Consider the following 72,089-nt stretch of genomic DNA (forward strand, 5'->3'; position numbering starts at 1 on the left):
TTCACATGATTGAGAATGTCGAGAAGCCGGAGGCACTGAATTGTAAAATCAGTGAGAGCATTGTCATTGACCGAATGCTTCATTCTCTTCACGATGGTTTTGCCCTTTTCAGGGCGAACTACTACATGAATGACTTGAAAAAGAGTCCTCATGAGCTACACTCCCTTCTCGTACAGACCGAGAAGGATATGAAATTGAGTGGGAGCATGAAGCAGGATGTTCTCACGATTCACAACAAGAGTAAAGGTAAGGGCAAGGCTCATGGCGACCTAGCTGTAGGTAAGCCAAAGTTCAAGAAACCAGGAAACGGTAAGAGTGCGCCTGGTGAGACTAGTGGCTCACAGGGTAAGACAAAGAGCAAGGGCGGTTACATAGAGTGCCACCATTGTCACAAGACTGGACATTGGAGGAGGAACTGTCCCGTCTACCGTGAGGACATCAAGGCAGGCCGCGTCGTTCCTGTTGGTATGTCATCTTATATTCATATGATTGAGATTAACCATGCAAGTTTCGGAACTTCGATACTAGATACTGGTTGTGGTTCTCATCTGTGTAATCATTTCCAGGGCCTAAAGAACATCATACCTCTCGAAAAAGGTGATGTGGACCTGCGAGTCGGGAATGGAGCACGAGTAGGCTGGCCTCGAAGGGAACATATGTAATCCAACTCCCTAGTGGTTTTGAGTTATCTTTAAATAACTGTTACTATGTACCCAGTTTATCTAAGAACATTATTTCTGTTTCCGTACTTGCTAAAGACGGTTTTACATTTTCAATAAAGGATAATAGTTGTATTTTCTCTTTTAATGAAATGATTTATGGCAAAGCAGTTTCCATGAATGGAAGTATTACACATGAATAATAAGAAATTAAAGGTTGATGACAAAGATCAAACCTATCTATGCATTGTCGAATGGGACACATAAATGAGAAACGCGTAAAGAAACTCGTCGATAATGGGACTATTCCCTCATTCGGATTTTCTGCATATGGCACGTGTGAATCATGTCTCATTGTAAAGATGACTCGAATTTCCTTCAAAGGTGTTGGAATGCGCGCTAGTGACCTATTAGGACTCATACATACGGACGTATGTGGACCTATGTCAATTACCGCTAGAGATGGCTATAGATATTTTATCACTTTCACGGACGACTTGAGTAGATATGGATGTCTACTTAATGAAGCATAAAAGTGAGTCCTTTGAGAAATTCAAGGAATACCAGAATAGGGTACAGAACCAACTGGGTAGAAAGATTAAAGCACTCCGTTCAGATCGGGGTGGCGAATATCTTTCAAATGAGTTTGATCAACACCAAAGATCGTGGAATCGCTCTACGTTAACTCCACCTGAACACCTCAATTAAATGGTGTGTCCGAACGGAGAAATTGAACCTTACTTGATATGGTTCGATCCATGATGAGTCACACAGTAGTGCCTGAATCATTATGGGGTTATGCTCTTTTGTCAGCAACTCTTATACTTAACCGAAGTCCGTCTAAAGCTGTCGACAAGACTCCATATGAAATGTGGAAGGGAATGGTACCTAACTTGTCCTTTATTCGGGTTTGGGGTTGCGAGGCTTATGTCAAGTGGAGACACGAGGATAAGCTCGGCCCGTGATCGGTCAAGACATACTTTATAGGTTATCCAAAAGGAACATTTGGTCATTACTTCTATTCGCCTACCGAACATCGAGTTTTTGTTGCGGCTAGTGCGACGTTCTTAGAGAAAGAATTTCTCGAGAACAAGACGAGTAATAGAACCTTCGAGCTGTCGGAGATTCCAGAACCAACGACCGAGGAACGGATGAAGGAAGTGGTTCCTCCAACTGATGATACGGTTAATATTCCCGAGGAACCTAGGAGGTCGGGTAGAGACTCTCATCCTCCGGACAGATACATTGGTATGGTCGAGGAGAATGACGTTTTACTTCTAGAAAGTAATGAACCCGCAACCTATAAAGGTGCTATGGCCTGTTCCGACTCAAAGCTATGGCTTGAAGCCATGTAATCCGAGATGGACTCCATGTATGAGAATAACGTATGGGATCTAGTTGATTTACCTAATAAGGTAAAACCTCTACAGTGCAAATGGCTTTACAAAATAAAGCGTTCTGTAGACGCGTAACCAGATATCTATAAGGCACGACTTGTGGCAAAAGGTTTCACTCAAGTGCAAGGATTGCATTATGATGAGATTTTTGCACCTGTAGTCATGCTACGTTCCATTCGGATAACCTTAGCGATTGTCGCATTTCATGATTATGAGATTTGGCAAATGGATGTAAAAACCGCCTTCTTAAACGGTTATTTGGAGGAAGAGTTGTACATGGTGCAACCCGAAGGTTTCATAGATCCTAAACATCCTAAGAAAGTATGCAAGCTTAAGCGTTCCATTTATGGACTTAAGCAAGCTTCTCGGAGTTGGAATCATCGTTTCGACCAAGTGATAAAAGAGTATGGTTTCACTCGATCGGTCGAAGAACCATGCTTATATATCAAGTCGAGTGGGAGCAAGATTGTATTCTTGATATTGTATGTCGATGACATACTCTTGATTGGGAATGACATTCCTCTCCTATCTTCGGTTAAAGAATGGTTGAAGAACCATTTCCAGATGAAAGATCTGGGTGAGGCACAGCGTATATTGGGAATCCGTATCTATCGAAATAGATCACGACGGGCGTTATCACTTAGTCAAGAGTCTTATTTGGATAAGGTTCTTGAGAGGTTCAGCATGACCAACTCCAAGAAGGGGAACCTTCCTATGACGACTGGGATGCAGTTGAGCAAGTCTCAGTCACCCACGACGCCTGAAGGGATTGAGCGCATGAGTCGTGTTCCTTATGCATCTGCAATAGGATCGATCATGTATGCCATGCTATGCACACGTCCAAACCTGGCATATGCATTGAGTATGACGAGTCGGTACCAAAAGACTCCAGGTGAAACACACTGGATAGTAGTCAAAAATATCCTCAAGTACCTACGGAGGACTAAGGATTGGGTATTGACTTATGGAGGCGATACTAAGCTATGCGCAACCTGATTCTGTGCAGATGCTAGCTTCCAAACGGATCGAGATGATTCAAAATCTCAGTCCGGGTTCGTCTTCACTCTTAATGGTGCTGCGGTCAGCTAGAAGAGTTCCAAACAGAGTGTTGTAGCAGATTCTACCACTGAATCCGAGTACTATGCCGCTTCGGAGGCAGCAAAGGAAGCGATATGGATGCGTCAATTCTTACAAGGGCTTTCGGTAGTTCCTAGTTCGAATGACCCGATCACCATCTATTGTGACAATAGAGGTGCCATCTTCCAGGCTAAGGAGCCAAAGTCTAGCAACAAATCTAGACATGTACTTCAGAAGGCTCACCTGATCCGTGATTACGTGGAGCAAGAAGAGATACTGATTGACAAGATTGCGACGGATGATAACATCGCAGATCCTCTCACCAAACCGTTGAATTATGATAAGCATGTAGGGCATGTTAATTCCATGGGAATTAAACATGTTCCTAAGTTGTAGTACTTGATTATGGATTTGATACATTATCTTTTTCATATATTATTTATAACTTCATCGTTTTATATATATAATATTTTGTTTTTCATGTGGATTGTACTGACAACATTGAACGCCACAAAGTGAACTGAATTACATTATATTTGTTTTGGTCCGTAATCGCCAATGTGAGCTGATAACTCCGGCTATTATATTGTGCGGTCGATTGATGGTGGGTTCAACGAGCCATAAGTCAAACGGTTGGATGATCGATCACGACTACGAGATTATGACGATACCTCGTAGGACAACTTTTTGTGACAACGTAATGGAGTCCTAAATGTTTAATAACATTCGGTGCCAGGTCGTGGATAGGACATCCATTGTATTCCTAGAGTCGATTCTTTTGACTATCAACCTGTCTCTTGAGATTAAGGCGCTTTTTGGTGACTTTGGTTTCTTTCTCACGGTCTCGCCGTGAATCGGGGCTAAGTAGATTTTTTCCGGGTCATTTCATACTGTGCTTACATCTGCAGGATTCGAGTTGAAGAAAATATCCAACCCTTATCAGGTATAGTTATTTCTCAGGGCCACTCGAGGAGTTGTAACTGAAATGCATGGCCATGCTCGAATGTTGATTCGTTTATCAGTTAAGTTACTCTCTAGTCGGGAAAACCACTCTTGATACTGATCGCTTGTAAAATACGACCTTTGTGAATTCGGATTTGCAAATTGTTTTACATTGAGTGGGAGAAATTTTAAAGGATATGAGAATCGGTTATCGCACATACACTTGTGAGGACAAGTGGGAGTTTGTTGGAGCTTGTGTCCTCCACAAATTAGTGTGATAACATTTATAAATCTCTTACAGGTTCACAAGGGTATACTTCGTATATTTAATCAGTTGATTAACGTTTACCTAATAACGGTTGGCTTGCTAGAAAGTTTGACGTTATTATCATACAGATGGCGGTGATCAACTGGTCCCTAAAGGTCACACCTATAGGATGTGTTTGAGAAATGTGGTTATAGAAATATAATCACATTGATGCCCAAAATGACTAAAAAGTTAGTCAATGTGTTGATGAGATAATTATTTAATAAAATTAAATAATATTAAGTTGAGACGAATTATCTGTCAATTCGTAAGTTAAATATAATAAGTTATATTTAATTAAATATATATAATGTTAGCTTGGACGAATTAATCTGTTAATTCGTAATTAAATATAATCAGTTGTATTTAATATCAACAAGCTGAATGTGTCATAGTGGTAATAGTGAGGGTACACATACCAAGAGGTCATGGGTTCAATCCTCACTAGATGACAATTCAACACATATTATATATTTTTTTGGAAAGACCAAAAATAAGGATAAAATACTCCTTGTCACGGTTCACTTGGCCGAAAATTAGGAGAGTTCTTTCTTTCCTAATTGACTTCAAGTTTCGGTCTGTATAAAAAGAAAGGTAGAGAATTATTTCTGCCCTAATGCTTTTTCTTGACCTTGCCTTCTCTCTCTCATCACAAGAACACAAAAACAACTAAATTTTACAGAAAATTTTAGATCGATTCTAGCATAATCGAAGGGCATATCTCAGATCGTCTTGGGTGCAACTAATAGGCGAATATCAATTTTGATATTATTCTTAGGCCATATTTGCTAGGACCAAAGGTTATTTCTGAATCTTCTACTTTTGTTTATGTATTTTATTTTATGACCTTTGATCATCTTTGTTATATCGTTATAATCCTTCTAAATTAAGGGAAGTATACAGATTATTTCCCACACTCCCACCATCAATGATAAGGTTGCAAACTCTTCTCCCAATTGTGCATCTAGACCTACAGAGTTGTTGACTTTGGTCCCTTTCCATGGTTTGGGTACTCAATGCTCTCCAAGTGACTAAACTCATTCTCGAATCCGGTTCCACAACCAAGGCAGCCTCATCTTGCTCCGTTTCTTCCTTACCATCATCACAAACAAGGATCTCATACTCACCCCAATGAACTACCTCAAATGTGTTAAGGGCTCTTGTGGTTGGACACTCTTTAGCATAGTGACCGAAACCTTGACATTGGTAACATTTTTTCAGAGATGTGGTGTTTTTGGGTGGAACCATGGGTGCCTTGTCTTTGTCAAGAGTAGGTGTTTTGTTTTGAGGGGCTGGTTCATCAACCTTGGTCTCAGTTTAGTCTTGGTGAGGAGCTGTTTTGGACGGTTGTTTTGTGGTAGTAGTCTTCCCCTTCCCCAATTTATCAACCCTCAATGATAAATTCACGGCCTCCTGAAAAGACAACACTTGATGCATTCTTACTCGATTAGCAATCTTAAAATCCAAACCCTCAATAAACCTAGCAATATTTTGTTCGGGTTTCTCATTTAATTCACATTGCAAGGTTAATTTCTCAAAGTCTCTAAGGTAAGACTCAATGGGTTGTTGGTCTTGTTTAAGTTGAGTAAGCCTAATAAACATGTCTTGAGTGTAGTCTCTAGGCACAAACTTATCCTTAAACTTCTTTTTCAACTTAGACCATGACTTAATAGCCTCTTTACCATCTCTTCTTCTCTGATTTTTCAAGTTTTCATACCAAAGAGAAGCATAGCCTTTGAGTTTCAAGCTAAGATTGCAACTTTGAAAGATTTGCTATCTGAATAATCTTTAAACTCAAAAACTCTTTCAACGGTTCTAAGCCAACCTAACAAATCTTCGGGGTTTAGACTACCATAAAAATCAGGAGTTTCTACTTTTACATCCTTGTTGTGCTCTTGTTGAAAATCCTCGGCCATGGAGTCCTCCGAATATGAAAATGGCTCCTCTTCTTGGATACCGCGGCCTCCTCTTCCACCCATTTAAGCACGGCCTCTACCTCTGCCCTGTGGTGGTTGTCCTCTTCCTCTTGGTGGTGTTGGAATGTTAGCCATGATAACATTGAAGAAATCCAACATCAAGTCACATTTTTCAGAAAGTTGAGTGACTTGTGTTTCAAATCCGGTAAGCCTCTCTTCACTCATGGTTATTTTTTTGTGTTTTTGAAGGTGGTTAAGGTATGTAATGAACTCAAAACCCAAGACTAACACAAGATGGAGTTATGTTATAACCTTGCTCTGATCAGCACTTTGGAATAAAACTCTTAGGACTCGAATTTTGGACGATTAAGACTCGAATTTTAACAGTGTAACAGACTGTTTGATTGTGATTAAAATGACTAAAACAAACACAAATAACAATGATTTTTGGCAAAACTCTAAGGACTCGATTTGGATACTTAAATGGACTGTTTTAAGGACCAACAAACAACACAAAGACAGATTTAAAAGCTAACAAATGACTCAACCAAAACAAGGCACGAGACAGCCTTTTTGGAGGAAAATAATACCTTAATTAACTCGGTTAATTTGAATGAAAACAATGGAAATAAGATTGTAATTTAAATACTTATGAACTAAACATTCAAATAAAAATTTCCACAAGGACTTAAAGAAACGAAAACAGAAACTTTGGGACTATTTTGACAAGAAACAAGAACAAGTAACCGGGATATGAGTTAAACTAGATCACGAAACAGGTTTAAGCCTTGGAATTAAACTCAAGATCACGAAGCAAGAGTTAATTCCGCCTCAAACACTAAGTAATGAGGGGTTTTCCACACTAAGCAAGAAGAAAGTTGATTGAAAACTTCAGTTTCAAACTCATATTTTTAATTCACTCAAATCTGAAATTCTCATTAGGGTTGCTTGGTTTATATAGACCAAGCCTTACAATCTTGACCCTTTATTATAAACTACATCTAAGGGCCACAAAAGGAGCTGCTATATTAGAAGGGAACGACAGCCTAGGACCTTACAAGGCCTTACACAAACTGAAAATGAAAAGGACATAAAGCAAAGAAATGATAAAGTAAACTAATAGTCCAACCCTTCTTTGTTTGCTTGCTCAACTCCTTATTTATGCAATATGGACTGACTTGGCTGCCTGAGGAACCGTGTGGGACTCATATGCAACTTCCAAAAGTCCTTTGAGCTTTGTTGAATTAAAAGAGAAAAGGTTGAACGCGACATTTAGCTCATTGTTCCAAACCGGGTCCCCTTGGTACCTTTGCATTGATTCTTCAAATAATTTCCGAATGGTAGCCTTTGGAGATAAAAGATCCTACACAAAAACAAAACTCACCTAAGATAAGAATTAAGACGGTTGGAGCCATGACTTCTTAGACGGTTTTTGAGTTAGACCTCAAATTAGGACGAGGTCCAAAACCGTGAAAAACGGAGTTTGGTGTTGTTTCCACTTTCACTTCACATTCTGAAACTACTTATGACTCGTATGCTCCACAAAACTTCAAATACGACTTATTAACAATCCCCGATGCTAAATAACGCATTGCTTCACTTCTCGTCTCATTACGTCGTTAATCACCCAATAACACGTTATAAGGTCGATCAATGAACCACAATCGTGTTTTAACGTCTTTAGTACATTGTAAAACTATCGCACCATCTTTTAAAACCTTAATCAAGTTGTCACGTCATCAAATGTACGTCACCGCCTTTATCTGCATGTTACCGCCTCAATCTGTGCACCGGGAATAATGTATATAATTTACTACCACTGTCATGATCTTAATTTTCTATTTTGAGATTACATTTTGTCTTGCAAAAGAAAATTATTGATATTCTTATCAAATTTATTAACAAAAACAGTTGAAAGCAAAGTTTAGATTATTTTAAAAGAAATTATCTGGCTATGGGTCGGGTCGAGTTAAAACGGGTTTAGGGTTGAGTTACTACTCGGTTTAGTTCGGTTCGGGTTTAAAAGGGTTTGCGGTGAATCAGATTTCAGGTCGGTTCGGGTCGAGTCACAAGTCGGTTTGGGTCCTATCGTTTTAGGTTCTATCGGTTTATCAGTTAACCATCAGGCCAGTTCTGGTCGGTTTCGGTTTAGCAAATGTTTGCGTTCTATCGGGCCGATTCTCGGATAATTCGGATCGATTTTTCTGATCGGGTCCAGTTCTAGTCCTCGTCCAAAGACCCGTCCAAAGACCATAGTCCATGTTGTTCAACACCTCAAGTATCCCTAGTCATCGTTGTACAAAAAAAAAAAGTATCCCTAGTCCTTACATCCGCTTCTCATCAAGTTTTTTTATGCGTACAAATTGGCCTCTCTAATAGGCCACTAGTCTATGAGTGACGATATCAACTTATTTTCTTTCTAATTTTTGTGATTTTCTCCGCTCACAAACCGTTGAATATATATCACCTTTTTTTATAGGTGTCAATTGAAGGAGACAATTACAATGTTATTTTATCGGGTAGTGACTGAGAACATTTATTTAGAGGCAAAAAAGAAAAGGTAGATAACATTGTAGATTTTTTGATGATAGTCAATGCCAACAAGTCCACTGCCTTGACTTTGTTTCCTCGTGAGACAATAACCCATTTCAAAATATTTGTTCAGATCTATATGACAAAACACAAATTAGCCTAGAAAAATAAACAAAAAAAAGTCCATCACAAATCATATCTTGACTAAAAACCAACTCCTACTTGCGATTAAATTTATGCTATGGTTAATCAAAGACTTGAGAGATACGAATTTTCATCTTTTACAAATTTGCGATGAAATTCCCCTAGACAATTATTAGGTCCGGACCGGAACCGGTTTGGACCGGAACCGGAATTGGTAAAATTCACGGACCGGGACCGGACCGGATTATAAAAATTCAGGTCCGGGACCGGACCGGAAAAATTCGGTCCAAGACCGGACCGGACCGGTTGGACCGTAATTACCCACTTTTTCAAATTCCGGTCCAAAAATTCCGGTCCATTGGACCGGTTTGGACCGGTTGGACCGGATTGGACCGGAATAAAAATACAATTTTAAGAAAAAAATGAAAATAACCATAATTCCGGTCCAAACCGGTCCGGACCGGAAAATACCGGTCCCGGACCGGACCGGACCGGAAACCGGAAACTTGGAAAATGGTGGACCGGAGACCGGACCGGAATTTTTAATTCCGGTTCCGGTCCACTCGATTCCGGTCCGGACCGGTCCATTTTTCCGGTCCGGACCGGATTATGCCCACCCCTAATGACATATAGGTTTAGATTCAGAATATGAGAGCTTGATGTCTTGTAATATCAACTGATAACATGGATTCCTTGAACTACAATTAAACGTCACAATTTCCGGTGAAGATGATGTTCCATGAATACTCTTGTAGATCACATTGCTAATTTGTATGCCCGATCCCTATTTTACAAACAATTAAAAAATCACAAACATGGAACCGATTCGTTTAACTATAAATCTTATAACAGAAGTAAGAAAGAACTAATAAAAGAACAATAAAGAGACAAACGCATAGATTTACGTGGTTCACTAACGGTGTGTTAGCTACGTTCACAAGGCAGAAGGGAAAGAGTTTTATTGATATGTGAGGAGTTTTCAGATTACAGATTTAGACGGTATGACTGCTAGGTAGAGGCTTAGAGAGTTTATATGATATTCTCTAAGACCTAATACAGAATGACCTAATAAAGGCCCAAGACACAAGACAGACCCCGCATAGTCGTTCGAACGATGACTAACAGAATCAAGGAACAAACCCAAAAAATAAATTTATCTGTATATATATCAATCCGCTAATATTCAATGAATAATTAATTCATTTTTACTCTTATATCAATAAGTCTCATACAAACTATCACGAAATCTTTTTATATGAGAATTTATAATGTAATATTTAGTACATTGTTATTTGTAACAAATCATGGCACTCCATATTATATTGAAAAATTGTTTTATATGAGAATTTGTATTGTGATGTTTTAGTGACGGTAATTTCAATTAAAATAGAGAATCTATCCAAAAAGTTAAAATTTGTTGTTAAAATAAAAATATTATTGATTTACTGACATTAGGTCGCATGTTCGAATCTCCTATACCTTGTAGGTTAATAACTACCATAATAGGTTTTATATGTAAAATCGTTTTACAAGAGACTACCGTACCTGAGCGCGAGGGCAGATGCCGTGTGGACAGTAATTTTGATCAATGATAATTGGGTAACGCACGTCGATTATAGTTACTCCAAGGAAGTATATATCCTTCACAATTCCATAAATTGGAGTAGAAAATGTCTTTATTCTTAACCCATTATATGTACCAATAAATGTTACAGATTTTACCGTCACATTTTGTACCACTACTCCTTCGTCTGATAAACGTCCAAGGCTCCCTATGCTGCTCAAAACACAATAAATTCAGAAGTATTATTACAAACTTGGATTTTATCCAAATTTACCACTAATTAACTGATGAAATTCTCATGTTATATATGTAATCGTTTTAATTCACTTTTACGGTTTGTTGGTAGGAAATTTAATCGAGCCGCTCATTTGGATTTAGATAAACTAACCAGACCCGCACCCAACTTGACGCCCGAACTAAGGACCCCAGTTGAACTGTAAAATGAATTGATCCGATTTATATGGTATGATCCGAATGTTTATTGTTGCATAGAATCCATTATCCCTAAGACCCTAAATAACTTAATAATAACAGACCTGAGAAAGACCCGAACCCAAATTGACCCGGCCGAACTTAACTAATCTAACCCAAATTATGTTAAACTGAAAAAGACTCATACCAAACTGAGCCGACTCGAACCCGAACATTTTGGCATGTCTAGGTCTAGCTAGGTACTTTGTTTTCACATACGATTTTAGCACGTCGTATTGCTTAGTATTGCAACAAAAGAATTACTCCTATATGAAAGAAGCCAATTATAATGCGAGGTTTAAAAAAAAAATGAAATATAGGAGAAACATATATGAGAGTAATACCTAATTCCATGACCTGGTCCACAAAATACGTTTTCGACCCATATATTGTGACTATTGGGTCCAATTGAGATACAATCGTCTCCCGTCATAATCTGTGAATGCATAATCTTGATTCCTTTTGATTTTTCCATATGAATACCATCGGTGTTTGGACTATCACCATCGGCCGTGATTGTCACACCTCCCATATGTATGTTTTCGCATGCATTAATCGTAATATGAAACATTTGGCTATTCCTTGATGTTAAACCATCAACTATTACATTCTTCGAGCCTTCAAAGCTCAACGACTACAATTAGAAGAAAAAAAAAATTACTCCGTATTAGAAGAAATTTACAAATAATTTAAAAGTTATATAACATAAAAGAAAAACAACAATAACAACATCAAAATGTCATTAATCTATCGCACACCTCAAAATACAATGAGCTAAAACAGAAGCGTGGTAAAAACCAACTCTGAATTAAAATTACCTTAGCTCCTCTAAGACATCTCATCAGTCGAGCATGACCTTCTTTACAATCCCATATAGTTTTACCTTGAGCGTCAAGGATACCACCCATAATATGAAGTCCATCAACATTATGAAAACCAATCCAAGTTTCATTTCTATAGGTAACATTATGTGCAATAAGTGTACCATCAATTCTAAATAAAACATCTAATTTGCAATTATTTCCCTCAAAAATTATAGGTCTTAGTAAATATGTACCATGTGGTACGTAAATTTGGGAAGGTATCGAGGATGCGCATGCAGCTTTCCATGCTCTACGAAATGCTTGTGTTGCATCTGTCTTACCATCATTTTTCGCTCCAAAAGTTTTCACGACGTTGAAACTTCTTAACGAATAGGCGGGCGAGGGTGAGATAGGAAAGGAGATAGGAGCTATCACCTTAGATGATGTATATGAATGAAGTAATAGTAAGAATTGTACTCCTAATAGATAAAATGAATTACTCATTATTTTGATGGGCTTTATTATATATATAATATATAATTCTTTAGGAGATTAATTGAGGAAAAAAAATAAGAATTGAGATGAATATATATATAAGTTGAAAATGTATTCTTACGTTGACAAGTGATTATTAATTAAGGTTTATTAAACCATAGGTTATTTTAATAACTATGGTAATGGAGTAAAATTAGGCTAAGAAGTTAGGTTAATAGAATTTTATTACATACAATATCTTGATTAACTTCCCAAGTAATTTGTGATCACGCTTAATATGCATATTGAGACTTTAATTGGGAGTATATTGGTTGTTTTAGAAAAATATAATCATGACTTCATGCATCAAAATTTCCTTGTATATTTCAAATGTAAACATTTTGAAAATTAATGCTATAAAACTAGCTCATATCCTTTTTTTTTTTTTTCACGAAAACAATATATAATAAAAAAATGGCATGAAGGCTGTGTTTTATTAAACTGAACAAAACTGAATTGAAACGGAGTTAAGTAGAAATTGGCTAAAGTCGAAATATTTGTTATTTCGGTTGCTCATCACTTATTAATTCATTATCCTTCCTTCAATCCTATTTGATTTATTTATCTAAAACTTTATGGAGGTTAATTTAGTCGATTGATCTTTTTTTAAATATTTCAAGCATTTTTATTTTTTTGAATGTTACGGAGCCAATAAGTCATTTCAAAATATGCAAATTGTAAATTCTATGTTAAAGTTTTCTAAAAAAAATCAATGTAAAAAATTCAAATGCATACATAACTTTCTTTAATTCAAGATATGGATGTTAGAAATACATAGCACTTGATCAATTGACCTCATGAATGAACTCTTAAATGAAAAATTAAATAACTTGAATGGTCAAATGGAACTGTGGTTTAGAATACATTCCTTTACCTCAACTTAATTCTATCTTAAATTAAATTTCAATTTTGATTTTATGTGATCTGTTATGTATAAAACCCTAACTTTTACCTACTTTTTTTGTACAAGAATTATGACGATAAATTAAATATTTGTGTACCTTATTGTAAAAAGAAGTTAATAAGCTAATTAAAAAAAATAATCAGAAGAACATATCGCTAAATATGGTAAAAATGAGTTAACACTTTAATTTTTATTTATAATGATATATTCTTGTAAATTTTTCTATAATGAACTCTTTATGTGTGCTATAAGTACACAGTTAGAAAAACCGATAGTATTGTCATTTGTTATAAGTGGGTAGTGTAAGCAAGTGAGTAATAATTCCTTTATTTTATTGGTTTGTTTCACATGCACTGGTCTTTGTGCAAAAAACAATAGATAACAATTCACTGAGACGGAGGGAGTATGTTGTAATAATGATTTATTTACATGTACTAACTCACAAACACAAGAGCACAATTCATTCATTAAAATTATGAATCAAGCTTATGAAAAACTAACTTGAACAACCTATTTATTTCGAACCTCTCATAAAAAAACAGCACTTGAGCCAAAATTACTCTAACTAAAAATGCCCTAGGTCTTAGCGTAGCTAAACTATTAAGGTATAATCTTTATTACCGTAAAGATAAATACAGTATATAATTTACTTAACCAGTTTTTTTTTTTTTTTTTTTTTTTTTTTTTTTTTATTTTAAAAAAACGCTTGAAATATACTGTACTATTCCTCATTACTAGTTATCTAGTTTAATTTTTTTTAGACAAATAGAAGGTTGCATAGGTCCGATCATCACCTAAACATAACATTTTTTAATACACGTTTAGGGGTATTAGCCTCATCTCCCTCATACGATAGCCTTATGTCTTCTAACGTTAACCCATTGTATGGCTTCATAGGACTGCAATCAAAAGCTTAATTTTATCAGTTGATATACCTTTGTATTGCACATTGTTGATTTCTATGTTTGATCCCTGCTAAAATTTTCAGTAATTAATTAGATCGATAAAAGTAATATGTGGACAACAAAAAATTAACTTTATGGCCGCTTTGGATCAAACGTTTTGTAACACCCCCATCTATCAAGGAGCCTTAATAAGACCTTCCCTAGCAGATAAGAGTGCTACCATCTCGGTTGCACGAGGTCAGTAATAATCAAATGTCCATAAAAGAACAATTATATTATATACAAGTGCATTAAACCAAACAAACGATATAAAAGATACAACTCGTGATAACTATCAACTAGGTGAAACTATCTATGCCACGACTCGTGATAGACTCGTCCCTCTAAGCACCCCGCTATGATCCAAACATCAACCTGTTAAGACTGACTGCTCACCATAGTGGATCACGACAGACACAACACAAAAAGACAATACAACATTACCACATAAGGTCAGTAACTGAGGTAACAAATACAAAAGCAGACACAACGAAATACAGTAATACACACACACACCACCTCCTCCAATCAACCACGCATCTCTGACTGCCCGAAGGTCCAGTCCTGCCAGTGGGGGACCGCATCCGTTCCCACCTAAGCCCCGCTCATCCATTCCGAGTGATAAACCTATGTTCCTTAATGTGCACATTCCCAATGGCGGGTTCCCATAGGGCGAATCAAGGGCGTGCATTCCTATACAATAAAAATAATAAAGATAGCCAAAGCTTGGGGCTTACCATCCTCACGATGTGCTGCCACTCCCTCGACCTGCGTCGGTCACGACCTCGCTGACCTCCCGGATCTCCGCGATCGTCGTCATGCCCGTCGAGTCAGCGTACTCCAGTGTTTATGGAAAATCTGGGAGCTCGGCGCCCGCCACCTCAATCTTCTGCAAGACTCAAATGATTGTTAATTTGGTGATCATTAATCATTTATCAGTTTTATCAAAAATGACAAGTAAATATGCTTACCACGATCGGCCAGTACGCCAACCTATGACGGGCGAACTCAGAGTACTTCTCTTCAGGAAGAAGGAAGGCGTCACCACCCGCGTCAGCCAAGTCAACCTCTCTCTCAACCGCAGAAGGCTCCATAAACATCACCCGTGGAGGATCGATGTGGACCGCAAAGGTGTAACGAGAGCACTGCCGAGTCAAACGCTCGCCCATGTACCACACAGGTCCCATGGGCGTCGTCAGCAACAACCGACTCGAGCTCCTGGGACGAAATACCTTGGCCACAAAAGCCAGAGCCTCAGGGTATCCCTCCCAAGGTCTAGGCACCCACTAAAATAAAAAACAAGGGGTCATTCCTATGATCCGCTCTAAACGGGAGGAGATTATTCCTATGTTCACTTCTAAAAAAAAGACAGAAAGGAGATAATCAAGTAAGGATCGAAGACACTTACGCCGTCCAACGTTGGGTCATTCACGCCCCTCCGACAAACGTCGTAAGAAGAGCGCTGACTCTTCCTACGGCACACCACCCAGTCCCTCACGACCGGGTACACCCTCGGCTCGGGTTCTATTCTCTTGGGCTAAAAGCTAGGATAGTAGGATTACACCCACGCCTGCAGACAAAATAATAATAATTTTTTATAAAGACGATAATGGTAATAAAGAGATGAAGAAATAATGATCTTTCGCAATTCAAAGGAAAGGTTCATACCTCCAACAAGAGTCCAGGACTAACAGTGGCAGGAGAAGTCCCCTTCTCCATCAGCTCCGGACGTACCATGGCCCTCATGTAGCGGGCGAGGAATGCAAAGCCAGGAGTAACACAGTCCCAATGAACTAGGCTACTCAAGTCAGCAAGAAAGGGAAGAAGATTCGTCGACAACCTCTCCCCTTGTCTCCAAGGTAAATCGAAGACAAGAACCACCACAACCACAGACGATCCCTCTGCTCAGTAGTAAAAGGAGGAGGAGGCACCTTCCTCCCCTCCATCGTCACTGTTGCTGGGACCCTACCTGCAAAGTAGTCCCTAGCGTAGGAACTCAGTACCAATCCGGGAACGCTGGAAGCACTCGCCGCCAGGTTCCAGCAAATAAGCCTCCTCGCCTCGGGCGGGTCTACTCTCGATCATGGCCGTTAACGACCACACCAAGGGCTCCTCTCCACACAGCAGGCCCAAGAACATGCCGTAGTCCTCCAAAGTGACCTCGACCTCTCCAAAAGGCATATTGAAAGTCGAGGTCGTGTGCCAGTACCGATCAAGGAAATATCAAATCAGGCTAAGGTTAGCCTGAATCTTCTTTTACCTGATCGCCCTCCAGACTCCTACCAAAGGCCCGAAGGCTCTCAGCTCGATGATGGCGTTCTCCTCCTACGACAGCTTCCCGAAGGCATCCATCATCGTCGTGTAACTAGAAAAGGACCTCAAATTCTCGGCCTCCTGTATCAATTCAAAGCAAAAGCTATCTTTAGCATAAGACAAATGAGAAATGAAACGGCAAATAAATAGGAGAGGTAATAGAAATAACAACCTCAAAACTTACCAAACTCCTCGTCGTCCTATAAGACAGGTGGCTCTCTGCCGTCCAAATAAGATGTCTACCATCCCATTTCTCGGCCCACTCAGGTGCACCCACGATCTGGCGACCACCTCGCCCCACGTCGGCCATCCACGGTACCTCCTCAACCCCCTCCTCTTATCTCTCTCCCGCCACGAGATCACAAGAAGGGTCGAAGTCCACGTCCAGGGGTCTCTCTCCGACGTAGAAGGCACGTTATCTGCAAAGTCAAGACAAACAAGGCCATGTCAAGCCTCTTTGAAGCCATTTCAAGCATTTTCCAACATTAAAAGTGGGTTTTCTCGTCATCTTTGGCCATTTCTTTCGAAACCCGACCACACATGTGGTAGGTTGAGGCAATTCAAGTCTAAGTTCAAGCCTAGTTGCGGGTTTGAGTCGAAATTTTGGTAGCATTTCGCTACAATAGCGATTATGCCCTAAAAAGTGTCCCGAAAGAGTTGTCACAAATTGAAAATTCGACATGATGATATAAAGTTTAACCATTAACAAGGGTTCTAAAACACCGAGTTTCTTCAAAAACAGACAATCCTAAGGTCATTTTCGAAGCAATTTTTGAAACAGCGAGAAACCGTCTCATTTTTCGCCCAAATGCTCAATACTTGACGAAAATTCAAAAAGAATACATGGTTATGTTCCTAACATTGCAAATTACCCATCTATAATGTCAATTTTTCAAGACAAATCAATTTGAGGCAAAAGTCCCAAATTTTCGAAATAGGGGAAGATAAAACCCTAATTTTTTTCGATCAAAGTCAAGCAAAAACACGAATTAAAACAAGAATAAGATAGATACCTCGATTAGTCATGGTTTATAGCACAAGTCGATCAAGTTTTGACAACATTTGTGGGAATTTGAGAGAATTTAAGAGAGGATCGTGTTTCGTGTTTATGAAAGTAAACACGGTTTTAATCGGGTTTTTACCCAGACAGGGACAAGCCCAAGAAAAGATGCCGCACTCGCTGCGCCTCTTCCAAAGTTGCAGCTTATGTTGCGCCTATTCCCCAGTGAGTCTTCAGCTCAAAATTTGAAAGTTCGTTATGAGTTTGTTATTTATTGGCCCAACTTTTGTGCGCCTCTTCTTCGATATCTCATATCATACACTTGGCTCTCTTGGGCATTCTTCTCGTCCGGGCCGGCGTTTTTTTAGTAGACTGCGAAGCCGTCACAATATTTTATTTCCCAGCAAGGATCCTTTGAACACAGTTCACGGGTTCATCTTTTATTATCGGTATTTCGCTTGCAACAACCGAGTGGATTTCCAGCGGTGCTTAGGATGCGCCGTTATCAGTCAAGCCTCTCTATTTTCCTCGATGGTGTTTAAGACGCACTTTTTGTCAATGCATTTATATTCTAAGCGAGAGTTCATTATAGCCAATGTACTTCTCGAGAAGTGGAGTTTGTTTGAGAGAAGACACAAGCAGATTCCCCCCAAGAATGATTCAATCCCGACAGAGTCATCCATATATTCCCCAACAATATTTTGCAGCGTTTCTCATGACGATCAAGATGTTCCTAGTCGTCAATATATGCTTCTCTAGCGTTATTTTGCAGTGTTGCGGTTGGCAATCAAGACATTATATGTTTCCCCAAGCGAGAGTTCGTTGCCGCTCACAGCCCACGTATTTCTCGAAGACAGAGTTTGCTTGAGTACAGACACAAGCAGATTTCCCAGGTATGATTTCTTCTTATGGCTGGCGAGCTTCTTTACGTAGTCTAATGGACTTTAAACGACCCTCCCCGATAGTCGACAGACTCTAAAATGTTTCCGACAACAGGTCCATGGTTCAGACCCCTTGAGCCGCCTTGCGTCGCCATAGTCGTCAGGTTGTAATCTTCAATTGAACTGATGGCTATACTTTGACTTTGGCCTTGTCAAAGCCTCATTCAAAGTGGGGGCGCTGCAGATACCTCATTTCTACACCTTCCGCCAACCACCCAGTGATGATTGGGCCGCATGTTTGGTACACAGAATGATTTATGACAGTCTGTAAGTTTATCGTCAGGTGATAGCTCAAACACTCGGTTATACTCCCTTGGTCGTCATCTAGCACCGATACGGTTGTTTTGACAGTAATTAGATTTCATTTGGAGTCCGGTTCAAAAATTGTTTCATTTTCTAAAAAACCGCTTAAAATGCCGAGTCGGAATGTTCTAGAATATTCTAGATATTTATGCCCAATCAAATTTTATATCTTTTGGTAAATATCTATTTTAAGGAATAAGGAAGTATAGATTTACCGCAATTCCATAACAGAAACGCGAAAATCTTTCTTCTGGAGGAGGAAACCTCTGGGGAAATGACGCAGTAGATGTTGCGCCTCTTGGAAGAACCGCAGCAGCTGCTGCACCTCTTCTCGAGCTCTTTTTAGTTGATTATGGAATATTTCCGTGATTTTTTCCAAGTTTGTGTCATTCCAAAACTCTTTCACAATTTTTTGGTATAAATAGAGACCTCCGGTGTCCATAACTTTCACGCAAGTTCCGCCCTTCTCTTCTCTCTTTGCATTCTAGACCTTACACTAAGTTTTTGACGCCTACGTGCTTGATCAATCGACCACGTAAGCTCAGATCCTTCTGAGTACCAGTCACGTTGCATAGACCGACCAATTTGACCACTACACATCAATCAATTTAAAATCCTCCAACGAGGGCACTGTCTACATACATTCGAGTCGAGCAATTGCTAACATTAACTTAGTCAATCTCGTTCCGCCAAACATGTAAGTCTGAGGGTGTAAATCCCACTTTTACTTTATTTTTAATTTTGTACCAATTAATGTAAGGTTTACGTCAAAAGTACATTCAAAACCGATTCTATAATCCATTCTGTAAAACTGTTTTTACACGGCAGTGGAGATCAGGCGTCAAGAAAAAATGCAGTAGTAGCTGCGCCTCTTCGAACAATCGCAGCATATGCTGCGCCTCTTCCAGAGGATGCTTGCTGCTCCTGCTCTTCTTCTTCTTCTTCCTCGAGTTTTCATTGTTTAGTCATTTTCGTCTTTTTTTCCTTTTTTCTTTTATCTTTTAGTACATAAACTTCTTTTAATAACTCCATTTTAATCGTAACGTTTTATTTGGACTTAAATCCCTTATAATTCGATATTTGCGGGTTTTCGTCATTAAATCAAACCCGGATTTTTTGAACTCGATTTGTCCATGTCAAGTTTCTGGGATTCATATTTTGTAGATGCTTTTCATATTCTGTTCTATTTTGTTTTCCAACTGTCTTAAATCCCAGTTTAGTAAATAAATTAATTTTGACACCGTAAATAAGATCTAACTCGTTTTAGTTCGTTCGAATATGTTTTTATCACTTTTATGGCGGTTCCAGACGTATATAACCTGCTAAATCACTTTTACTCAAGTTCCCAATCAATAATCGATCTTAAATCTACCAATGAACATTAATAGACCGCGGTTCTAACTTCATAGACAGAGACCAACTCAAGAACAGACGCAAGAGCTGCGCCTCTTCTAGAGGACGCAACAGATGTTGCGCCTTCTAAGGTGGTTTCTGTCCCTGAACTCTTTCTCGCTTGGATGTGGCTTCTAATTACATATTTAATTAACTAATAATCGTAGTATCGCCCCTAATCTGACCTATTTCATTGTCTTAGTTTCTAACCTTTTATTTTTCCTCTATTTTCATCTTCGAAATTCCGTTTTAAGTGTATTTTTGACGTAAATTAGATAAGAGTTGCAATTATCTATATAATATAATTAAAAGGCTACCCTAAAATGACAAATAAACGCCACCTAGACAAAGTCATGTAGGATCCAAAAAGCCATCTAGATTAAAATTTAATGTGACATGGCATATTTAAATGTGATGTTGCATATTTTTAATGTGACATGGGATTATCAATTTATTATTACATGACATTAATTTAAATCATTTATCTATAAATTAATTTAATTCACTTATATCTATAATATGAAAGAATATTATCATTGATGGGGCATATTCTGCACCCATTGACCGAGTCAACATATTGAGCAAGGTCAAAGATATCCACGGCAAGTCAACATCTCTGACAGCCTAGCCGACGCGGCCAGTCGGCCTGTCACTTGGGTCTCGGCTAGGCAACCTGCCAGCCGAGAGACATATCCGCGTACTCACATCCAAGACCCCTCGGCATGGAGTCAACTCGGCCAGCCGGCCAGCCATGGATCCCTCGGCCGAGGGTAGAACAGTCTTTTCACCTGCTCTGCCACTTGGCCACTACGTGACAAAAGGTGAAAGTCTATAAATACTCCACTTCTCTCATTGAGAAAGGGGATCCGAAAATAATCGAATAATCCACAATTCATCTCACAATACACTAATCTGGTATAAACTCCCTTATCTCTCTACAATATACTTTGCCAAGTAACACACAACTTAATCCCTTTTAAGTTCACTGACTTGAGCGTCGGAGTGAGTACGTTCGGTACTAAGCCGAGCCCTCAGTTTGTTCATTGTTTCAGGAGAGGCCGAAAGGAAGAGTCAAGCAAATTCATCATTCTACAAGCTTACGTGGTAACAAATCCTGCTCCGGAATTATACCCGGAACAATTGGCGCCGTCTGTGGGAAAAAGATACTAAAAGCTAGTCAAATCCCTTACAAAAAAAAAATAAAAAAAAAACAAAACAAAACCCACCCAGCAAGCTAAGAAGATGTCAAAACAACAAGAGGTAGTTGTGAGTGACGAAACCGCATTCTACCAAGATGACACCGTCCCTAATTCTGAGATTGGGCAGTCCCCAACCGGCCGAGTAATTCAACCGGCATACGGGATGCCTATACTACCAGAAACACCGTTGCCTGCCGGCCATGTCACTGTCATGGGACATGTGGTCGACGCAGCCAAACTGAAGCTGTTCCTGGACCTGATGGGTACTACGCCGATCACCCCCGCCGCAACGACGGTGACGGCAGCACACCCGCAGGTGACCAGGGCCCATAAAGTGACCCCGAACAACTTGTCCGGGGCGATACAAGGAGCCATGCATACTAGGACGCCGGCGGATCCCGTGCCGCCAGTGGCAGACCAAAGTCCTTCCCCCACTCGCGGGAGGACAGAGTCGCCGCGGCAGCAACGAGGCCACCCCCGAAAAAATGGAGAAAGAAGTCCGACTCTCCAAAGTCGGACAACAAGAAGCCCTTCCCGCCACGGGAAAAGAAGCCGGACTAGGGCTACGAGGAGCCGATCGCCACGTGTCATTCGACACGTGGTCAGACAGCCCCTCAGTGCCTATGTCCTCGATGTCTCCGTGCCGACCAAACTGAAGCTGCCGTCCCTATCATACAAAGGGGACAGTGGCTCAACCGACCACGCCGAGACTTTCGAGTCTTACATGTCGGTATGGGAGCAGCCTGATGAGGTATGGTGCCGAGTCTTCCCAACAACCCTGCATGGGATGGCCCAGAGTTGGTACAAGGGGCTGCCTAATGGTTCGATATCTTTGCTACGCCCGACCTAAGGGATAACTTCATAGCCCAGTACGCCTGCAACAAGAGGAGGGCCGTGGAGACATCGGACCTCCTCACTATCCGACAGGGGGATGACGAGTCTCTACGCAGCTATGTGAAGAGGTTCGACGCAAAAGCTCAGCAGATCCGTGAGCTGAACACCGAACTGGCGGCCTTCGCACTGATGAAAGGCCTCCCGAAAGGCGAGCTAAAAAATGAGCTGATCAAATGCGAAGTCCTCAACCTGGACTCCGCCAGAAAGATGGCCGACCGAGCCGTAAAGGTGGAGGACTACCACAAGACCTGGGTAGGCCATAGTGAAGCTGGGCACCCAGAAAGGAAGAGCCGCCGGGAGAATGCTGATGAAGACCGCCGTGACATAAGTCAGTCACGGCCCGAGAGATTTAACAAGAAACAGAACTCGGCGGGCGCCGGGGGGAGTTCGGGACCATACACCCAGAAGCGGTACAGCGGTCACACCCCCCTGGTCAAGTCTCCGGCCGAGGTCTTCGCCCTGAGCAAGAATGAAGGGCAGAAGTGGGCAAGACCTCCCAAGACGAGGGCGGAAGGCGACGCAAGCCAATTTTGCGATTACCACGGCCAGCCCGGCCATAAGATCGACAACTGTCGGCATCTGAAGAACGCCATCGAGGAGCTGATCCGAAAGGGGGCCCTCAGCAAGTATGTAGCTGGGGCCCCGGAAACGAGCTCCGACGGGGCGAACAGGAAATCAGTATTCCAGAGGATGGGAGTGATCCAGGTGGTTATCGGAGGAAACGAGAACGGAGGGTCAGCTAATGGGCAGAAACGACACCTAAATGAGCTTTACCAAGCCATCAACTTTGTGCCCACCACAGCGATCCCCGCTTCCACCGTCCCCGATATAACCATCGGAAAGAAAGACTACGAAGGAGTCGTAGCCCCGCACAGCGACCCGCTGGTAGTCCACCTGGACATATCCAACCACTTGGTTAAGAGGTGCCTAATTGATACAGGCTCCTACACGAACATCATGTTCAGGGAATGCTTCCTCAATCTCGGCCCAAGATTGAGGACCCGAGCCCCCGCACCAACCCACTATACACTTCTCGGGGCCGGCCTGGTACCCCTGGGGTCAATCAGGTTGCCGGTGATGTTCGGCCAGACGGATGCGGCCAAGAATGTTTTATCTGAGTTCGTGGTCATTGATGGTTCGTCCGCCTATAATTTTCTGATAGGCCGGGTCACTTTGAGCGAGGCCGATGTTGTGATGTCCATCCGGGCACTGACATTGATGTATGTCTCGGACCGGGGGGAGGCTCAAAAGCTCGTCTCAAAGGACGAGAGAGATGAAATTGTCAATGTCCAAATATCTGCCAGAGGGTGTAACATGCAATCCCTCAAAGTGGCGAAGAAATCAGAGAAGGGGAAGAGCCCATCCTTACAACAGGAGGGTGATCCGATGAACACCAACAACGTCAGCATGGTCGAGGGAGCCGAGACCGAGCAAGTGGAAATTGACCCAGGACGCACCGTAACTGTCGGTGTCGGCCTGGAGCCAAAATTCAGAGCCGATCTCCTTGACCTGCTGAGGAAGAAGAAATACGTCTTCGCGTACTCAGCCGCCGAGATGCCAGGCGTGAGCCGAGAGGTGATCGTTCACAAGATAAATGTGCTCTCCAACGCTCGCCCTGTCAAGCAGAAGATGAGGATCTCCTCGGCCGAGAAGGATGAGGCCATCAAGGCCGAGGTAGTTAAACTATTAGAGGCAGGCTTTATCATGCCTTGTACTTACCCTGAGTGGCTAGCAAATGTTGTAATGGTGAAGAAGTCATCAGGGGGGTGGAGGATGTGTGTTGATTTTACAAATCTTAATAAAGCATGCCCTAAAGATTGCTATCCCTTGCCTCGAATAGATAGCTTAATTGACGCAACGGCAGGCTACACTATGCTAAGCCTGCTAGACGCCTTCTCGAGGGTACCATCAGTATTCATGGTCAAGAAGACATGCCTAAGTGCGCATTCATCACCATATACGGCACATACATGTATAAAATGATGCCGTTCGGTTTGAAAAACGCTGGCGCAACTTACACTAGGCTGGTGACAAAGTGTTTCAAGATAAAAAAGGGCGAAACATCGAGGCTTACATCGACGATGCTATTGTAAAAAGCAAGTCTGACAGCGAGCACTTGGCCGACTTGAGCGAAACATTTTGTTCACTAAGGAAATACAAGATGAAACTTAACCCAATGAAATGCAACTTCGGTGTCCGGGCAGGGTAAGTTCCTCGGCGTGCTTGTCGGCGCCGGGGAATTGATGCCAATCCGAGAAAGTTCAAGCAATCTGGACCTCCGGGAGCCGAGGAATCGAAAAGAGGTTATGATGTTGACCGGGAGGATGGCGGCTCTCGCCCGTTTCATCTCTCGGTCAGCCGACAAGAGCACCCCATTCTTCAAAGGGTTGAAGGGGAATAAAGACTTCAGCTGGGGGGAGGAATAGAGCACAACTTTCAGGCAACTGAAAGCTCATCTTCTAACTCTCCCGACCCTGTCCAGGCCGATGCTGGGGGAGACGCTATATCTATACATAGTCGTTACCTCGGCCATGGTCGCGTGTCGTCGAGAAGAAGACAAGCAAAGCAACACCCAATCTATTTTATCAGCCATACACTCGCTGGCCGAAAGAAATTACCCACCGATCGGCGCCTTTCTTTTGTCAGTCGTTGCCGCAAGGAAACTGAAACCTTACTTCGACGCACATCCCGTGACGGTCTTAACCGACCAGCCATTGGAGAAAGCATTGGAAAAATTTGAACAATCCGGCAGGCTCATCAAATGGGCAGTAGAGCTATCCGGCTTCGGCATTCAATACAAGCCGAGGCCCTCGATAAAGGGGCAGGCACTTGCGGACTTCCTGGCCGAGTGCATGTACCAAGAAGAATCGCAGCCCGGCGTATGGGAAGTATATACCGACGGGTCCTCTACGGCAAACAGCTCAGGAGTCGGCATCCTTATCATCAGCCCAAACGGGGACGAGTTTGAGTATGCCTTGAAGTTTACCTTCTCGGCCTCAAACAACGAATCCGAATACGAGGCGGTGATAACTGGAGTCGAGCTAGCTAGAGCTGCCGGGGCGGAACACATTGTGTTGAAGACAGACTCACTATTGGTGACTAACCAAATCAAAGGAGAGTATGAGGCTCGAGACGACGGGATGGTAAGATACCTGGAAAGAGTAAAAGCTGACACTGCAAAATTGAAATCTTTCCAAATCCAATGCATCCCCAGGTCTGAGAACAACCGAGCCGACGCTCTCTCAAAACTTGCCAGTTCAACCATCAAGAACGTCAGCCGGACCGTGCTGGTGGATATCAGGAATACTAAAAGCATCACTGAGACCGTCGGCATGGTGGGCGACATAGAAGCCGAGGCGACGTGGATGACTCCGATAATGAAATACAATCTAACAAAAGAGTTACCGGAGGACCGCAGTCTCTCTCAGAAGATAAAAAGGATCGCCGCAAGGTACTTGGTATTTGAAGGAGAATTGTATAGAAGGTCCGTAATAAGACCACTTTTAAAATGTGTCGGCCCGGTAGACGCGGGCTCATACTTGTGAGAATTCACGAAGGCATCTGTGGACATCACATGGGGGCAAGAACGCTAGCCCACAAAGCTCTCCGAGCCGGCTACTTCTGGCCTACCATGCTTGAGGATTCCAGAGCTAAGACCAAGAAGTGCAAGAATTGTCAGATGCATGCTCCGGTGATACACGCACTTTCCCGAGACCTGCAACCGGTACTTAGTCCCCTGCCATTTGCACAATGGGGGATGGATTTATTAGGGCCATTTCCGACGGCCTCCGGAGGAAGGAAGTACCTGATCGTCGCCGTTGACTACTTCACTAAATGGGTCGAGGCTGTCGCGGTACCTGCCAAAACCACGGCGGCCGTAAGAAAGGTAATCTGGGAGAACATCATAACTCGTTTTGGGTTACCCCAAGTCATGGTATTTGACCACGGCCGAGAGTTTTGGAGTGACATGGTGATGAACTGACTAGAAGAGCTCGGTATCAAATTCGCATACTCCTCCGTCTGCCACCCTCAGAGCAACGGGCAGGCAGAGGCAGCTAATAAAACCATATTGAACGGATTGAAAAAGAAGGTTGAAGATCTAAAAGGGAGGTGGGCTGATGAACTACCCGGCGTCCTGTGGTCACTTCGATCCACGGAAAAAGAAGCAACGGGGTACAGTCCATTTCACCTTGTCTATGGGTCTGAGGCCGTCCTGCCAATTGAAGCAACGGTGCCTACATTTAGAACGCAAACCTTTGACCCAGTCGAAAATGAGGAAGGCCTGAAAGCCTCCCTAGACCTGGTCGAAGAAAGTCGAGACACGACACGGCTCAACTTAGCCGTTTACCAAAACAGAATGAGAAGAGCCTACAACCGAAGGGTCCACAAAAGGGACTTAAGAGTAGGAGATCTAGTCCTAAGAAAGTCGGCCGCCACCAACAAAGGAAACATCCATGGCAAAATGACGGCCAACTGGGAAGGACCCTACAAAGTGGTTGAAGAAATGAGGCCGGGTACATACCGGCTGACAGACATGGAGGGTGTGCCTCTAATGAGCCACTGGAACACGGACAACTTAAGAAAATATTTCGTATAGCGGCGGAGGTGTCCGAGACCGTTGTGGGCACCCCAACGCATGATTATACCTTATGAAGAATAAATCCAAGTTTTCCATCAAAATACTTGTCCCCTCCATAGTCATACCAGAGTAGACGTCGCGGCCAAAGTCAAGGGCAAAATACTACCAAGTATAAAAGCGTATAAGCACCGCTGAGACGCAAATCGACGCCCCGGCCAACTGGGAGTGGCGGAGAGAAGCGATCAATATGTCTATAGATACGGAAAGCGGGCCAAAACGTAAACTCGGTTGCCTCGGCCAAAGCCGGGAGTGACGAGGGAAACGCGACTTGCCAACAGCAGTTGATACTCGCCACAACGACCAACATGCTTAGGAACGTATAAGTACGGTTGAGAAACGCAAATCGGACGCCTCGGCCAGACCGAGAGTGAAAGAGGAAGCGATCAACACGTCTACAGATACGAACGCTGTCGCGCCGTAACCCCGATTGCCTCGGCCAGACCGAGAGTGACGGAGACACAACGACCGATACGCTAACATGTTCACAACGGCCGTTGGGAAGCGCAAATATGACGCCTCGGCCAGACCGAGAGTGAAGGAGGAAGCGACCGACTTGCCAACATGTTTAAAAACGTTAAGTACAGTTGAGATACGCATTCTAACTGCCTCGGCCAAGCCGAAGGTAAAAACAGAAAAAAAGCGCTCAATTAATAACGAAAGAAGACAACTGAATGAAGGATTGTGATCAAAGCCCCGGCCAAGCCGAGGGCCAATAAACAAACTCTTATTAAAAATGTTCACAGGTAATACAAGAAAGAAGTCGACGGCCGTCCCCATAGGGATAGCCTAAACACTACCTACCAAAGCTCAACAAAAAAGAGAAAGGTACAGCAAAAGGTTACAGACATAAGAATTGAAAGCACAAAAAAAGATGGCAGGGAGGAAAGACTCAATAGTTGGCCCCCGAACAGCTGAAACTGTCTGAAGGGCCGGGTGAATCCGGTGACGACCGCCCGTCTCCCTATGCCTGTTTTTGCTCGCCATCAGCAGCAGTAGCAGCATCACCATCAGTGGGCGACCCAGAAGCCGACTTGGCAGCTTCAGCTGCCTTTGCCCTCTCAGCTTCCTCCCTGGCCGCCTTCACCTTTTCAGCATGGGCCGCCTTCTCCGCAGCCTCCTCAGCGGCCTTCTTCGCCTCTGCCTCCTCCGCAGCAGCCGCCTTATCATCAATTTGCCTCTTCAACACGCTCCTTGACAGAATGCCAATCAACGTATCTTCTTCAACACGATCCTTGGTATCTACTTGCCAAACGGCCCGCTGTTCAACCGAGCTTGGCAGCACCGACAGGGGGCAATCAAAAGCACACGGCACTCACAACCTCGGTCTCGGCCAGCGCCATTTTCTTTTCCACATTTGATGTCCATTACACATCCATGTGGAGGGGGTATACGGTACGGCCTAAGCAGAACCAAGCCGAGGAAGAAGAAGCCGGGGAAGGAATTCAACTTGCGCAGAATACGCTCAACACTCATCGAAGGTCCATACCACGGCATAGACTACGCTGGGGGCAAATTGATGGGGCATATTCTGCACCCACTGACTGAGTCAACATATTGAGCAAGGTCAAAGATATCCACAGCAAGTCAACATCTCAGACAGCCTAGCCGACGCGGCCAGTCGGCCTGTCACTTGGGTCTCGGCTAGGCAACCTGCCAGCCGAGAGACATATCCGCGTACTCACATCCAAGACCTCTCGGCATGGAGTCAACTCGGCCAGCCGGCCAGCCATGGGTCTCTCGGCCGAGGGTAGAACAGTCTTTCCACCTGCTCTGCCACTTGGCCACTTGACCACTACGTGACAAAAGGTGAAAGTCTATAAATACTCTACTTCTCTCATTGAGAAAGGGGATCCGAAAATAATCGAATAATCCACAATTCATCTCACAATACACTAATCTGGTATAAACTCCCTTATCTCTCTACAATATACTTTGCCAAGTAACACACAACTTAATCCCTTTTAAGTTCACTGACTTGAGCGTCGGAGTGAGTACGCTCGGTACCAAGCCGAGCCCTCAGTTTGTTCATTGTTTCAGGAGAGGCCGAAAGGAAGAGTCAAGCAAAGTCATCATTCTACAAGCTTACGTGGTAACAAATCCTGCTCCGGAATTATACCCGGAACAATCATTATTCTTAAATTAATTTTGTATATTAAATATATTGTCTTCCAAAATTTATATAACCCTTACAAATTTACATCAAATTTCATAATTTATAATTAATATTGATATTTTAATTAAAATTTTTATAATAAAACATGTTAATAAATTTCATAATTTATAATTGAAACTGAAATTTTAATTGAAACTTTTGTAATAACATGGTAAGGAATTAACTAAACCTCTTTATATTACTAAACACTCACCATTATTAACATTTTCCTATTTAATTCATTGTTTTTAAAATTGTTGTAATAAAACCTGTTAATAAATTAATTAAACCTCTTCATATTACTGAACACCCACCATTATTAATATGCCGTTTGTCATGAGTTTCTTATTTTCTTATTTTTCCTATTTAATTCATCTCTTGAGGTCCTCTTCATATTACTGAACACCCACCATTTTCCTATTAATATTTTCTTATTTTTTTTTAATTAAACATGGTAATAAATTGATTAAAACTCTTCATAATACTTAACACACACCAAATTAATTAAAAGTTTTTTCGATTTAATTAATTTTTGTAATATTGTATGTTAATAATTTTATTAAAACCCCTTATATTACTCAACACCCATAATTTTTATTAACATTTTGTCCTATTTAATTCATCTCTTGAGGTCTTCGGCAATCAATAATCTAATTTAATAATACCACAAAATAAATTAAAAATTAAATTATAATATGGGAATTTATGGTTGTGTAATGACTATAAAACCTACAATACCTACAATAGTTTCTATTCACTTTACTTATTTAAAATATGCCGTTTGTCATGAGTTTCTAAGTTGTAGATTATATTTTATGGTTTAATTTATTTATTTGATTATATTGATTATATTGAGTATTATTGTCGAGTATTATTGTTGTTGTTGTTGTTGTTGTTGTTGTTGTTGTTGTTGTTGTTGTTGTTGTTGTTGTTGTTGTTGTTGTTGTTGTTGTTGTTGTTGTTGTTGTTGTTGTTGTTGTTGTTGTTGTTGTTGTTGTTGTTGTTGTTGTTGTTGTTGTTGTTGTTGTTGTTGTTGTTGTTGTTGTTGTTGTTGTTGTTGTTGTTGTTGTTGTTGTTGTTGTTGTTGTTGTTGTTGTTGTTGTTGTTGTTGTTGTTGTTGTTGTTGTTGTTGTTGTTGTTGTTGTTGTTGTTGTTGTTGTTGTTGTTGTTGTGTCCAATCAAGTATATTTTAATTTTTTATGTTGTTGGTTTTATGAATCGTTTGCTTTATATTTGAATTCATGTTTTCCAGTTGGTTTAATTTAAGTGACTTACATGTGACAATGTTTTGATTTGTTTGTCAAGTTTTTGCCAGGTTGATGTTTTATCTTTTGGTCAATGTAGTTTTTATATAACTTTAAAGCACCATGAAACGTATGTGAATGCAGATAAGACAAACCATCACGTGGGTAATCTGAAGAGGGAAGAAATACAAAAGGCACGAAACTGAGGTAAAATTAAAGGTAAAAAAACATAAGGTAGAAACTGATAAGTAATGGATGATTGTTGATCTCAAAATAGAAGTCTTATAATATTTCTTTTAATTTTTTATTAAACGTATATTGTGGTGTAATTTTATTATTATACTTTCCCGATCAACCTATTTGAATTTGTATTTTTGTATTCACGAGTATAATAATCTCTAACATATATTTTTCTTTTTCATTTTATATGAACTATTATCAAGGCATGTAATAAAATGAAGCGAAAGTGAACCTTTGGGTAAATATTAAATAGTATGATTTCTAAATTCTACTTCGTATGTTTTTAAGTTTATGTATTTTTTTTTGTCAAAACAGGAATAATTACATAAAACTTACTCTCATAATTTCCTAAAAAAAACTACTCTCATAATTAATGGTAAATAAATAAGCACAAATAATTGAATGAAAAATCTTTAAAATTTCACAATTTACTTTTTGAACCATCATGATAATAATTAATCATTTTTATGTCATTTCCTCTTCCAATTTAAGTTTTCTCCAACTCTCACCTTTTGATTATTATTCTATAAAATTTACTTTACTTTTTTAAGTGATTTATACTTTTTTAACCATTATAAGATGATCGTTGATCTCAAAATGGAGATCTTATAATATTTCTTTAAATTTGTTATTAAGCGTATATTGTTGTGCAATTTTACTAATATGCGTTCCCGATCAACCTATTTGAATTTGTATTTTTGTATTCAGGAGTATAATCATCTCTAACATATATTTTTCTTTTTCATTTCATAAGAACTATTATCAAAGCATGTACTAAAAGAAAGCGTACTAAAAGGAAGAGAAAGTGAACATTCATATAAATATTAAATAGTGTGGTTTCTAAATTCTAATCCGTATATTTTTAAGTTTATGTATTTTTTTTTTCAAAACCGGAATAGATTATTTTATAGTTTTTAATACTATTTTTATTTTTATATATGATCGTGGAGATAGGTATAACAAGAGATGGATCAAATTCTTGAAATAGTAATAAGGAACTTAAAAAATTTTATGAACCTTTTGGATTCGAATTTAGGGAATATAGTTTTTTAGATTATTGAGCAATTGAAATGAAAATTTAATTCGTAATACATGGAGTAGATACCGACCATACTGACCAAACCGTTAATTGAATCGTCTAAAATATTCTTCTATCGATATAATAAATATTTTTCGGATGTAAATAATATTTGAAGCATGCACGTGGTGATAAGACTTTAAAGATATTTCTATGGGAGGGTTGATGGAGAGGTTTGGAAATAATTTGGAGATGACTATACTGAGGTATTGAAATTACAACCTTGTAAGGTGTCATTGGATATTTTTCCATACGAAATTTATTATATACGGATGGTTTCAACTTTTAATATTTTAAAAACCCACTTTATTATATTGCGGAGTAAAACACACGTATATATAATGAGTCGTCTTTGTCATTGCTCCGTTGTCAAGAGTCTCAAAATTAGTAGCTACCACATTGTCACTTGCATGATTCGATTTAAAAAAATAAACCAAAGTTGTCAAAGAAATAAGGTATTAACTAACTAATTTCTATGTATTTCAAGGCTGTATATTTTTAAATAGATCAACAACTAATTGCTCGAACAAATATTAACAATACGATAAAAATATCACAACTAAAACGGATAAACCCGTGAATTTCACGGGTCACAAACCTAGTAGTAATTTAATTATTGTAATTCATTTATTCATTGTTACATATGCTTTCACATGTAATAAATTATAAATCTCTATTTCGACATAATTAATTGCTAAATTATTAGTTAACTCTAACCAAGATTAGTTAACTCTAACCAACTCTAACAAACTTAGTTATAAGTTTGTTAGAGTATATTCTATCACCCCTCCTCAAGGTGGAGGGTGTGAAAACATCCCCAGCTTGGATTGAATGTGATTATGCTGAGGGCTAGATAATGCGGCTTTTGTGAAAATATCAGCAGGCTGTTGTTTGGTAGGTATGTAGGATAGATCAATGAGTCCTGCTTGAAGTTTCTCACGCACAAAGTGACAGTCGAGGTCTATATGCTTGGTTCTTTCGTGAAAGACAAGGTTCTTAGCAATGTGTATAGCAGCTTGGCTATCACATTTAACTGGTATAGGACAGGCACATCAAGCTCATACAGTAGCCTGCTTAACCATGCCAATTCTGCAGTTAGTCTTCGTAGTGACCTGTATTTTGCTTCAGCAGAAGACAAGGATACTGTCTGCTGTTTTTTTTTTATTTCCATGAAATGAGAGACCCACCCAGAAATACTAAGTAGCCACTGACAGAGCGTCTGGTCTCAGGGTAAGCAGCCCAGTCAGCATCACAGAATCCTTGTAAGGCATAAACAGGCTGTGCAGTCATTAAAATACCCTGATAAGGGTCTTTAGATATGTATCTCAGCATATGTATGGCAGCTGACCAGTGTTGCTCCCTTGGGAAGGCCATAAAGTGACTTAGCAATTGAACAACAAAGGAGATATCAGGTTTAGTGTTAGTCAAATAGTTCAGCTTGCCAACAATTTTCCTATATTCAGCTGGGTTATCAATTAGTTTTCCTGTATCAGCTGTTAATCTGATTGTAGGATCCAGAGGACTATTGATAGGTCGTGTGCAATCACATTTGAATTCTTGGAGTAACTCAGTAGCAAATTTTCTTTGGGTGATAACCATTCCATTGCTCACTTTTGTGAACTCCATTCCTAGAAAATAGCTGAGACAACCCAAGTCCTTTATTTTGAAAGTAGCATCTAAATATTGCTTTAAACTTTCTATTTCTTGAGCATGATTCCCAATCATGAGAATGTCCTCAACATAAATGGCCAAATAAACCACCTTGCCATCTACTTTCTTTGAAAAAAGAGAGTAATCATTTATAGATTACTTGTAACCTTTGTTTCTTAAAGCTTGACACAGCTTAGCATTCCACTGCCTTGAAGCTTGTTTCAAGCCATAAGGGGATCTTTCCAACTTGAAAACCATGTTAGGTTGGGAAACCTCTAAACTAGGGGGTAATTTCATGTAAACTTCCTCATGTAAATCCCCATGTAAGAAGGCATTGTTAACATCTAACTGACACAACTGCCATCCTTTCTTTATTGCTACTGCTACCAGGGTTCTTATGGTTGTCATTTTAACCACAGGTAAGAAGGTTTCAGTGTAGTCAATGCCTTCTTTTTGTGTAAAACCTTTGACTACTAACCGTGCCTTATACCTTTCAATTGTGCCATCAGACTTTTGTTTAACCTTGAAGACCCACTTACATGATATGGCCTTCTTGCCTACTGGTAAAGGAACCAGTGTCCAAGTCCCATTGAGCTGTAAGGCTTTAAACTCAACTGCAATAGCTTCTTGCCACTCTGGGAATTTGGCTGCTTCATCATAGCTTCTAGGTTCTTGGATAGGAACAACTGTAGACAAGCTAGAAGCAGAAGCACAAAAAGAACTAAGGAAACAGATATTCTCCCACAAATTTGTTAGAGTATGACAGCACACAGCATTACAGTTTTTCTGCTGTGGATAAACATAGTCCTGCAGATATGATGGTGGTCTAACAGTCCTAGTAAAAGTCCTTGTGTTGTTCTGGACAGTGACTCTAGGTATTGGTGCAGTGGTTTGTGAAGGGGTTGTACTAATTTGGGGAATAAGAGTTTCATTAAGAGTGTTAGGTACCTGATTATTAGATTGAACTGGTGTCATAGTAACAGTGTTTGGTGTCACAGTTTGTGTAAAGATACTAGGTGCAACAAAGGAGTCACTTACAGGGACAGGTATATAATTTTGATCAGAATGATTAACATATGGGTAAATGTCCTCATGAAAAACAACATCTCTAGAAAAAAGAATAGACTTATCTTCTAAATTCAACAATTTATAGGCCTTCTTTTCATATGGGTAGCCTAAGAAAACACAAGATATAGCCCAGGAGCAAACTTATCCCTGCCAGGTTTATGGTGAATTGGCGCGTGCGGAGGTGAGCAGCTGCGATGGTGGTTGGAGGGAGTTGGCGCCGAGGAATAACCACAAGAGGAGTGGTGGTCGGAGGGAGGACTGTCGACGGTGGCGGAGGAGTAATGAACGGAGGGAGAAAATATGAATTGGAGTTTTTAATTTTTACAATTAGGGTAAGAATTAAGGTATCTTAGCCCTTTAAAATGTAAGGGTGGCCGGTTGTTCATGTTCCCCGTCACCTTAGAGTGTTATTGGAACGTATATTATATAGGATGAATTAAATTGTATAGTAATCTATATATATATATATAAAAGAGAGTTTTTTCGAGCGATCTGAGAGCGTCCACATCATCAAAAATCAATTTAGGAAAGTATAATTTTTGATGTAAAAAATAAAGTGGAAAATCTTTTAATTATTATAATATGTATATTTCCTAAATTATATTCAAGTGATATTTCCAATTTTTATATCAAACTTTTACATTTCATTTGGCAAAAAAATATCGTTAAAAAAATTATGAAAATAATATAATTAGCTCTGTGTTAAAAAATGCTATCATTAGAGTATAAATTTCATATTATTTGCACATGTCCAAAATCAATTTAGGAAAGTATAATTTTTGATGTAAAAAATAAAGTGGAAAATCTTTTAATTATTATAATATGTATATTTCCTAAATTATATTCAAGTGATATTTTCAATTTTTATATCAAACTTTTACATTTCATTTGACAAAAAAATATCGTTAAAAAAATTATGAAAATAATATAATTAGCTTTGTGTTAAAAAATGCTATCATTAGAGTATAAATTTCATATTATTTGCACATGTTAAAGATGGTGTACTTCTTAATACGTAAAATTGTATAATTTTTAGTATGTTTTGTCCCACATTGGAAAATAAGTAGGTGTGGTGAATATTGTACATATAAATAGTAGAATTGTCCCACATCGAAAGATTAGTATAAGGTGATGTGATCCTATGATTATAAATAGGATGCATATTTGGAACTTATGTATCCACCAAAATTTGTTGAGTCTCATAAATATTGTTTTAAAGAGCTCTTAAGATTTTCTATCGTTATCTACGATATGATATAAAAATAAAGTAGAAATCGTTGGGAATTACTCGGGAAAGAGTTAAGAATATGAACAAGAAAATCAAAAAATAACTAAAGGTTGAACAAGAAAATCAAAAAATAAAAAGTTTTACTAATGGTACTCTCCTGACACAATACAAAACTAAAGATTTTACTAATGGTTGTCTTCTGAATGCAGTAATAGAGCTTTAATGAGTCGTTATATGTACGATGTAGAGATCCATATCTAATGATCGAGACTAAGTGGTTTTTACCTTCAAAGAAAAATAATATGTATACAATAGTGGTTTTTTAAGAAGAGACATGTATTTCTTGGTATGTTATATCTTTCACATTGAAAAATAATGTAGGCATTATGAACATATTACGTCTAAATAATTAAATTATGTATCTCACATTGAAATAATAGTATACGGTAGGGTGATTCTATAATCTTTATATAAAAACTTATACATCTCATTTGCTAAAAAAGTATTATAAAAAAAATGTACGAATATTAATAAATAGTACTCCCCCCATTCAAGACCAAATACAACATTTTCATTTACACACTTGCCAAGACACAAATTACAACGTAAATATCTTTTAAGTTTACATTATAAAAAATTTAAAAATTTGATATTCTCATTGTACTTTATAAGTGAATCAAATAAGATCTCACATGACCATATTTTGTCTTACATGTTGCAAGGAATCGTAAAGATTCTATTCGTTCATGAATAGTGTAAAAAAGGAAAGTTGTATTTGGTCTTGAATCGAGGGAGTATAGTATTTGCTCATTATTATTAACCCGGGTTAGATGTCGAATTATGTGCGAAATAGATGGTGTATTTCTAAGTATGTTATTTGTCCCACATTGAAAAATATGCTGGTGTGATGAATATATTACATATAAATAATATAATTGTCCCACATCGAAATTTTAGCATAAGGTGGATAATCATATGATTATAAATCGGAGGCATCCTTAGAACCTAAATACCAACCCAAAACCTTTTGAGTCTCTTAAGCATTGTCTTGGAGCGCTCTTAAGAGTTTATATTATTATCTCCACGATATGATATATATGTTTTATATTATGTCAAAGTGATGTTTATAATTTTTGTATAAAAACTTATACATCTCATTTAGCAAAAAAGTAACATAATTTTTTTTTTTTGAAAAATTATATAATTAGATTCGTGGTAAATAAATGCTAGCATTAGAATATAGTATCATATTATTTGCACATATTTGTTTGTCCCACATTGAAAAATAATGTAGATTTGGTAAATATACTACATATAAATAGTTGAATTGTCCCACATTAGAAGATTATCATGAGGTGAGATATCACATGATTATAAATATGAGTCATATTTGAAACTTAGGGGTATCAACCCAAAATCTATTGAATCTCTTAAAAATTATCTTAGAGAGTTCTTATAGGAGTTTGTATTAATGACAAACCTTAGTTACAACAATACTATACAAATATTAATCACGTAAATATTTATAAAAGCGATTATATATTATTATATTAGTGATATTATAATGTTTATTTTAAGACAATCGATAGTATAACAATTTTATTTAAGATAAAATCATAATAAAAAAATAAAATGGGTGCTAAATATACATAAATTAGTTATTAGTGTGTCATATAATGATAATCTCTGTACTAAAATAGAAAATTTAAGAATTATAATACAATCAAGTGATGCATAAAAAGATCTTGAATCCACAAACAAATCAATAATGAGCTTTTTTACTTTGATAAATAGTAGAATTAAATCTTTTTAACTTTCAAATATAGGTAATATTATGCCTCATTACATTTGAGTAACTATAACACATCATCATTTTTAACCATTAATAAAAATCGCACCGAAAAAGAAAATATTTTGCATTTGTTTATAAATTGTATTGCTCCCTCAATTACATCTTAAAAGTCGTGTTAGGAAAAAAAATGTAATTTAAATCATATCATTTGTACATATTTTAATTGTGGCAAAAAATGGAAAAGAACGTACGAATATAAATAGATAGTATAGTATTTTCTCATTATTATTAAATCGGGTTGGATATCGAAATAAGTGCAAAAAAGATGGTGTACTTTTTCGTGTGTTACTTGTCCCACATTGAAAAATAATGCAGGTGTGGTAAATATACTACATATAAATATTTGAATTGTCTCACATCAGAAAATTATCATAAGGTGGGGTGATCTTAAAAATTAATTTAGGAAAGTATCATAAATAATATTTTTTGATGTAAAAAAAAAGTAGAGAATCTTTTAATTATTAAAATATATATTTCATATATTATATTCAAGTGATGTTTCTAATTTTTATATAAAAATTTTTACATTTCATTTGGCAAAAAAAATATCGTTAAGAAAATTATGAAAATAACATAATTTGATTCGTGGTAAAAATGATATCATTAGCGTATAAATTTCATATAATTTGTATATATATAAAATTGTGTATTTCTTAGTATGTTATATGTCCACATTGAAAAATAATGTAGGATTATATAAAAATAATATAATTGTCCCACATTGAAAGATTAACATAAGATGTAGTGGTCTTATAATTATAAATATGAGGCATCCTTGGAACTTAGTTATCAACCTAACATCTTTTGCGTCTCTTAAATAAGATGTTTTGACTTTTGATCTATCTAAATAAATGATAAGACATAAGATGTAAATATTAAGACCTTATAACCAAATTTTTGTTTACTAAGTTAATTACCCCGTTGCAACGCACGGGCATCCAAACTAGTTACTAATATGATGGAGTAATTTAAGCAACCACCCATAGAATACATTATTCATATGGGCTTGCTTGGAATAAGAGTAATTATTAAGGGAGTAATAGAGATAAAATGAACTAAAAATGGAGGGAAGGGATGGGGGTTGGAGATAGAAATGGGGAAATATAGTGTAATAGTCACTCCATTAAAAGAGTAATTGTTCCCTACCTCTCAATGCATTATTCCATATGTAGGTAATAATTCCTTCACCGCGTCCTCTTTCCACCCTCCACAACCATCACAAATCACCAATCCCCTCATATTTCTTCTTCTTATTTTAGCTCTCATTACTTCCTTAATAATTACTTCTATTCCAAGCAAACCCTATAAAATAACCCTTTTATTTAATAGGATAAAAGATAATTAGAGTACATGGCATCATTCATTATACAAATACAAAGGAGGAGGGACTGGATCTCCGACTCAACAGAAATACAAATAATAATAATAGACATGCATACAATGTAGTAATAATAATGCACTCTTGCGTATTCCTTCATTCATTAATAATACTGCATGCATCCATGCATGCAACACATGAAACGTGCCTTTTTTTTTTAAACATTCAAAAATACTTGACGGCGAGGCAGGTAACTTTCCAAAGCCTTCCAATAGTCCTTAAGTTTGTTGACACCGCCGCCTATGAGCACATCTTTAATCTCTCCCGGAGTAAATTTGATACGTGCGTAAGAATCGCCTTTGATAATATAGGCTTCCCTTTCAAGGTGAGAGGCCAAAGCGGCATTAAAACCTCCATTTTCAAATATAGTATTTTTGAAAACAGGCCAGTATTCTTTTATCGAACCATAGTTAAGACACCCAGGGTTTTGTTTTCCATAGTTGATACGGGCATATTTGTCGCCCTTAAACAGGTAAGCCTCGTATTTGATGGACGACTCAAAAGCAGCGTCCACCCCGCTTTCAAACACAGTCTCTTTTAAGAAAGGGAACATGGTCGTAATGGGTATTGGACCTTCAATAATCTCGTCGTTTCTTGAGTCGGATGGGTAGATCCATCTTGCAACATTGTTCCATGCGAAAATGTAGGCTTCACCCGGGTTGTGAGATCCGAAAGCACAATCAATACCGGCATCCTCAAAGATGGTATTCTTAAGAGATGGAAACTCACAAACATTTGCGGGTCCGTACTCTATTTTTTCATCTGATGCTGGCTTACCTGGTGCATAGTCCTCTTTCAGGTACTCGCGTTTCATGAATATGTAGGCTTGGTTCTTGATATCAGTCTTAAATGCCGCAGTCACGAAAATGTTCGACATCTTGTTTTTTTTTCCTGGAAAATAAAAAGGCCATGCATTATTAACAAGTTTCAGTAATAATAAAGCATGACAAAAATAAATCGTCTGATCAGTGTAAGATTGTCTTATTCTATAATTTGTTTAGATTGTTTTTACATAAAACATAGAACAAGATTGATATTCAGGTCTAATCAATGGTTTATAAAATAAAATAACACGACCCGTTATTTAAGGAATTATAGTTTCACTCAATAACCCTATTAGGAAAAATAGTGATCAACACCTAAAAGTCCACCTTTTTCGCCGGGTAAGAAAACGTGAAAAGTGTTAAAAATAAACATAAATTTGAAAGGTGGTGTCTAACAAAAATCAATATTTAAACATTTAACATTCTATCTGAATAATTCTGAAACAATAGCAACAACAATAATATTAAAAATAAAATAACAAGAACAAAGAACAAAGAACAAAGAATGAAAGTAGAAGCATACGAACCAGAGTCTTGTGAATGTTTTTAATTAATTATGTATGATGTGTTTGGCATATGAAATGAGAGGTGAAGTGGTACTCTTTTATAGTTGAAATTCGGGGACGGAATCGAGTAATCGACCATTGGTTGTGTGAGCACATTAATTGTTGCTAGCATACTAACTTGAGTCTTGTGAATGTTTTTAAGTATGTAGGATGTGTTGGCATATGAAATGAGAGGTTAAGTATTAATACTCCTTCCGTCTCGGTCATTTGTTATCCTTTGATTTTGGCACAAAAACCAAAGAAAGAGGAGAGGGTCAATTATTAAATGACATGTGGATCAAATTGTGTGTAAATGACCGAATTGTTCATCAAATGCATTCCGAAAATAGAAAGGACAACAATTGACTGAGACACCCCAAAATAAAATAGGACAACAAATGACCGGGACGAAGAGAGTAATACTCTTTTATAGTTGAAAGTCGGAGACCAAATTGAGTAATCAACTATTGTTGTGTGTAGAGGTAGACAACATAGCGGGCGCCCAGCACAGCCTAGTTTCACGGGCCAGAATTCAATAGCCCGACCAGCCCATGGCCCAGGCCGGCCCGGTCAGCTCTACGGGTCGTGCTAGTGGTAGGTTTTTTCAGCCCAGCCCGTTTTTTTTTAAAAAATGTAACCAGCCCGGCCCGTCCCGCCCTTATAGTGGCGTGCCCGGGCCTGCCCAAAACCAGCCCGGTCCTATATTAGTGTCGTGCCAGTGCCGCTCTACCCAGCTCAGCCGACCCTTAGCTAGCCCACACCAGCCCGGCCCAGCCCAGCCCAATGAGCACCTCTATTTGTGTGAGCACACATTAATTGTTGCCAGCATAACCACCGAAAAGGCTACGATTACACCTAGTGTATAGAATCTTCTATACACTACAGTAATATTATGACACGTGGCAATTGTGGGTATAAGATAATGGGATCTTTGATTTTATTAGATTTAGTTTAAAAATCAAATTTAAAATCTAAAAATTTATCTTAAATACAATCTTTCCATGTGTCACTTATTACCTGCTATCAAAATATTTAGAATTAGGCACTTCGTAATATTTATATACTACTATAAATAATTTCTTTTGTTATTTTACCTATTTTAAATTTTAAATTACGTTTTTTTTTTTACCATCACCCACCCAAACATGCAACCCACGCGGCACACCCAACACAATCAGCTCTCCGCCAAGCACCGGCGAGGCGACGACCATTACGTCGGTGAACGCCTTCCTCACCGGTGATCAACTTGGTGGTATCAGTTATACTGTTATAGGGTTTGATGGGTGGCTGCGATAGGTTGGAGTCTTTGAGATTGCAGTACACGTAAAATTACTCCCATAAAATCCAAATTAAGTGGATAATAATGAGATGCTAACAAATCACAACTATTTACACGTAACAAAAATAATTTTTTGTTTTTAAATTTTAAGTCAAAATAAAAAGGAAAGAATATGGTAAGATTATGTCCAGCATAAATAAGATATTATTTTTATTTTTTCTTAAATCTCTCCAAATTCGATACATAATTAGAATATAGATTCCGCCACATGTCGACATATTATTTGTGGTGTATGGAAGATTCCATACACCGAGTGTAACCGTATCATCTTCCACCACCTATCGTGCAAAAAACGTGGGAGATAAAATTGGAGGATTGTTATCTATAGGGATGACAATGGATCCGCTTGGATTAGGTTTTGCCAGATCCACTTACTTAATGGATCACCGATTTATATCCAAATCCGATCTATATCCAAAATTTTGAAATCCATACCCGGATCATTATACCTTTTTTAAATAGGGTATCCGCTCCAAATCCATATCCGCTCCGCCATATAATCCAAAACTCGTTCCAAAACTTCCTTTGGCCATATAAAAAGGATAATGATACAGCGCCACCGGGTGTCGCTCAATCTCGGCGCCACTCTCTCTCATGCACCCCTTATTATTGAGGTCCTCATTTAATATTAATGGTTATACCCATTATTTTGGGAGTCTTCACTTATTACATGTGAGGGGGTGACGCCGAGATTGGGCGCCACCGAGTGGCGCTAACTCATTTTCCTAAAAAAAAAATCATCTAATATGACAATTTTGAAATTTCAAGCTTAACAAAAGCCAAGATTTTCAAAAATATTTGAAGGGATCGGATTCGTGTATGAATGGATCGGGTTTTCCAATAATGAGTTTGGATATGGATTTTTAAATAGTGGATCGGTTATGGGTTTTTAAAATTGATTTTGGAGCGAACTTTTTCCTTCGGTTTTATTCAGTTAAGCCACTGTTGCCATCCCTAGCTTATCTACTTTCTTTCTCAGCTTGTCTCATTCATAATCGATTAAATTAATATAGTATATTGTATGAGTTGGCAAGTGAATAAAGCAAAAAATATATATAATATTTTAACCGGTTATGAGACGATAAGCTAGATAACAATTCTCGTTAAATTCTGAATACTCCCATCTTCTGCTTTCACATACACTATACTCGGATACTCTAAAAGCATTAAGTATAGTTGTTTTTTGGGTGAGGTTTAATAAAAAGGACAAATTAGGTTCATTGTTTAGGTAAAGTTTAAATGGCTTGACTTTTTTGGGTGAGGTTTAATAAAAAGGACAAATTAGGTTCATTGTTAGGTAAAGTTTAAATGGCTTGACTTTTTTGGGAGTTTTGAGAGGAAAACCTATTTTTGGAGGAAGTAGAATGAAGTCGAAAAAAGGAAAAACAAGGGAGAAGGGAGAGTGTGTACAACATCATGAGAGGACTATCAATAAATGTTGGAAGAGTTAACAATACCATATCATTTTAAGCAGAATACTAGAACTCGTAAACGCGTTAATTGGGTTTGGTTTAAGTTAGGTCACTTTGGTTGGGGTTATTTTAGTATGGAAGAATTTGGGTCGGGTCATTTTAAGTTCGGATAATTTTTTAGTGGATTATTATAAGTTATTTGGGGATAAAAGTCAATATTGTTGTGAAATAAAGATGGGAGAGAATTAGAGAGAATTGTAGAGAGGAGTTAGAGCGAAAGTAAGGGAGACAAAAACTATGTATTATTGCATTATGAAGGGGTTTATATATACACACACAATATGGCAGAGTTTCCATAATATAATATCTCTAGAATATCCTAACATATGGACATCCATATAATATTACATAATAATATTTCATAACACTCCCCCTTGGATGTCCATTACTGAAGAAGATGCCTCGTTAAAAACCTTACTAGAAAAACCCTTTGGGAAAAACACTGGCGAAGGAAAAGAGTACACTAATCTTCAAACACGCATAATAATAGTTGCCTCGTTAAAACTTTTTCATGGAAAACCCAGTGGGACAAAACCATGGATAAGGAAAAAGAGTACAACGCGTGTTTACTCCCCCTGATGATTACATAACTTGATGTATTTTCAAATGAACCATACTTTAACGTAACTTCTCTTCTCGATAGTTGAATAATAAAATCCACTGTAGTTGATAAACTTGATATTTTCAAATTCTTGATAATTTCTATCTTCATATTTCATTAGAACTCACTGTTCCGGGTGTAATTCCAGAGCAAGTATCGTTACCACCCGTGGCTTGTAGAATAATGTCTTGGGTTGAACCCTTCTCGCTTCTATCGTCCCTCTCGGCCTCTCCTGCAACAATGAACGAACTGAGGGCTTGGCTGTGTGCCAAGCGTACTCACTCCGACGCTCAAGTCAGTAAACTTAAAGGATTAAGCTGCGTTACTTGGCTAGGTATGTATTGTAGAGAGATAAGGGAGATATTACCAGATGAATAGTGTATTTAGGTTAAGTTTCTTGGATCCCCTCCTCAATGAAGGTTGAGGAGTATTTATAGGCTTTCACCTTTTGTCACGTAGTGGCCAAGTGGCCAAGTGGCTAGCAGGTGGAAAGACTGATCTACCCCTCGGCCGAGGTGCCTATGGCAGGCCGGCGGGCCATGATGACTCACCGCCGAGGGGTCTTGGATATGAGTACGCGGATATGTGTCCCGGCTGATCAGGTTGTCACGCCGAGACCCAGGCTAACAGGCCGATGGGCCACGGCTAGGTCGTATAAGTCGTTGACTTGTTGTGGACATCTTTGACCTTGCTCGTATGTTGACTTGGTCGGGATGGTGCGAGAATATGCCCCATCAATTTGCCCCAGCGTAGTCTATGCCGTGGTATGGGCTCCGATGTATGTTGAGCATATATTCTCGCATATTTCGAAAATTTTCTGTATCGGCTTCTTCTTCTCGCATCGGCGTGGCTCTTGGTAGGCCGTCGTATACCATATCCCCCTCCACATGGATGCGTAAAGGGCATCCGATGTGGAAAAAGAACATGACGTTGGCCGAGACCAAAGCTGAGAGTGCCGGTTGATTTTGATTGCCCCCGGCCGGTGCTTCCTGGCTTGGTTGATCAGGTGGCCGGCGGTGACCAGATACCTAGGAATTTGTTGAGGAAGATGAATAGTCGAAGAGATGTGAATGGACGTGTTGAAGACGCTTGGTCACTGTTGCATTGATTGACGTTTAACTGTTGCGACGATTGACATTCCGTGGTTGCATGCTCGACACGTGTCTCGCTTTCCGCCGATTGGCTGTCGCTTCATGGGCTGTGCTCTGATTGGTCCTTCTTCATGGGCTTTTTCCCTATAAATAGGGCAGTTTTTCCGTGATTTTGGTCACTGATTTCATTTTCTCAAATTTTTCCTAAAATCTTCATCTTTCTAAACTCTCAAGGGCTTCCTTCATCTTCTTAATCTTTGGAGTATTTGATCCGGCGAGTGTTTTTTCTTTAAGGTAAACAAACAAACTTTTTATTTTCCTTGCTAGTAATTTGTTGTAAACATGTCTGCTGCTGATGCCGGGACTAGCACTTCTGCGCCGGGGGGTTCCCCGTCGCGTCCTGACGAGGAGGGGATACTAGAGGCCATCCCGCTAAGGTTTGGGGGCCCTAGGTCTCTTTCTCCCGTAGTTGGCCTGTCCATTCCGGAGGAAGGGGAGGATGAGGATGATGCTAATGATGATGGTGAGAGGGCTCCTGTTGATGGTGAGAGGGCGGCCATCCCGGATCATGGTGAGGCCTGCAGGACTGGCCTCGACCGTGCCTGGACAAATAAATTCGCAAGCAGTTCCGGAGGGACCCTTTTCGGAGATCATTTCTCCTTCGGTGAGGGGTATAGAATAGTTATCCCGGAGGAGGGTCAGGTGGTCTGTTGCCCTCCCCCGGGCCATATCGGCGTGTACCTCAGGCAGTTGGAGTACGGGCTCCGGTTTCCTTTGAACGAACACGTCGTTGCCATTATCAAAGCTATGAACCTTGCCGTGGCCCAACTACATCCGTTGGCCATGAGGACGATAATCGGCTTTGTGTGGCTCTGTCTCTTTAAAGGGGAGGTCCCTACGGTCAACTTATTCCGCCGACTTCATAGTCTTCGGCCGTCAATCGCCCGAAAGGTGGGGTGGTACAGCGTGCAGACGGAGCCAGGATATGTCTCCGTAAACAAGCTTACTTCCTGCAAAGACTGGCAAGAGCGATGGGTGTACGTCCAGGTGCCGGAGGACTACCCATTGCCGAGGTCTTTCCAGGGCCCCGTTCATTTGCGGTGTGAGACCCGGGAAGAGTATGAGAAACACGTCTCCCGGGGTAGCAAGGTTAAGATGGACGCTTCTTTTGTCCCCCTTACTGCGGATGAGAAGCGGGCAATGCGGCTATTTGATCTTTGAGGAGGGATGGCTGCCCCCGACTCAGATTATTCTTCAGGACGAGCTGCTATGCCGCGTCGGCCTCATACCGGCCCTCAGCCGTGGTGAGTAGGGTCGGTGTGAGGCCCACCTTTGCTTGTTATGTTCCTGTTTGTAGCTTTCTTACTTACTTTATGTAACTCTTGTTTGATTCCTTGCGGATCGGTTTGGTCGGGATCTCGTCGAGAAAGACTTGGAGAGGTCAGGGCTTGATAAGGACGGGAAAGTTCTCATCCGTCATCCTACGGCTGAAACGCGCGATCGCCGATCGTCCCCCTAATGAACTCATGGAAAAACAGACGAGAGCGTTGGATCCGAGACGCTCAAGCACGGGTTCTTGGTGGCGTGCAAAGAGATCAAAGAAGGCGGCGTCCAAGTCGGCGGCTGTATCAATGGCAACTCCCTCTTCGACCCCAGTGGCCGAAAAGGATCATGTGGAGGTGATCAACATTTCGAGGGGAGGTGACCGTTGCTAAGGTCCCTTCTCCGAAGAAGAGGAAAGACCCACCGTCCGCTTCCACCGTTGCCGTGGAAAAACTGCTTCCACCAGACCCTCCAATTAAGAGGATTCGAACTGTACGGATTTAACTCGTGGTTCGGATTTAGCCGCTCGTTGGACATTCCCGACGACGAGGCTTTTCGGACGTGTCAATGCATGGTGACATGGATGCTTTGTGTAAATTTTTTGTAGATCCACCGTCGGCAGTGCCGTTCTCACCGAACGGCAAGTAGGAAGCGACTGAGAAGGCGATTGAGAAGGCGGGTGACCAAAACGTCGTCGTGGACTCCTCACCCCGAAAGGTTACTCCCACCGAGCTCGTGGCGGAGGGTGAGAAAATATACAAGAGGTTGGGGAAATGGAGCCGTCTAGCCGCCTCCTCATCATGGAGCAAGAAAGGCCACGGCCCAACTGGGCCGGCCGATTGCAAGGCTCAAGCTTGATCTCTCTCGCCGCGAGGGGGAAGCCGGAAGGCTAAGCTGGATCTTCTTGCTTGCCAAGAGGCGTGCGGAGGAAGCCGAGAAGTGCCGAGGGCCGAGAGGGCCAAAGTTGAGGATGCTGATGGCGCCACGGCCAAGATGATGGAGGAGCGGGACAGGTATAAAGGTGCCTACGACGCTGTGGTTGCCAAGAGGGACGAGTGGGAGGATCGGTTCCAGAAGCAGGCGGAGGTGCTCAGGGACATGCAGGCTATCCTTGCTCAAAAAGAGAAGGATATTGAAATGCTTCAAGATGATCTCCTCCCCAAAATGTGCGTCCAGTTCCGGGACCAGGCCGAGAAGGCGGCCAGGGAGGCAATCAGAAGGGCTGTCCCCGACGGTTCCTTCCCGTGGGATAAATTCGACCAGCTCCTGGATGAGATAGCCGATGCTGCAGAAGCAGCGGCTACAATGAAGGCGGAGGCAGCGAAGGCGGCTCAGGTAGATGAGGCCAAGGAGTTGCTTGGAGATGGTCAGCCTTCCTCAAAGCCGGCCACCGAAGATGCTGTTGCTACTGATGGAGGGCAACAACAAGCATAGGGAGACGGGCGGTCGTCACCAGACTCACCCGGCGTCTCGGATAGCTTCAGCTGTTCGGGGGCCAATTATTGAGCCTTCTCTCCCTGCCATCCTTTTGGCGCTTCAAATCCCAAGTCTGTAATCTTTTGCTTTTTAGCTTCTTCGCTTTTTTGTAAAGCTTTGGTAGGTAGAGTTTAGGCTACCCTCACGGGGACGGCCGTCGTTTGTACTCTCCTTGCAGTCAACTTTAATGAAGTTTAATCTATTTGGTCCTCGGCTTGGCCGGGACTCTGATTACGATCCTTTACTTTTCTTGTGTTATCAACTGTCTTCGTTTTTACACTCGTCATGACCGAGGCGGTTTGAATGCGTGTCTCAACTGTGTCTAACGTCTTTAGCATTCGTGACTGTGTAGGCATATTGACCGCTAGATTGGCGTCTCAATTGCACTGAGTATACGTTTCTTTTTAGTGTATCGACCGGCGTGTTCCCCGTCGCTCTCGGCGTTGGCCGAGGTAATCGGGGTTGCGGCTTCGATAGCGTTCGTAACTGTGTAGGCATATTGACCGCTAGATTGGCGTCTCAATTGCACTGAGTATACGTTTCTTTTTTAGCGTATCGACCGGCGTGTTCCCCGTCGCTCTCGGCTTTGGCCGAGGTAATCGGGGTTGCGGCTTCGACATCGTTCGTAACTGTGTAGGCATATTGACCGCTAGATTGGCGTCTCAATTGCACTGAGTATACGTTTCTCTTTAGCGTATCGGCCGACGTGTTCCCCGTCGCTCTCGGTTTTGGCCGAGGTAATCGGGGTTGCGGCCGATAAGCGTTAAATAATCGTGTAGGCATATTGACCGCTAGATTGGCGTCTCAATTGCACCGAGTATCGTTCTTTTTAGCGTATCGGCCGACGTGTTCCCCGTCGCTCTCGGTTTTGGCCGAGGTAATCGGGGTTGCGGCTTCGATAGCGTTTGTAACTGTGTAGGCATATTGACCGCTAAATTGGCGTCTCAATTGCACTGAGTATACGTTTCTTTTTAGCGTATCGGCCGGCGTGTTCCCCGTCGCTCTCGGTTTTGGCCGAGGTAACCGGGGTTGCGGCTTCGATAGCGTTAAATCGTGTAGGCATATTGACCGCTAAATTGGCGTCTCAATTGCACTGAGTATACGTTTCTTTTTAGCGTATCGGCCGGCGTGTTCCCCGTCGCTCTCGGTTTTGGCCGAGGTAACCGGGGTTGCGGCTTCGATAGCGTTCGTAACTGTGTAGGCATATTGACCGCTAGATTGGCGTCTCAATTGCACTGAGTATACGTTTCTTTTTAGCGTATCGGCCGACGTGTTCCCCGTCGCTCTCGGTTTTGGCCGAGGTAATCGGGGTTGCGGCTTCGATAGCGATTCTTCCCTTCGAGTTTCCGTCTAGTGGCAAATTGTGGAGGGGGCAGACACTTTGATGGAGAACTTGGGCGATTCATTTGTTTGTTATGATCGTGCGTTGGGGTGTCCACAATGTGTTTGGACACCTCCGCCGCTATACAAAGTATTTTCTCAAGTTATCGGTGTTCCAATGGCTCATCAAAGGCACACCTCCCATGTCTGTCGGTAGTGCGTGCCCGGCCTCATCTCTTCGACCACTTTGTAGGGACCCTCCCAGTTGGCCGTCAGTTTGCCGTGAATATTTCCTTTGTTGGTGGCAGCCGACTTCCTTAGGACTAGGTCTCCTATTGTTAAGTCCCTTTTGTGGACTCTTCGGTTGTAGGCTCTCTTCATCCGGTTCTGATATACGGCCAAGTTGAGGCGTGCCGTGTCTCGGCTTTCTTCGACCAGGCCGATGGTCCGGTCGTTCCCGGATCTGGGGGTGTACTGTATCCGGAACGATTCCAGTTCTGAAACGACAGCTCTCACCCTTACTAGATACCTTATTGTCTCGTAGTCCTGGGCTTCGCACTCTCCTCTAACCTGGTTGGTCACGAGGAGCGAATGCATCTTTACCATGATACGTTACGCCCGGCGGCTTTAGCTAGCTCAATTCCAGTTATCATCGCCTCGTACTTGGACTCCTTGTTGGAGGCCAATGAGGTAAGCTTCAAGCGCTCGGATACGTCCCCGTTTGGGGCGATGATAACGATATCGGCCCTCGAGCCATTCGTCGCGGAGGGGCCGTTAGCGTGAACCTCCCACAAACCGGGATCTTCCTCTTTTTCGAGATGAGCTTATGTGCCTCCCCGGTCCGAGACATATATCAATGTCGGGCCCGATGGATATTACGGCGTCGATTTCGCTCAAAGTGATCCGGCCTATGAGTACATCGTAGCGGGCGTGCCGTCGATGACTACGAATTTAGACATAACGTTCTTGGCGCACCTCCCTCGCCGAACCTCACCGGCAAACCGATCGACCCCAGGGGTACCAGCCGGCCCAAAAAGTCAGTATAACGGGTTGGTGCGGGGCTCAAATTTTCAATCCTCGAGGCCGAGGCCGAGAAAGCATTCTCTGTTCATAACATTCGTGTAGGCGCCTGTGTCAATCAGGCACCCCTTCACCAGGTGGTTGGCTATGTCTAGGCGGACTGTAAGTGGGTCGCTATGAAGAGCGGCGACTCCATCGTAGTCCCTTTGTCCGATGGTCATGTCTGGGATGCTGGGAGCGGGGGTTGCTGTGTTGGGCACAAAGTTGATGGCCGGATAAGGTTCATTCTGGGGCCGTTTGTGCTCATGAGCGGACCCACTGCTCTCGTTGTCCCTGATGACGACATTGACTACTCCTACCCGCTCAGAGGCGGACTTGCTATTCGATCCGCCGGCATCTGGTTTTTGGCCTCTGGCAACATATTTGCCGAGGCTCCCCATCCGGATTAGCTCTTCAATGGCATCCTTCAGGTGTCGGCAATCGTTGGTTAAGTGTCCGGTGTGGCCGTGGTACTTACAGTACTGGCTCGTGTCACCGTCACTCCTCGGCCTAGGGGGTCTTTCCCATTTCTGGCCCTCGTTCTTGCTCAAAGCGAAGACCTCGGCGGCCGACACGACTAGGGGGTGTGATCATCGTACCGTTTTTGTAGTACGTCCCCGAGCTCCCCGGCATTCGCCGAGCTTTGTTTTCTGGCAGACTTCTCTGACCGTGGCCTATTACTCTCACGGCGTCTTTCATCAGACCGTGACCCGTTGTTGTCACGGCGTTTTTCATTCGGGTTAACCTCCCGGCGGCTCTTCCTTTCTGATTGCTCAGCCTCGCTGGGGCCTACCCAGGTCTTGTGGTAGTCTTCTACCTTGATGGCTTGGTCAGCCAACTTCTGGCGGCGTCAATCCTAGGCCTCCGCACTTGATGAGCTCATTTTTAAATCTCCCCTTGGGAGGCCCTTCATCGCGCGAAGCCGCCGATTCGGGATTGATTTCTCGAATCTGCTGGACCTTTCCGTCGAACCTCTTCACATAGTTTCGTAGAGACTCGTCTTCCTCCTGTTTGATAGTTAGGAGGTCCGATGTCTCCACGGCCCTTCTCTTATTGCAAGAGTACTGGGCTAGAAAGGCGTCCCTTAGGTCGGCGAAATAGTGTATCGAGCCGTCGGGAAGCCCCTTGTACCAATTTTGAGCCATTCCATGCAGAGTTGTTGGGAAAATTCGGCACCAGACCTCCTCAGGTTGCTCCCATACCGACATGTAAGACTCGAAAGCCTCAGCGTGGTCGGGTGGATCACTATCTCCCTTGTATGACGAGGTGGCAACTTGAGCTTAGTTGGCACTGGACTTCTAGGACGTGGCGCGAGGGGTGTCGACCACGTGCTTGAACGACATGCGGCGATCGGCTCCTTACATCCCTAACCTGGCTCCTCCCCCCGTAGCGGGAGGGGCTCCTTCTTCGACTCGGACTTCTTCTCCAACTCTGCTGAGTCGGACTTCTCTGGCTCCTTTGGGGTAAGCCTCGTTCGTGTGGCGGGGACGCTGTCCTCCCACGAGTGCGGGAAGGACTTAGGTCTACCGCGCCCACTTTGGGCTCCCCCGGCGTCTTGGCTTGGTCAGCTTCTCCTAGTGCTCCGTTCAAATTTCTTGGAGTCACGTTTAGGGCCCTAGTCTCCTGGACAGTTTCCGCCGCTCTTGTCGGCGTGACAGTGTGAGCGGGCGTATTACTGATTAGGTCCAGGAGCATTTTCAGTTTCGCTACGTCAACCACCTGTCCCATGATGGTGACCTGGTTGGGCAGCGGCGGCGTGTCGGGTATTATTGGCATCCCGAACTCTGGTTGGATTACTCCGCCGGTGGAGGGCTGCACAACTCCAGAGTTGTTGAAAGCATCATCTTGGTAGAACGCGGTTTCGTCGGTCACGACTGCGTCTTGTTGTTTCGACATTTTCTTAGCTTTTTGGGTGGGTTTTTGTTGATTTGTTGTTTTTTTTTTTTGTTTGGGAATGAATGTGACTAGCTTCTAGTGTCCTTCCCCACAGACGGCGCCAATTGTTCCGGGTGTAATTCCAGAGCAAGTATCGTTACCACCCGTGGCTTGTAGAATAATGTTTTGGGTTGAACCCTTCTCGCTTCTATCGTCCCTCTCGGCCTCTCCTGCAATAATGAACGAACTGAGGGCTTGGGCGTGTGCCAGCGTACTCACTCCGACGCTCAAGTCGAGAAACTTAAAGGATTAAGCTGCGTTACTTGGCTAGGTATGTATTGTAGAGAGATAAGAGAGATATTACCAGATGAATAGTGTATTTAGGTTAAGTTTCTTGGATCCCCTCCTCAATGAAGGTTGAGGAGTATTTATAGGCTTTCACCTTTTGTCACGTAGTGGCCAAGTGGCCAAGTGGCTAGCAGGTGGAAAGACTGATCTACCCCTCGGCCGAGGGGCCTATGGCAGGCCGGCGGGCCATGATGACTCACCGCCGAGGAGTCTTGGATATGAGTACGCGGATATGTGTCCCGGCTGATCAGGTTGTCACGCCGAGACCCAGGCTAACAGGCCGATGGGCTGCATCGGCTAGGCTGTATAAGTCGTTGACTTGTTGTGGACATCTTTGACCTTGCTCAGTATGTTGACTTGGTCAGCGGTGCAGAATATGCCCCATCACTCACAATCTGGGTGTAGTCATTTGTGACGACTCTTGGATCTTTATTTCAAATAATACTTCCACAATAGTGATAGCGAATTTCTCGATAGATACATAATATTATATGTCAAGAATAACTCGTCTTAATAATCATAGCGTATCAATGCGCTTATTGTGCTACCTCGTTAAAAACCTTGCTAGGAAAAACTCATTAGGACAAAAAACCTAGACGAAGGGAAAAAAGAGTGTAGCCATCATTCCTTAATTCTTTATCATAAGGAGAATCAATCCGATAATTATTGAATAAATCATCCAATACTCTTGAGCGCTTATCTTTGTTAAACCACATATGTATGAATTAACATTCTCATTGTAGACTTTGACTACATTATTTTTCAATCCTTATGGTACTTCTGGACCATAAACTAATTTCACATGTTTAGCATGAAACTCATTTAAATCATTATTCTCATATGCTCAAACTTCAGGTTGAGACTGTTCCGGGTGTAATTCCAGAGCAAGTATTGTTACCACCCGTGGCTTGTAGAATGATGTCTTGAGTTGGATTCCTCACGTCTCTATCGCTCCTCTCGGCCTCTCCTGCAACAATGAACGAACTGAGGGCTTGGCTTTGTGCCAAGCGTACTCACTCCGACGCTCAAGTCAGTGAACTTAGTGGGATAAGTTGTTATTACTCGGCTAGGGATATATTGTAGAGAGATAAGGAAGATATTACCAGATAAATAGTGATTCTTAGGTTAATTTGTGGATCCTCTCCTCAATGAGGGTTGAGTAGTATTTATAGACTTTCACCTTTTGTCACGTAGTGGCCAAGTGGCCAAGTGGCTAGCAGGTGAAAAGACCGTTCTACCCTCGGCCGCTGGACCCATGGCAGGCCGGCCGAAGGTCTTGGATATGAGTACGCGGATATGTGTCCCGGCTGGTCAGTTGCCAGGCCGAGACCCAGGTGACAGGCCGATAGGTTGCATCGGCTAAGCTGTCTGAGTCGTTGACTTTGCTGTGGATATCCTTGACCTTGCTCAATATGTTGACTTGGTCAGCGGTGCAGAATATGCCCCATCAATTTGCCCCCAGCGTAGTCTATGCCGTGGTATGGGCTCCGATGTATGCTGAGCGTATATTCTGCGAAAGTAATTTTTGAAACTTTTCTGTATCGGCTTCTTCTATCTCGGCCTGGTTCTTATCAGGCCGTACCATATATATCCCCCCTCCGCATGGATGTGTAAAGGGCATCCGATGTGGAAAAGGAAGTGACGCTGGGCGAGACCAGGGTTGGGAGTGCCGGTTGCTCTTGATTGCCCCAAGGCCGGTGCTCCTTAGCATGGTTGATCTTGTGACCGGCGGAGAGCAGATACCTAGGAATTTGTTGAGGAAGATGAATGGGCAGAGATATGAAAGGGCGTGTTGAAGACGCTTGATCACTGTTGCGTTGATTGACGTTTAACTGTTGCGACGATTGACATTACGTGGTTGCATGTCCGACACGTGTCTGTTCGCTGATTGGCTGACGCTTCATGGGCTGTTCCCTTATTGGTCCTTCTTTATGGGCTTTCTTTCTATAAATAGGGCAGTTGTTCCGTGAATTTGGTCACCAATTTCATTCTCCAAAATTTTCTTCTCTCTAAACTTCCAAGGCCTTCTTTGTCTTCTAATTTTCAGGGTTGCTACTCCGGCGAGTGTTTTTCTTCAAGGTAAACAAACAAATTTCCTTTCTTCTCTTGTTAAATAATCATTGCTATCATGTCTTCTGCTGACGCTGGGACTAGCGCTTCGGCGCTGGGGGGTTCCCCGTCGCGTCTTGATGGGGAGGGGATACTAGAGGCCATCCCGATAAGGTTTGGGGGTCCTAGGTCTCCCTCTCCCGTAGTTGATCCACCAATTTTGGAGGAGGGGGGGGATGAGGATGATGATGCTGATGATGATGAGAGGACTCCTTCTGATGGTGAGAGGACTCTTTCTGTTGTTGAGAGGCCGTCTATCCCGGACCATGGCGAGGCCTGCACAACTGGTCTTGATCGCGCCTGGACTAATAAATTCGCCAGCTGTTCCGGCGGGACTCTTTTCGAAGGCCATTTCTCCTTCGGTGATGGGTACAAGATCGTTATCCCTGAGGAGGGTCAGGCGGTCTGTTGCCCTCCCCCTGGTCACATCGGCGTGTATATCAGGCATCTGGAGTATGGGCTCCGGTTTCCTCTGAATGAATACGTCATGGCCATCAACAAAGCTATGAACGTTGCTGTGGCCCAACTGCATCCGTTGGCCATGAGGACGATAGTTGGCTTTGTGTGGCTTTGTCTCTTTAGGGGGGAGATCCCATCAGTAAACTTATTCCGCCGCCTTCACCATCTACGGCCTTCGATCTCCGGTAAAGTGGGGTGGTACAGCGTGCAGACGGAGCCAGGCGTTGTCTCCGTGTCTAAGCTTACTTCTTGTAAGGACTGGCAACGGCGGTGGGTGTACGTCCAAGTGCCTGAAGACTACCCATTGCCTCGGTCCTTCCAAGGCCTTGTTTACTTACGGTGTGAGAACCGGGAAGAATATGAGAAATATATCTCCCGGGGTAAAGTTAAGATGGACGCTTCGATGGTCCCTCTTACTGCGGAGGAAGAACGGGCGATGCAGTTGTTTGATGCTGAGAAAGGATGGCTGCCCCCGACTTAGATTATCCTGCAGGATGAGCTGCTTTGCCGCGTCGGCCTCATACCGGCCCTCAATCAGGGTGAGTGGGGTCGGTGTGAGGCCCATCTTTGCCTGTTGTATTCCTGTTTTAGAGCTTTGTTTCGCTTCCTTTATGTAACTCTTGCTTGATTTCTTGCAGACCGGTTTGGCCAAGGTCTGTCCGAGAAGACCTTAGAGAGGTTGGGGCTTGATAAGGACGGGAAGGTTGTTCAACGGCGTCCTACGGCTAACAAGCTTGATCGCAGACTGTCTCCCAAAGAGCTGATGGACAGGCAGCTGAAGGGTTTGGATCCGGAGGCGGCCCAGGCACGGGTTCTCGGAGGCGTGCCGAAGAGAACAAAGAAGGCGGCGTCCAAAACGGCGGCGGCGTCAGTGCCAGCCCCATCTTCGACTCCAGCGGTCCCGAAGGATCATTTGGAGGTCGTCGATATCACTGGTGGGGTGGTGACCGTTGCTCAGGTCCCCTCTCTCTGAGGAAGAGGAAAGTGCCACCGTCTGCTTCCACCGTTGCTGGGGAGAAGACTGCCCCAACCGGCCCTCCGACTAAGAGGGTCCAGACTGGTACGGACCTAACTTGCGGTTCAGACCTAGCTGGTTCGTTGGACATTCTCGATGACCGACTTTCTGATGTGTCGATGCGTGTTGACGTGGATGCTCTGTGTAAATTTTTTGTAGATCCGCCGTCGGTAGCTGCCGTTCTCACTGAGCGGCGGCTCGAGAAGCAGCCTGAGAAGACAGGTGATAGAAATATCATCGTTGACTCCTCGGTCCAGAAGATTTCTTCCGACGAGCTCGTGGCGGAGGGTGAGAGAATATCTAAGAGGCTGGCGAAGTGGACCCGTCTAGCCGGCTCCCACATCATGGAGCGGGAAAAGAGCGTGGCCCAATCTGCGCCGTTGATCGCGAAGCTCAAGCTTGATCTCTCCGCTTCAAGGGGGGAAGCCGGGAAGGCTAAGCTGGACCTCTTTGCTGCCAAGAGGCGTGTGGAGGAGGTTTAGAAGCTGCTGGTGGCCGAGAGAGCCAAAGTTGAGGATGCTGATGCTGCCACCGCCAAGTTGATGGAGGAGCGAGACCGGTACAAGGGCGCTTATGACGCCGTGGTTGCCAAGAGGAACGAGTGGAAAGATTTGTTCCATAACCAGGCGGAGGCGCTTAGGGATACGCGGGCTTCCCTTGCTCAAAAAGAGAAGGATATCGAAATGCTTCAAGATGATCTCCTCCCTAAACTGTGCGCCCAATACCGGGACCAGGCCGAGGAGGCGACCAGGGCGGCGATCAAAAAGCTCGTCCCCGACGGCTCCTTCCCGTGGGACAAATTTGAACAGCTTCTGGATGAGATGGCTGAGGCTGCTGAAGCAGCGGCTGCAGAGAAGGCGGAGGCAGCGAAGGCGGCTAAGATAGCTGAGGCCAAGGCGGCCTACGATGCAAAGGTGAAGGAGGGTGAGAGGCTGAAGTCACTTGAAAATGTCGAGCCCTCTTCTGAGCCGGCCGCCGAAAATGCTGCTGCCACTGATGGAGGGCAGCAACAAGCATAGGGAGACGGGCGGTCGTCACCAGACTCACCCGGCATCTCGGATAGCTTCAGCTGTTCGGGGGCCAACTATTGAGCCTTTCCTCCCTGCCACTTTTGGCGCTTCAAATGATATGTTTGTAACCTTTTGCTTTTCTTTCCCTTGTTTTGTTAGTAAAACTCCTGGTAGGTTGTGTTTAGGCTTATCCCTATGGGGACGGCCGTCGTCTGTACTTTCTTTGTAATTGTTTTCAATAAAGTTCGTCTTATCGGCCTTTGGCTTGGCCAGGGCTTCGATCACGATTCCTCGTTTGTTGATGCGGTCGTTTCTACACCAAAAATAAAATACCTAAATACAACTAACAGAAGCTAGCAGCAAGTAGGGTCGATCTCCACAGGGAGGCTAAGTTGCTATCTATCTGTTTAATTCGGTCTGTCAGGGTGTCACAGAAATGGAGGTTTTGAATTGATTTAACTAACTAGAGACTAAAGCGAGGGAAATGGAAAGGAGAAACTAACAGCAAGAGGAAAGGGAGTATGCTAGGAGTCGGTCTACCGTGGCAGCTATCAATACTTATACTATTGGAAATACTGAGACGATTAAACTATTGATAAGAAGAGCTATGGTCGTCACCTTTCGGTCCTTAAACCGCCCTAGAGTGTAAACAGCTTAACTTTCGCCCTCACTGCAATACCCTATTGTAATTAAGCAAGCCTTCCCTTCCAATCTTTCGATCTAGGTCGGAGTTAACTAAATTTATGGTCTCCTGCATGCATTCATTCGACCGGATAACAATTAAATTGCTTAATACAATTCCTACCGCAAGTCTAACCTATTCAAGTCAGTTAAAACATCGCTACCACGGCTTCCCTAATCCTAACATACTACGGAATTTAGCTAGACATAATTAAAGGGAAACAAGAATAATAGAAACAAGAACAATAAATAAACATTAAAAAGAAAGAGAAAAGGGAGAGAAACAATTACTGAAATAATGATCCGGAAAAGGAAGAGCAAAGTAACAGTGTAAAAGTGACAGAGTATTAAGAGTAAAAGAGGATAGCCGAAAAAGAAGAGAGCTAATTATAAAATCCTAACTCCTATTTATAAGAAAATAGGAGTATAATTAAACCTAATGACGGAATTAGAGCAAAAAGCCCAACCCGTCAACAATATCCACTCGATCGAGTAACTAAATCACTCGATCGAGCAAAAGCATAAAAGGAACTGGTCGATCGAAAGGAAAAATAGTCGATCGAGTACTTATTCATCCTAAAACCACTCGATCGAGAAGAAGTGGCTCTCGATCGAGCAAATGGGCTCTCGATTGAATAGAAATAGTTCTCGATCGAGCACTTCTCGAACGTAATTCCTGCTTCGCGCACTGAACTTCAAACGGCTGCCATTTCTTCGTTACTTGGGCAAATAGGGCGTGGTTGGTGGCGTTGGAAAGCTAAGAGGATAAGCTTTCACCTCAAACTGGAATCAGCTTAATAACTGTTGTATAACTCGAGATATGGCTCTTACAAGCAGGAACTAGCAAATTGAAGCACTCTCTTGGCTCGCCTAACTTCCTTACTCCAATGCGCATCTCAAAATAGCACTTTCCAAGCTCCGAATTATCTCTTCCTCCAAATGCATGCTAAACGGACGGTAAATAGCTTGATTTCACTACTTTCGGATCCATACCTGCAAATAAGACATAATAACCCAAAGTAGCATATTCGGGGCATTTCGTAGCAATAAACCACGATAAAAGCATAAAGATACGCGCATAAAATAGGCTAAAAAGACTATATAAAATGCACGTATCAAATCTCCCCAAACCAAACCTTTACTCGTCCCCGAGTAAACTAAAATGCAACTAAAGGAACGGAAAAAGATAACTCAGAGCTAGCTACAAATGCCCACTTAAGCCAATTTAATGCAAGCAAACTAACACTTATAGCAGATAGTCAAATGCAAACGAGTTATAGGATGTTTATAAATAAAGCTGAACCGTCGACCTTGCAAGACCTTTAATAATGGACTCTCACAGGTCACTCTTCTCTCATGAAGCAAAGGGTGAACATATATATGTAAGAGAGAAAGAAAAATAGTCGCTCACCTAAACTACGACCTACATAAACATGCATGCAACTAATATGATAGACAATTCTAACTACCGTACACACATTCCAACCAAACAAGGTCCTGTCACAGCCGAGGGCTTACAAAGATATGGTAAAGTGAGGCAATGGGTAAGAAAAGGCAAAACATTTATGGGAATGTGGAGGTATAGGTGATCAAGCTAGTACCTAAACAGAACCATATCAACATATCCATTTCCAACTCAATTATGAATTAAACATATGCCCTTCATTTGGCATAAAACTCACCAAACCAAACTGAACTAACTCCTCAAATGATATAAGATAGAACATAGGAGCAGAAACCGTCTCAAACAACATCTATTTTTTTCTTTTTTTTCGAATTTTCTATTTTTTCTCGGTTTCTCTTTCTTCATTCCTTTTTTTTCATTTTTCTTTTTCTTTTTTTCTTTTCATCATCCTCCCTTTCTTCATAGATTACCAACTCCGATTCAATAGAATATGCGCCAATATTTGATACTATGAAATATATACCGCAGAACAACTATCTAAACTAGCTTGACAAGGCAGGCTAAATTTGGATGTAGCTAAAGGGTCAACTGGCAAATTTGGCTAATGTGGAGTTTATGGGTAAAAACGAAAGAAAAGGGAAATGTAAGCACCTCCCTGCATGTGACACCAACCACTAACCCGAATGTATGACGGCAAAAAGCAATTGAATTTCATATACGTGCAAATTGATGAACATGTTATGCAAGGAGTAACTACTCACAATCCTACATGAAACTGGTCATAAATGACACCGGTTTATAAGCTCTAAATCTCAGAAATTATAAGTAGGTTACCAAAATTTTCAGGTCAAGTCTATATGTTCAGCTAAATTAAACATTAACTCGTAGATTATGCAAAAGACAAAGCTAAAAGGTAACAGTTCAATGCAAGGCTTAAGCAAAAAGACAGTTATAGAGCAATATCATCATGGAAATCTACCGTTCCGACTCAACCTACATGCAAAAATAAACGTGAATTTTTGAATTTTAACAATTTTTCAATTTTTTAAAGAATAAATAACAATGCAAACAGAAAATTAAACGTGATAACTGAAATGCAATAAAAACAATATGCAGACACAGATATGGATGCATAACCTCCCCAAACCCAACCGTACAATGCCCCCATTGTACCAAAACATGGAAAGGAAATGCAAACTGAAAGAGGAAGAGAAAGTAAGTGCGGAAAAACTCACAAAATGCGCGAATAAGGGGACCTCCCCAAACCGACCATGAAATGGGAGGTTGCTAAGGGCCCGGAAAACCGTCTCAGGAAGCTAATCTAAGTCAATAGCACTCGATCAAGAGGAATAGTAGCTGATCGAGTGAACTGGGCATTCAAAAACTGCTCGATCGAAAGGTAACTAGGTCGATCGAGTGGTTCTCCTTTTGCAGGTGGTCGATCGAGTAGAGGAAATGCTCGATCGAATGGATTTGGCAGCAAAAGTGCTCGATCGAGTACAACAAGTACTCGATTGAGTGATCCTCGCGTATTCTGCAAAATGCAATGAAAAACAGACCCTTGAATCGACAAAAACAAGCATACTGAGATAGTCTATGGTATAAAAACCATTTATTACAACTGAAATTAAATAAAAGCAAAATAAAATCGCCGGGTTGCCTCCCGGGTAGCGCTAGCTTCAGTCAGGTCCCAGCTCGACCTTCTTTTTCTTCGAGCTCTATAATTAATCACGATCAAAATAAACAAAGCGCGCGACAACATTTGTCAAATAGTCTGCGCATGTGCTACACAACAGCATAAGTAGCACCAAAGTGGAATCAAGAAATAGGAAATGAAATTAAACAACCGTTTGAGTCTAACAAATTTCCTATGTGAGCTCCTAAATTTATCCACAAAATAAAGGAGCGCGGGAGCAACTGTCAAAATATAGGGGTCCCGATTCAGATTAGCAATTTTGAGATGACATGTACGGTGAAAATTCGTTAAATTATGCGTCCACATATGAGGGGGTATAGCTTTGAAAAAGGAAGCATAAATAAGACGAGGCAATTTACAAATAATAATGAAATTACCGTTTACTACCTCAGGTTGATCACTCTTAATGTCGGAATCATAGATAAAAGAATTCATTACCTCTTCCGTGCTAGGAGTAATTACCGTCTCAGCTGCTTCTTCATCAACCTCCTCAGTGGAATCCATCCCGTAGATCGCAGCTTCGAGTGAATCCGACTCGGCTGTGAATAAGGGAGGTTCACCGTAACCTTCGTCATCGTCAAACTCGTCGTCTAATATGAACCCAAGTGACGAATTTAAGCTCCCAATGGCCAACTCAGTCGATCGAGCAGAGTAATCACTCGATCGACCACTTTCCTCCCGCATATCACTCGATCGAGTAATAAAATCACTCGATCGAGCACTTCCCTCATGCGTGTCACTCGATCGAGAAGAGATATTGCTCGATCGAGGACTTTCTTCCTGTACAGCGCTGACATCCTTGCATGCACTCTGGAAATACGATAGAAAGTCGTCATCCGAAATATAGAAATCATTTTGAGCATTGGGCATCGCGGGTTCTTCATGGGAAAAACCGCTCTTGGTCAAGCACACCTCTTTTGGTTGCCGAGCAACCAACCCAATTTAACCGAGCAATTTCGATTGCAACTCAAATTTCGGTGACTTGAGCACCCATATGTCTACCAAATTCCAGAACTAAGGATCTCAGCTCCGCGATTTCTTTTTTCTGTATATCACGAGGATCTTGTTGCGGTGGCCATTGATGGGGTGGATGTGGCGGCACAACTACGGCTGCATCGTGCTCAGCAGGACCACATCCCCAAGATTTCTTCCTTTCCCAACTAGCAGGTTTCTCAGCTTGGGCTTCAAACTGAGCAATTAGTCGGGAGACAGATGTCATCTTGGCAAGAGGGATCGAAGGTACTCAAGCCTTCCCTTCGATAATCTCCCTCGTGCTTTGTCTAATAAACTGTGAGCCTATCAAAACAGCACTAAAAGAGAAAGATAAGAACAGCCTCAAGGTACTTAGTCTTCCCTTGAGGCGAAAGGACAAATAAAATAAAACAGATAAAAAGCGTCGCCTCCCCGGCAACGGCGCCAAAATTTGATGCGGTCGTTTCTACACCAAAAATAAAATACCTAAATACAACTAACAGAAGCTAGCAGCAAGTAGGGTCGATCTCCACAGGGAGGCTAAGTTGCTATCTATCTGTTTTAATTCGATGTCCCGTCGGGTGTCACGAAAATGGAGGTTTTGAATTGATTTAACTAACTAGAGACTAAAGCGAGGGAAATGGAAAGGAGAAACTAACAGCAAGAGGAAAGGGAGTATGCTAGGAGTCGGTCTACCGTGGCAGCTATCAATACTTATACTATTGGAAATACTGAGGCGATTAAACTATTGTTAAGAAGAGCTATGGTCGTCACCTTTCGGTCCTTAAACCGCCCTAGAGTGTAAACAGCTTAACTTTCGCCCTCACTGCAATACCCTATTGTAATTAAGCAAGCCTTCCCTTCCAATCTTTCGATCTAGGTCGGGGTTAACTAAATTTATGGTCTCCTGCATGCATTCATTCGACCGGATAACAATTAAATTGCTTAATACAATTCCTACCGCAAGTCTAACCTATTCAAGTCAGTTAAAACATCGCTACCACGGCTTCCCTAATCCTAACATACTACGGAATTTAGCTAGACATAATTAAAGGGAAACAAGAATAATAGAAACAAGAACAATAAATAAACATTAAAAAGAAAGAGAAAAGGGAGAGAAACAATTACCGAAATAATGATCCGGAAAAGGAAGAGCAAAGTAACAGTGTAAAAGTGACAGAGTATTAAGAGTAAAAGAGGATAGCCGAAAAAAGAAGAGAGCTAATTATGTCGTCCTAACTCCTATTTATAAGAAAATAGGAGTATAATTAAACCTAATGACGGAATTAGAGCAAAAAGCCCAACCCGTCAACAATATCCACTCGATCGAGTAACTAAATCACTCGATCGAGCAAAAGCATAAAAGGAACTGGTCGATCGAAAGGAAAAATAGTCGATCGAGTACTTATTCATCCTAAAATCACTCGATCGAGAAGAAGTGGCTCTCGATCGAGCAAATGGGCTCTCGATTGAATAGAAATAGTTCTCGATCGAGCACTTCTCAGCGCGTAATTTCTGCTTCGCGCACTGAACTTCAAACGGCTACCATTTCTTCGTTACTTGGGAAAATAGGGCGTGGTTGGTGGCGTTGGAAAGCTAAGAGGATAAGCTTTCACCTCAAACTGGAATCAGCTTAATAACTGTTGTAGAACTCGAGATATGGCTCTTACAAGCAGGAATTAGCAAATTGAAGCACTCTCTTGGCTCGCCTAACTTCCTTACTCCAATGCGCATCTCAAAATAGCACTTTCCAAGCTCCGAATTATCTCTTCCTCCAAATGCATGCTAAACGGACGGTAAATAGCTTGATTTCACTACTTTCGGATCCATACCTGCAAATAAGACATAATAACCCAAAGTAGCATATTCGGGGCATTTCGTAGCAATAAACCACGATAAAAGCATAAAGATACGCGCATAAAATAGGCTAAAAAGACTATATAAAATGCACGTATCATTTGTCTTTTTGCGTTATTAATTGAGTGCCTTCGTTTCTACCCTCGGCATGACCGAGGCAGTTTGAATGCATGTCCCAACTGTGTTTAACGTCTTTAGCGTGTCGACCGGCGTGTTCCCCGTCGCTCTCGGCTTTGACCGAGGTAGTCGGGGTTGCGGCTTCGACAGCGTTCGTAACTGTGTAGGCATATTGATCGCTAGATTTGCGTCTCAATTGCACTGAGTATACGTCTCTTTTTTAGCGTATCGACCGACGTGTTCCCCGTCGCTCTCGGCTTTGGCCGAGGTAATCGGGGTTGCGGCCGGCGGCGTTAAATAGCTCGTGTAGGCATATTGATCGCTAGATTTGCGTCTCAATTGCACTGAGTATACGTTTCTTCTAGCGTATCGACCGACGTGTTCCCCGTCGCTCTCGGCTTTGGCCGAGGTAATCGGGGTTGCGGCTTCGACAGCGTTCGTAACTGTGTAGGCGTATTGATCGCTAGATTTGCGTCTCAATTGCACTGAGTATACGTTTCTTCTAGCGTATCGACCGACGTGTTCCCCGTCGCTCTCGGCTTTGGCCGAGGTAATCGGGTTGCGGCCGACGGCGTTAAATAATGTGTGGCGTATTGATCGCTAGATTTGCGTCTCAATTGCACTGAGTATACGTTTCTTCTAGCGTATCGACCGACGTGTTCCCCGTCGCTCTCGGCTTTGGCCGAGGTAATCGGGGTTGCGGCTTCGACAACGTTCGTAACTGTGTAGGCATATTGATCGCTAGATTTGCGTCTCAATTGCACTGAGTATACGTTTCTTCTAGCGTATCGACCGACGTGTTCCCCGTCGCTCTCGGCTTTGGCCGAGGTAATCGGGTTGCGGCCGGCGACGATTCGTAATCGTGTGTAGGCATATTGATCGCTAGATTTGCGTCTCAATTGCACTGAGTATACGTTTCTTCTAGCGTATCGACCACGGAGGAGATAAATACTGACGGAAAATTTGGATGTTTCTTCACTAGATATAAACACGCGCCGGGGTGCCGACAATGGTTTTGGACACCTCCGTCGCTTATACAAAGTATTTTCTTAGGTTGTCAGTGTTCCAGTGGCTCATCAAAGGCACGCCCCCCATGTCTGTCAGCCGGTATGTACCCGGCTCATCTCTTCAACTACTTTGTAGGGTCCCTCCCTGTTGGCCGTTAATTTTCCATGAATATTTCCTTTGTTGGTGGCGGCCGACTTTCTTAGGACCAGATCTCCTGTTTTTAAGTCCCTTTTGTGGACTCTTCGGTTGTAGGCTCTTTTTATCCGGTTTTGGTATACTGCCAAGTTGAGGCGTGCCGTATCTCGGCTTTATTCGACCAGTCTAGGAGGCTCTTAGGCCCTCCTCGTTTTCAATCCCAGGTTAAAGGTAGCCGTTCAATGTTGGCACCAAGTCGCCGATTGGCGGGAGGATCGCCGGAGCCGTAGACTAAGTGGAAGGGGTGTACCCGTTGCTTCTTTCTCCGTGGTCCGAAGGGACCACAGACACCGGTAGTTCATCGGCCCACCTTCCCTTAAGGTCTTCAACTGTCTTTTTCAAACCGTTGAGGATGGTTTTGTTGGCCGCCTCCGCTTTGCCCGTTGCTCTGTGGGTGACAGACGGAGGAGTATGCAAACTTGATGCCAAGCTCTTCTAGCGATTCATTATCGCTCACTCCAAAACTCCCGGCCGTGGTCAAATACCATTACTTGGGGTAATCCGAAACGAGTTATAACATTTTCCCGGATTACCTTTCGACGGCCGTGGTTTTTGGTCGATCGCTACGCTTCAACCCATTTGGTGAAGTAGTCAACGGCGACGATCAAGAACTTCCTTCCTCCGGAGGCCGTTGGGAATGGCCCTAGCATATCCATCCCCCACTGTGCGAAAGGGAGGGGATTAAGCACCGGTTGTAGGTCCCGGGAAGGAGCGTGTATCACCGGAGCATGCATTTGACAGTTCGTGCACTTCTTGGTTTTAGCCTTGGAATCCGCAAGCATGGTGGGCCAGAAGTAGCCGGCTCGGAGAGCTTTGTGGGCCAGCGCTCTTGCCCCCATGTGATGACCACAGATGCCTTCGTGAATTTCTGTCAAAATTAGCTCTGCGTCGGCTGGGCCGACGCATTTCAAGAGTGGTCTTATTACGGACCTTCTGTATAATTCTCCTTCAAACAACAAGTACCTGGCGGCGATCCTCTTTATCTTGGCCGAGAGATTACGGTCCTCCGGCAACTCATTTGCAAGTTTGTATTTCATTATGGGAGTCATCCACGTTGTCACGGCCTCGATGTTGCCCACCGTGCAGAGTGCGTCAGTGATGCTTTTAGCGGTCCTGATATCCACTAGCACGGTTCGGCTGATATTCTTGATGGTTGAACTGGCAAGTTTTGAGAGAGCGTCGGCTCGGTTGTTCTCAGATCTGGGAACGCATTGGATTTGGAAAGATTTCAATTTTGCTATGTCGGCCTTTACCCTTTCCAGGTACCTTACCATTCCGTCGTCCCGAGCCTCAAACTCCCCTCTGATTTGGTTAGTAACCAACAATGAGTCCATCTTCAACACAATGTGTTCTGCTCCAAAGACCCTAGCTAGCTCGACTCCGGTTATCACCGCCTCGTATTCGGATTCGTTGTTCGAGGCCGAGAAGGTGAATTTCAAGGCATACTCAAACTCGTCCCCATTTGGGCTGATGATAAGGATGCCGGCTCCTGAGCTATTCGTCGTGGAGGAGCCGTTGGTGTAAACCTCCCATACACCTGGGTTTGGCTCTTCTTGATATGTGCATTCGGCCAGGAAATCAGTAAAAGTGCTTGCCCTTTTATCGAAGGCCTTGGTTTGTACTGAATGCCGAAGGCAGAGAGTTCCACTGCCCATTTGATGAGCCTACCGGATCGTTCGAATTTTTCCAAAGCTTTCTCCAATGGCTGATCGGTTAGGACCATCACGGGGTGTGCGTCGAAGTAGGGTTTTAATTTCCTCGCGGCAACGACGACGGCGAAGGCTGCTTTTTCAATTAGTGGGTAATTTCTCTCGGCGGGCAACAACAACGTATGGTGACAAAGTAGATTGGGTGTTCTTGTTTATCCTCTTCCCGATGATCACAAAGATCGACCGTGGCCGAGGTAACTATGTATAGGTATAGCGTTTCCCCAAAGACCGGCCCGGACAGAGTTGGGAGAGTCGAAGATGAGCTTTCGGTTGCTTGAAAGGCCGTGCTCTGTTCCTCCCCACTGAAGTCTTTGTTCCCCTTCAACACTTTGAAGAATGGGGTGCTTTTGTCGGCTGACCGAGAGATGAAACGGGCGAGAGCCGCCATTCTCCCGGTCAGATCATAACCTCTTTTTCGATTCCTTGGTTCCGGCAGGTCTAGGATTGCTCGGACTTTGTCCGGATTGGCATCTATGCCTCTGGCGCTGACAAGTACACCTAGGAATTTACCTGCCCGGACACCGAAGTTGCATTTCATTGGGTTGAGCTTCATCTTGTATTTCCTTAGTGAACAAAATGTCTCGTGTAAATCGGCCAGATGCTCGCTGTCGGACTTGCTTTTTACAATAGCATCGTCGACGTAAGCCTCAATGTTTCGTCCTTTTTTATTTTGGAACACTTTGTCCACCAGCCTTGTGTACGTTGCTCCGGCGTTCTTCAAACCAAACGGCATCATTTTGTACATGTATGTGCCGTTGGCAGTGATAAATGCGCATTTAGGCATGTCTTCCTCGGCCATAAATACTTGGTGATACCCCGAGAAGGCGTCCAGCAGGCTCAGCATGGTGTAGCCTGCCGTGGCGTCAATTAAACTATCTATTCGAGGCAGGGGATAACAATCTTTGGGGCATGCTTTATTAAGGTTGGTAAAGTCTACACACATTCTCCATGCCCCCGATGACTTCTTCACCATTACAACATTGGCTAACCACTCAAGATAAGTACAAGGCATGATGAAATCCGCCGCTAGTAATTTATCTACTTCGGCTTTGATGGCCTCATCCTTCTCGGCCGAGGAGTTCCTTATTCTCTGCTTGACTGGGCGAGCGGTGGAGAGTACGTTCAGCTTGTGAACAATCACCTCCCGACTCACGCCTGGCATCTCGGCCGCTGAGTATGCGAAAACATCTTTATTCTTCCTCAGCAGGTCCAGGAGGTCGGCTCTGAATTTTGGTTCCAGGTTGACACCGACGGTTACGGTGCGGCCCGGATCAATCTCTACCTTCTCGGTCTCTGCTCCTTCGACCATGCCGATGGGTCTTTTCCGGATCTGGGGGTGTACTGTATCTGGAAGGATTTGAGTTCTGAAGCGCCATCTCTCACCCTCTCTAGATACTTTATCGTCCCGTAGTCCTGGGCTTCGTACTCTCCTCTGATCTGGTTGGTCACTAAGAGTGAATCTGTCTTCACCATGATACGCTCTGCCCCGGCGGTTTTAGCTAGCTCAACTCCGGTTATCACCGCCTCGTACCTGGATTCATTGTTTGAGGCCAATGAGGTAAGCTTCAAGGCGTGCTCAAACACGTCCCCGTTTGGGCTGATAATAACGATGTCGGCCTTCGAGCTATTCGTTGTGGAGGGGCCGTTAGCGTAAACCTCCCATAAACCGGGATCCTCCTCGTTCTTCGAGACGAGCTTATGCGCCTCCCTCCGGTCCGAGACATACACTAATGTTAGGGCCCGGATGGACATCACAAATCGGCTTCGCTCAAAGTGACCCGGCCTATGAGGGCGCGTAAGGCACGAGCCGTCAATAACCACGAACTCGGACATAACATTCCCCGGCCGCACTTCCTCGCCGAACATTCTTTGGCGGCTTGATTGATCCCGGGGTACCAGGCCGGCCCTTTAAAAAAAGCGTACAACGGTTTGTAGGGGCTCAAGTCTTCAACCTTCGACCGAGGTCGAGGAAACATTCTCTCGTACATAATGTTCGTGTAGGCGCCCGTGTCAATCAGGCATCTCTTCACCAAGTGGTTGACTATGTCTAGGTGGACCACAAGTGGGTCACTGTGAGGGGCGATGACTCCTTCGTAGTCTTTCTTCCCAATGGTCATGTCGGGGATGTTGGAAGCGGGGGTTGCTGTGTTGGGCACAAAGTTGATGGCCTGATATGGTTCATTCAGGTGCCGTTTGTGCCCATGAGCGGACCCACCGTTCTCGTTGTCCCCGATGACGACATTGACTACTCCTACTCGCTCGAAACGGATTTCTTATTTGTCTGTCGGTATCTGCTTTTTCGGCCCCGCTACGTATTTGCCGAGACTTCCGTCGGATTAGATCTTCAATGGCGTTTTTCAAATGCCGGCGAGTCGTTGTTAAGTGGCGGTGTGGCCGTGGTACTCACGATCGGCTCGTGTCACCGTCACTTCTCGCCCTGGGGGCCTTTCCCACTTCCTCGACCTTCGTTTTTGCTCAGGGTGAAGACCTCGGTGGCAGATACGACCAGAGGGGTGTGATTATTGTACTGCTTCCGGTAGTACAGTGCCGAACTCCCCCCGGCGCCCGCCGAGTCCTGTTTCCTGGCAGACTGGCCAGACCGTGACCTATTATTGTCACGGCGTTCTAAATTCGGGTTGTTCTCCCGGTGGCTCTTCTTCTCTGAGTGGTCGGCCCCGCTGGGGCCTACCCAGATTTTGTGGTAGTCCTCCACTTTAATGGCTTGATCAGCCAATCTTCTGGCGGCATCAAAGGTCAGGCCGCCGCGTTTGATGAGCTCGTCTTTTAGGTCTCCTCTTGGGAGGCCTTTCATTAGCGCGAAGGCTGCCAGTTCGCTGTTCAGCTCACGAATTTGCTGAACCTTGGCGTCGAACCTCTTCACATAACTCCGGAGAGACTCGCCTCCCTCCTGTCTGATAGTCAGGAGGTCCGATGTCTCCACGGCCCTCCTCTTGTTGCAGGAATATTGGGCTAGGAATGCGTCCTTTAGGTCGGCGTAACAGTATACCGACCCGTCGGGCAGCCCCTTGTACCAACTCTGTGCCATCCCATGCAGTGTCGTTGGGAAGATTCGGCACCAAACCTCATCAGGTTGCTCCCACACTGACATGTGAGACTCGTAAGCCTCGACGTGGTCAGTCGGGTCACCTTCCCCTTTGTATGCTATAGGTGGTAACTTCAGCTTAGTCGGCACCGGAGTATCTAGGACGTAGGCGCTGAGGGGTTGCCTGACCACATGTCGGACGACACGCGGCGATCGGCTCCTCGCATTCCTAGTCCGGCTTCCCTCCTCGTAGCGAGAAGGACTTCTCCTCCGACTCTGGCGAGTCGGGCTTCTTCTCCAACTCTGACGAGTTGGGCTTCTCTCGCTCCTCCGGGGTGTGCCTCGTTCATGCCGCGGCGACGCAGTCTTCTCACGAGTGCGAGAAGGACTTAGGTTCACCACGACCACTTTGGGCTCCCCCGGTGTCTTGACAGGGTCGGTTTCTCCCAATGCTCCGTTCAAGTTTCTTGGGGTCACATTTTGGGCCCTGGTCTCCTGGACGGTTTCCGCCGCTCTTGTCGGCGTGACAGTGTGAGCCGGCGTACTCCCAATTAGGTCCAGGAGCATCTTCAGTTTCGCTACGTCAACCACATGTCCCATGATGGTGACCTGGTCGGCAGGCAGCGGAGTGTCCGGTATTATTGGCATCCCGTACTCCGGTTGAATCACTTGACCGGCGGAGGGTTGCACAACTCCAGATTTGTGGACGGTATCATCTTGGTAGAATTCGGTTTCGTCGGTCACGAATGCCTCTTGTTCTTTCGACATCTTCTTGGCTTTGGGGGTGGGTTTTTTGTGTGTATATTTTTTGTTTGGGAATGAATGTGACTAGCTTCTAGTGTCTTTCCCACAGACGGCGCCAATTGTTCCGGGTGTAATTTCAGAGCAAGTATTGTTACCACTCGTGGCTTGTAGAATGATGTCTTGAGTTGGATTCCTCACGTCTCTATCGTTCCTCTCGGCCTCTCCTGCAACAATAAACGAACTGAGGGCTTGGCTTTGTGCCAAGCGTACTCACTCCGACGCTCAAGTCAGTGAACTTAGTGGGATAAGTTGTTATTACTCGGCTAGGGATATATTGTAGAAAGATAAGGAAGATATTACCAGATGAATAGTGATTCTTAGGTTAATTTGTGGATCCTCTCCTCAATGAGGGTTGAGGAGTATTTATAGACTTTCACCTTTTGTCACGTAGTGGCCAAGTGGCCAAGTGGCTAGCAGGTGAAAAGACCGTTCTACCCTCGGCCGCTGGACCCATGGCAGGCCGGCCGAGGGTCTTGGATATGAGTACGCGGATATGTGTCCCGGCTGGTCAGTTGCCAGGCCGAGACCCAGGTGACAGGCCGATAGGTTGCATCGGCTAAGCTGTCTGAGTCGTTGACTTTGCTGTGGATATCCTTGACCTTGCTCAATATGTTGACTTGGTCAGCGGTGCAGAATATGCCCCATCAGAGACAATAATAATTTCCTTCAAGTAAACTCTACATGAATTTAAATATTCTATTTTGGAAATAATCACGATAACTTTTCATTCGTGTCGTAGAGGTTCATATATAATCAAGAGTTCCCAAAACTCAAGAGGCTCCTATAGGGAGTTATCCTCGTTGGAGTATCTCGTAAGATAACATTTCTCCTTTTAAAATATTTATCAAAATATAACAATATAATTAATCATGTGCATGCATATGATATGTAACTAATTCTAAACAACATTCTAAAACAATGCAATAACTTATATAAAATAAAACTAATTAATATACAAATGAACTTAATCTCTAAATACACATGATGATGACTCGATAATGCAAACTGTACAGTTTTATTTTCCAATATTCATAATTTCAATTGATTTCAGGTCAATAGTTGGACATTTAGTCCATGAGCTCATTTATAATCATAAATTATATGTCGACAATCAAAACTAGACTTACTTATAAGATCCCCATTATCTAGTCCATTATATTCCGCGCGCAAATGCATATCGGTTCCTTAAACATATCGATATAATTTCAATATCTCGTGATATTGTCAGTACTGATCAATGATATCTGAATATATTTGGTACCATTCCTTTTTTATATAGGCCATCTATTATCATTCAGATATCTATGTCACTTCCAGGACATCCAATTTGTTTACTCTAGATGAGCACCAACTGCCAATTCTTGCCATTTTCTTATTACTTGAAATATGTTAAACGATATGACTTTCACACTACCTTTTATGTGTGGTTATTGTTCAATTTGGCAAGAATCTAATTTTTCATTACATATATTTTTTTATGACTAATGTATAGCTCGCTATACCACATATAGGGCTAAACTATCTATAACTAAATCATAAATTTTAATGTAACATATCACATTTTGATAAGGTGATAAAAGTGGTATCATAATACATCTTCATAACCAAATGAATGCCATCATTTCTAATTTCATGAACCTCTACTTGATGTATTTCATATTGAAAACAAACCACTAAACTTCAGGTTCAGTTGGGGATAATTTACTTGTTTGTTTTTACCAACTTTTCCTTATCATATATTCTCCCCTAAGGTGGTAAAAACTATCTATACTAGATAGATTTAATGGACAATAAATCATTATATCCACCTTAATTGTCTTATGCAGTTGGTTTTTCAATGTGCTAAATCACAATGCCCAATTTGGAGACTAACGATTCCATATAATAATCAAACTGTGATCTCCAATATTAAATATATTCAGTCTTCGTGTAATGTCTTGCCTTTAATAAATTTACACGAGAGAGTTTCAG

General features: G+C 42.5%; 2 protein-coding genes across 3 annotated transcripts; both read right to left on the reverse strand.

Annotated features, from left to right (window-relative positions):
- Positions 1–7,352: 7,352 nt before the first annotated feature.
- Positions 7,353–12,316, reverse strand: LOC141655744 (polygalacturonase-like). The gene is made up of 5 exons (XM_074462807.1): positions 11,828–12,316; positions 11,354–11,643; positions 10,520–10,751; positions 7,477–7,661; positions 7,353–7,371 (listed from the first exon to the last, which is right to left on the reverse strand). The coding sequence occupies exons 1-5, from the start codon at positions 12,314–12,316 to the stop codon at positions 7,353–7,355; spliced, it is 1,215 nt and encodes a 404-aa protein (XP_074318908.1).
- Positions 12,317–38,692: 26,376 nt separating this feature from the next.
- On the reverse strand, positions 38,693–40,182 carry LOC141657836 (albumin-2-like). 2 transcript variants are annotated; one of them, XM_074465183.1, is made up of 2 exons: positions 40,117–40,182; positions 38,693–39,656 (listed from the first exon to the last, which is right to left on the reverse strand). In XM_074465183.1, the coding sequence occupies exon 2, from the start codon at positions 39,640–39,642 to the stop codon at positions 38,923–38,925; it is 720 nt and encodes a 239-aa protein (XP_074321284.1). In that variant the 5' UTR covers positions 39,643–39,656; positions 40,117–40,182; the 3' UTR covers positions 38,693–38,922. The 2 variants fall into 2 exon arrangements, with proteins under 2 accessions (XP_074321284.1, XP_074321285.1); XM_074465184.1 differs by having other exon boundaries at positions 40,113–40,167.
- Between the last annotated feature and the right edge of the window lie 31,907 nt (positions 40,183–72,089).

This window comes from Silene latifolia, chromosome 5 (assembly GCF_048544455.1).
Source record: "Silene latifolia isolate original U9 population chromosome 5, ASM4854445v1, whole genome shotgun sequence".
NCBI classification, from domain to species: domain Eukaryota; kingdom Viridiplantae; phylum Streptophyta; class Magnoliopsida; order Caryophyllales; family Caryophyllaceae; genus Silene; species Silene latifolia.

What these genes read in the sequence shown, in the direction of transcription:
- LOC141655744 (XM_074462807.1), bottom strand. Translation starts at nt 12,316, where the DNA reads ATGAGTAATTCATTTTATCTATTAGGAGTACAATTCTTACTATTACTT. An exon ending in GATGTCTTAGAGGAGCTAAG is followed by an intron (nt 11,644 to 11,827) that starts GTAATTTTAATT and finishes TTCTAATTGTAG; the next exon opens with TCGTTGAGCTTTGAAGGCTC. An exon ending in GGACCAGGTCATGGAATTAG is followed by an intron (nt 10,752 to 11,353) that starts GTATTACTCTCA and finishes TGTTTTGAGCAG; the next exon opens with CATAGGGAGCCTTGGACGTT.
- LOC141657836 (XM_074465183.1), bottom strand. Translation starts at nt 39,642, where the DNA reads ATGTCGAACATTTTCGTGACTGCGGCATTTAAGACTGATATCAAGAAC.